This window comes from Doryrhamphus excisus, unplaced genomic scaffold, assembly GCF_030265055.1.
Source record: "Doryrhamphus excisus isolate RoL2022-K1 unplaced genomic scaffold, RoL_Dexc_1.0 HiC_scaffold_27, whole genome shotgun sequence".
In the NCBI taxonomy this organism is placed as follows: Eukaryota; Metazoa; Chordata; class Actinopteri; order Syngnathiformes; family Syngnathidae; genus Doryrhamphus; species Doryrhamphus excisus.
This window is the reverse complement of record NW_026652245.1, coordinates 147,248-209,786: the sequence shown is the minus strand read 5'-3', so window position 1 is coordinate 209,786 and position 62,539 is coordinate 147,248. Positions and strand designations below refer to the sequence as shown.

The window sequence follows — 62,539 nt, the reverse complement described above, 5'->3', positions numbered from 1 at the left end:
AGGTACTCCCCGTCGGGGAATCAAACCCCAGTCTCCCGCGAGCAGGCCTTTTTCTGCTTAACCTGGCCTTTTTGATCAAATCCACAGCTGACCGAGTTTCTCGGGGAACACAAGAAGCGAGAGGTTCAGTCATCACTGGGAACTTTGAAAGTGTAGTCACCTTAAGTAAGGTCTGCTTTGGTGAACTTCAGAGGCATCATGACCAGTCTGCATCAAAACATTATCAGGTTTCTGGCATTGATTCTTAATTCAGTTGCCATCCCTGATCGATGGTAATGGTAATGGTAATCATGCCCGCGTGGCAGGCGAGTCTCTTTACTTGTCTGACGTCAGTGTCGCATCCTGATTGGCTGGCAGCAAATGTCAACAAACTGCAAAGTGGCGCTGAATGACAAAACATCACAATCACAACACACACACGGGATGCCAGGGGAGGCCGAGTACTAACAGAGCTGAGCGAGAGGGCATAAGAAAAAAATTTGTGACCTTGTGGTGGTTACCCGACAGCACCAAGGATATGGTGCGCGTCTGATGCGTAATGCATGCCAGGTGATGTTCATCTAGCGAGCGGACATTCTTGTGGGGGACAAGCTCAACAGTAGGAATGTTGAGAGAACTGACGAGTCCGCTATCAATGAAGTTCTCGTCCGCCCCAGAGTCAATTAATGCTGTGGTAGGAGAAGCTTGCCCCGCCCAGGATATCGTAGCTTCCACCTGAAGTCGGCCCACCAAAGCGGATGACGCAGCCGGTGTGGTTGGAGCGGGCAGTGCCAGCAGCTGGGGAATATCCCTGGTGGAGGAAGAGCGTTGGCGTGCTGGGCGAACTGGACAGCGGGAAATTGTGTGTAGGACTCCCACAGTACAGGCACAGCCACAGGCGTGGACGGTGACTCCTCTCCGCTGACGAAAGGCGACTGGCTCCCAGTTGCATGGGGACAACACTCCCGACGTCATCAGACGGCGCTCCACTGCTGGAGCAGGGAGGGAGGAGTGGTGCCGGAAGAGCCCCAGGAGGAGGGATTTGGAGCCGACGTGTGGGTCGGAGAGGCTCCGCCCTCTGCTGTGTGCTGCGCTCCCGCAGCCGGTTGTCGAGTCGATTGGATAGCGACAGAGAGCGGCTGGAATGACAAGGCGCTGCGGAGCGCATATTGGGCGAGTGTTAGAATAAAATGTAGATAGAGGTATTATTTTGTTAGTTATCACCCTTATATCCATTTGCTTAGACAATAGAAAGTGTTTGAATGTGCTGAAGAAGGAATGTTCCCGTGACCCTAATCAGAGACCCTCAGCGACCCCCAGGTCCTGGAGGTGCTTGGATGCACCAACAGCGACTCTGCAGATGCTCATGTTAATCCTGCAAGAATGTGTTAAGATAAGAACTCATAAAACATTAAAAGTAATTGCTCTCACCTACACACACACATAGACAAACAAATACAGCTCGTGCAACTGCCTTCTCCCCCCCCCCTTAGAGTTTCACGACCGTGTAGTAGGGACCCCCGAAAGAGAATAAAAGAAGAGGAGTGTGAACTGCATATTCAGAGTGGAGCGGCATGTCACTGGGTATGTGGTTTCACTCTCCTCTCCTGTCTCTTCTGTATTTCTGTATTTAAGTGTTTTTACAAGTGTCACAGGAGTTTGAACCTGACACTTACTCTACAAATCAGTGGTAACCGTGGATCAGGATGAGGTCCCCAAACGACGCCAATGTCTGTGACAGCTGATGTTAAGGATCAGCTGATCAGAAGATACTTGGTTTGTGTGCGGGGCCACAAGTCTTTCCAGTTCCAGTTAAAAGCCAGGCTCCTCATGTAGTTTCCACAAAGTACCAAGGGATTGTCCTGTTGCCCTCGTATTTTGAGGGCAAAAAGGAGGCGTTTGCAAGTGGACCTCAGACCTGGTCACCTGAACAGGGACTTGAATCCCGGACACTCAGATCAAACGTTTCATGTTCAGGTGACCGGCTCAACCTTTGTCGTGTCTGACCATGAACTCTTTTTGTCCAGAAGATATTTGGATTGTCCATGCGGGTAGTTTAAGACCTCAGTCCATCTTGGGGGTGGACATTTCGGGACTGGGGCCTCTTCATCTCTGCAAGCCCTCGGTGGAATTGTCGGGGTCACCTTGATGCGCTACTTGAGAACAATAAATCACGTACTGGGTTTCTTCACTATTCCATGATAAGAGACCAATCTAGAGAACGCGGCCAGGATTAGGTTTGGTGTATTTGTCTGACGCTGGGGGATAGATCCTGGACTCATTTCCGATCCCACATCTCTTTTACAAAATACAAAGTATTCCTTGGAGAATGCAGGTATCGACTCTGCTACTTCTCGCATGCTAAGCAAGCACTTTACCATTTGAGGTAATTCCCCTGGTTTGGGGTATTTGTGGGATGCTAAGGGGTACATCCAATCCCGACATCTCTTCTACAAAAGGCAAAGAGCTCCTTGGAGACTGCGGGCATTGATCCCACAACAAGACAAGACAAGGTGCTAGAGGGGAGAATGCAGTTAGGACTGGGTTTAGGTTAGGACTGGGTTTAGGGTGATACCGATGGCTGTGTTTGGCCTAGATATCAGGATTGGGGCCCGGATTAGTATTCGCTACTTGGGAACATTTCATCAAAAAAACAAAAGAGTTTATGGAGAATGCGGGCATTGATCCCGCTACCTCTCACATGCTAAGCGAGCGCTCTACCATTTGAGCTAATTCCCCTGCGGATGCAGCGTTGGCAGAGACGGTCCAGTCTCAGAACTATTTTGGTTCCTTTGCTGGAGTACGTCAAAGCGACACAGTCTCTACCTATCAGAGTGCAGCCATGATGCAGTCCCTGGTGGTCTAGTGGCTGGGACTTGGTGCTCTCACCGCCGCGGCCGTTGTTTTATTCCCGGTCAGGGAACTGACATTTGGTTAGGTTTTGAGTGGAGATAGGATTTGTCTTAGTCCTCGGTTTTTTCCTGATCAGGGCACCGTTTTGGGTTGTGTGGATGAGTGGTCTAAAGAACCAGATTAAGGCTCCTTTCGCTCAGGAGCCACTGGTTGAAATCCCACAGCTGTCATTTTCCTGGTCAGGTCCATTATCCACGACTGGAATGATTTGGTAGCAAAGGACTGTCAGATTGTACAACACAGCTGAGCACTTGGAGAAGAAGATGGATAGAGGTCTTGTTCTCCCGGACTGGTTGTTGCAACCGCAACCCTGCTCAAGGTTCAACGTGACATACAAAAAAGGAACTCCCCGTCTGGGAATCAAACCGCGCAATCTTCCATGTGACAGGCGGAGATACTGGCCACTATACTAACAAGGACTGCTGATGTCGTGTCGATTGGCCAAAGCGGGATTCAGAACAGGCTTGTGGCCCATGACCGTTTTTATGGTAGCTGGAGACTTCAACCAGTGAAATCCTTCCCATTTTCTGTAGCTCTTATCCTCATCAACGGACTGTATTCCCCACCCGTTACCAGCATGGGGACATTCCAACCCAAGATGAGAACACACTGGACCAGGTACACAGCAACATACGTGGCACAGACACAGCTTCACCCTGCCCCCGCTTTTACCCCCGACTGAAAAAGCAGAACACCACCTAAGAAGCTGAAATACTCACTTTGGAGAACGTTAGACTGAAGTTCTAAAGGTCCCTGGTTCAAGCCCGGTTTTCAGAACAATCCCTATTTATTTTGTGACTTGGCAAATAGTTTGAAAATGCTTATTGGCTGGCTGAAAGGACCTTAACTTCATTCTTCAAAAGGCCAGACATCCAGCCATCCAGACAAGGTTAGAGGAGGTTACACTTAATCCAAATTCTGTCAATAGTGGCATTCTCAGCCACAACCTCAATGAGACGCCGTAGAACGCTCGGCCGTACTCACTAGCCTCAGAACAGCAAGACCTTCGATAGCTCAGTTGGAAGAGCGGCGTACTGAAGTGGTTCAAGCTGGCATCCTTATGTAGCTGGTTCAAGTCTGGCTCGAAGGACAATCCCTTTGCTCATGTTATGTCTGCCAGGAAAAAATGGCAATACCGTCTTGTCTGAAGGACCTCCGCTTCCCTGTCGATGGAGTTGGACTTGAGTCTTTGTCACGCAGTCTGAAATTGGCAAACTGAGAAATTCTGATAGAGTGATCAATGCAGTTTGTCTATTTGAATACATTTCATCTCAACTCCTGTTGGAAAAGGACAGCCATTTCCGTGAGAGCACAAGACCCCTGGATTGTACCCAAAAATACTTTGTGCTCATCAAAGAGGAAAGTTGGTGTCCTGGTTTGCAAAGCCTCCATTGTTACGCCAGAAGGTGCCAGTCACATCCAAAACAAAGGGTTCCATGGTGTAATGGTTAGCACTCTGGACTCTGAATCCTGTGATCCAAGTTCAAGTCTTGGTGGAACCTCCTTGCCTTGCAGCAATGGAGTGTTTGGACTGTGTCTTCCTTTAACAGTAAGAGTATGATGACTTATTGACTTACTCTACAAATCAGTGGTAACTGTGGATCAGGATGAGGTCCCCAAACGACGCCAATGTCTGTGACAGCTGATGTCAAGGATCAGCTGATCAGAAGATACTTGGTTTGTGTGCGGGGCCACAAGTCTTTCCAGTTCCAGTTAAAAGCCAGGCTCCTCATATCGTAGTTTCCATAGAGTACCAAGGGATTGTCCTGTTGCCCTCGTATATTGAGGGCAAAAAGGAGGCGTTTGCAAGTGGACCTCAGACCTGGTCACCTGAACAGGGACTTGAATCCCGGACACTCAGATCAAAAGTTTCATGTTCGGGTGACCGGCTCAACCTTTTTTCGTGTCTGGCCATGAACTCTTTTTGTCCAGAAGATATTTGGCTTGTCCATGTGGGTAGTTTAAGACCTCTGTCCATCTTGGAGGTGGACATTTCGGGACCAGGGCCACTTCATCTCTGCAAGGACAAGTATAGTATGCCAGAAGATTTCTCTGCCAATGCTGCAACAGCAGGGGAATTAGCTCAAATGGTAGAGCGCTCGCTTTGCATGTGAGAGGTAGTGGGATCAATGCCCGCATTCTCCAAAACCTCTTTTGTTTTTTTGTGATTAAATGTTCCCAAGTACCAAACACTAATCCGGGCCCCAATCCCAATATCTAGGCCAAGTACAGCCATAGGTATCACCCTAAACCCAGTCCTAACTGCATTCTCCTGTCTAGCACCTTGTCTTGTCTTGTTTGGGATCAATGCCCACAGTCTCCAAGGTGTTCTTCACCTTTTTTAGAAGAGATGTTGGGATTGGATCTACCCCTTAGCATCCGACAAATACCCCAAACCAGGGGAATTACCTCAAATGGTAAAGTGCTTGCTTAGCATGCGAGATGCAGCAGAATCGATACCCGCATTCTCCAAGGAATCCTTTGTATTTTGTAAAAGAGATGTGGCATCGGAAATGAGTCCAGGATCTATCCATCAGCGTCAGACAAATACCCCAAACGTCATCCTGGCCGCGTTCTCTAGACCAGTCTCTTGAAGAAACCGAGGTGAAGAAACCGAGTCAGTGAGTTATTGTTCCCAAATAGCGCTTCAAGATGACCCCAACCATTCCACCGAGGCCGAAGACAAATCCTCTCTCCAGTAAAAACCTATCCAAATGTCAATTCCCTGACCGGGAATCGAAAACCGGGCAGTGGCGGTGAGAGCACCGAACCCTAGCCACTAGACCACCAGTTATTTTGTAAAACAGGGAATAGAAAGCCCATGTTTCCACCCAGTTTTAAACAGGGGGCCTTATGCGTGTGAGGCAAACGGGATAACCACTAATTTATGGAAACCCGGAGTGGAGGAGGGGGGGGGGGGGGTTAAGAGTACTGGCGAAACTCAGAAAGCAGTGGCCAAACAATGAAACATGATGATGTGTCCAAAGTGGGGGCAGATTGACAATTGTCCAAATGGACCAAGATCTCTCCTTTGTAGGGAGAATTGTAGTTCACATAAGATGTTCCAGAAATAATGGGCTTTTCTTCAACAAAATGTTTTTGAATCAGAAATCTTGTTGTGTTGAAGAAATTCCCATCCTTTCTAATGGCATGTGTAGTACACATGTGACATGTACTACAATGCGCCCTACAAAGGCAAAACCCTTGTGATTTTGGAAATTTGGGCTAACAAAACAGACCACATTAGCAGGACAAAAGAGGTTGTCTTGACATTTCAATGAAATCGTCTATGTGTTGGGGAAGAGATCTGACCCCCACTGGAGGAGTTCAAGGTACCTTGGCATCTTGTTCTTGGCATCTAACATGACAGTTTACCAGTTGATCTACGTTGGATGCTCCACTGGTCCGCCACAGTGATGTGGGAGCTGAACCCAAAGGCAGAGCTCTGGTCCGATGGTCCTGAGCTTTGAGTCAGCACGGAAAAGATAAGATCGTGGGTAAAAGCAGCTGAAATGACTTTGTTTTGTGGTGCGGCTGGACTTTCTCTTAGACGTGGGGGGTGGGGGGGGGGGGGCTGTGTCATCCGCGAGGAAATTGGACAAAAGCCACTGCAGAAATTTCATGTCAGTGTGAAGAATGTAGAAAGGAGCCATGCAAAAAGGGAAACAATCGCGAGTTATATTACACCGAAGTTGTTGCTATTATGAGCCATGCATTCATGTACTCTTAGACTATTCTTAAACCGAAGAAGTGCATCAGGGGGCATCCGGATTTGAACCGGAGACCTCTTGATCTGCAGTCAAATGCTCTACCACTGAGCTATACCCCCTCAAACACACCAAACATGGTTACACGATGGGAACTAAGTTCTGCATATGCACTAAACCAGCACACATCCTCATCGTGACTGGGAGAATTGAACCAACAAAGGTTGACTTCTTGATGGGTCATCGAGGTTTAAAAGGTTTACTTAAACAAGTTATTCCTTGTGCACTAGTTTCAGCCACACATTGGGCGGTTCAGCACTTTTGGTGATACATCGTCAAGATTTCTTTCCTGTGGAAAATTGTGCAACATGCGGAAAACATTTCATTGATGAAGTGGAATCGATGCCTGCATTCTCCAAATGGTATATTGTGTCTTTTTCCTGCTAAAAAAGCATTCTCCATCTCCAACATCGTACCTGATACTTTGATTAATTGCATTCTAATGATGTTTCCGAAAAACACAGGTGGTGTCAAAACTACTGCATTGGTATAGTCCCATGAGGATGGGATTCAAACCCATGCACGCAGAACACAATGGATTAGCAGTCCAGCACCTTAACCTCTCGGTCACCTCATCTCCTGCAGGACCTTTGTTGACATGGTCTTGTTGACTGAAAATGAGTCCCAACATCTGAATTAGTGTTTGGTAATGCAGAAACTGTGGTAGCCTAGTTAGAACCCAACCTTAAACTCCAGGTTATTTTGTTGAATGGCTAGTGGCGCAGTGGATGACGTGTTGTCTACGGGTTAGACAGCTGTAATCATATCGTGGTTCGTACTCATTGTTGTGTCCGCACCAACCCTGGGTCATGGCAGGTGTGTGTTGCTTTTGTTATTGTCTTGTCTAAAAAGTACTTTTCTCTCAACCCAATTGTAGTCTTGGCGAAACAGTGACAATCCAGAAGCTAACCTTAAATGACAGGTCCTTTTGTTGTACGAATAGTGGGGCAAAGGATAACTCATCTCAGAAGATTCAAGTTTCAACTCCTGGCTAGCTAGCAAATCTTTTCAATTAACCAGACTCTAAAATTCAATTTTTGCTCGCAGACGAATTAGAAGCAACTGGGAGCAGCAATCAGCACCTTCGAGTCAGAGTTTTTGGTTCTTTCCCGGAAAAGGATAACTCTGCTCATGAGGTGCTCGGGTGTGTTGTACAATCTGACAGTCCTTTGCTGCCAAATCATTCCAGTCGTGGATAATGGACCTGACCAGGAAAATGCCAGCTGTGGGATTTCAACCAGTGCCCGCTGAGCAAAAGGAGCCTTCATCTGGTGCTTTAGACCACTCATCCACACAACCTAAAACGGTGCCCTGATCAGGAAAAAACTGTGACCTTGTGAGGTTCGCTGACAATGGAGGACACTGAAAAGGAGCCGCACAAAGCAGGGTACCTGCACTGTTTACGTGTCCGTTGACCAGGTTGCAGATGGATTGTCTTTGTTCCTTTTGACAATCCACATTTTAACACCCCATTATTGAAAGACGTAACGACCATCAGGAGGAGTGAGGTTTATTGTGAGGACCTTTAGAACTCCAGTCCAACGCTCTCCCAAGTGGGCTATTTTAGCTGCGATGGGGGGGGGGTTCTGCTTTTTCAGTCGGGGCCTAAAGTGGGGGAAGAGTGAAGCTGTGTCTGTGCCATGTACTGCCGTCTTCGCCGACATGGCCTCGGTACTGTGGGCGATGAGTTCGCCTCCAGGTGGGAGGTTGACGATCTGGCGACTCTATCTCCAGTCAAAACCTAGCCAAATGTCAATTCCCTGACCGGGAATCGAAAAGCGGTGAAAGCGCTGAATCCTAGCCACTAGACCACCAGGGACTGCATTAGGCTTGCACTCAGAAAGGCAGAGTCTGTGTCGCTTTGACGTAGTCCAGCAAAGGAACCAAAATAGTTATAAGACTGGACCTTCTCTGCCAATGCTGCAACAGCAGGGGAATTAGCTCAAATGGTAGAGCGCTCGCTTCGCATGTGAGAGGGAGCGGGATCAATGCCCGCATTCTCCAAAATCTCTTTTGTTTTTTGTGATTAAATGTTCCCAAGTACCAAACACTAATCCGGGCCCCAATCCCGATATCTAGGCCAAATACAGCCATAGGTATCACCTTGTCTTGTCTTGCTGTGGGATCAATGCCCGCAGTCTTCTAGGAGTTCTTTGCCTTTTGTAAAAGCGATGTTACGATCGGAAATGAGTCCAGGATCGATCCACGTGGTAGACCCGCGTCCGATTCCCGGCCAATGCAACAGGGCTGTTTTCATACCTTTCATCGTGAAAAAAAGTGCCAAGACCATTTTCAGGACCAACTGATGACCTCTGAATTCGATCAGAAACGTCACACCTCTCGACCTGAGACTCTCCACGTGAGACTCTCCACCACAAGACTTGATTATCTAATCCAAATTCTGTCAATAGTGGCATTCTCAGCCACAACCTCAATGAGACGCCGTAGAACGCTCGGCCGTACTCACTAGCCTCAGAACAGCAAGACCTTCGATAGCTCAGTTGGAAGAGCGGCGTACTGAAGTGGTTCAAGCTGGCATCCTTATGTAGCTGGTTCAAGTCTGGCTCGAAGGACAATCCCTTTGCTCATGTTATGTCTGCCAGGAAAAAATGGCAATACCGTCTTGTCTGAAGGACCTCCGCTTCCCTGTCGATGGAGTTGGACTTGAGTCTTTGTCACGCAGTCTGAAATTGGCAAACTGAGAAATTCTGATAGAGTGATCAATGCAGTTTGTCTATTTGAATACATTTCATCTCAACTCCTGTTGGAAAAGGACAGCCATTTCCGTGAGAGCACAAGACCCCTGGATTGTACCCAAAAATACTTTGTGCTCATCAAAGAGGAAAGTTGGTGTCCTGGTTTGCAAAGCCTCCATTGTTACGCCAGAAGGTGCCAGTCACAGGCTTCCATGGTGCAATGGTTAGCACTCTGGACTCTGAATCCAGTGATCCAAGTTCAAGTCTTGGTGGAACCTCCTTGCCTTGCAGCAATCGAGTGTTTGGACTGTGTCTTCCTTTAACAGTAAGAGTATGATGACTTATTGACTTACTCTACAAATCAGTGGTAACCGTGGATCAGGATGAGGTCCCCAAACGACGCCAATGTCTGTGACAGCTGATGTCAAGGATCAGCTGATCAGAAGATACTTGGTTTGTGTGCGGGGCATCAAGTCTTTCCAGTTCCAGTTAAAAGCCAGGCTCCTCAAATAGTTTCCATAGAGTACCAAGGGGTTGTCCTGTTGCCCTCGTATATTGAGGGCAAAAAGGAGGCGTTTGCAAGTGGACCTCAGACCTGGTCACCTGAACAGGGACTTGAATCCCGGACACTCAGATCAAAAGTTTCATGTTCGGGTGACCGGCTCAACCTTTGTCGTGTCTGGCCATGAACTCTTTTTGTCCAGAAGATATTTGGATTGTCCATGCGGGTAGTTTAAGACCTCAGTCCATCTTGGAGGTGGACATTTCGGGACCGGGGCCTCTTCATCTCTGCAAGGCCTTGGTGGAATGGTTGGGGTCACCTTGATGCGCTACTTGAGAACAATAAATCACGTACTGAGTTTCTTCACTATTCCATGATAAGAAACCAATCTAGAGAACGCGGCCAAGATTAGGTTTGGGGTATTTGTCTGACGCTGAGGGATAGATCCTGGACTCATTTCCGATCCCACATCTCTTTTACAAAATACAAAGGAGTCCTTGGAGAATGCGGGTATCGACTCTGCTACTTCTCGCATGCTCAGCAAGCACTTTACCATTTGAGGTAATTCCCCTGGTTTGGGGTATTTGTCGGATGCTAAGGGGTAGATCCAATCCCAACATCTCTTCTACAGAGGGCAAAGAACTCCTTGGAGACTGTGGGCATTGATCCCACAACAAGATAAGACAAGGTGCTAGAGGGGAGAATGCAGTTAGGACTGGGTTTAGGGTGATACCTATGGCTGTGTTTGGCCTAGATATCGGGATTGGGGCCCGGATTAGTATTCGCTACTTGGGAACATTTCATCCAAAAAACAAAGGAGTTTATGGAGAATGCAGGCATTGATCCCGCTACCTCTCACATGCTAAGCGAGCGCTCTACCATTTGAGCTAATTCCCCTGCTGTTGCAGCGTTGGCAGAGAAGGTCCAGTCTCAGAACTATTTTGGTTCCTTTGCTGGAGTACGTCAAAGCGACAAAGTCTCTACCTTTCAGAGTGCAGCCATGATGCAGTCCCTGGTTGTCTAGTGGCTGGGACTTGGTGCTCTCACCACCGCGGCCGTTGTTCGATTCCCGGTCAGGGAACTGACATTTGGTTAGGTTTTGAGTGGAGATAGGATTTTTCTTGGTCCTCGGTCGAACGGTTCGGGTCATCTTTCAGCGCTATCTGTGAACTGCTGTCACTGCACATAAAAACAATTCCAAGTCTGCCAATCGAATCCCAGTCTACCTCCTGATGGTCTTTACGTCTTTCATAAATGGGGTGTTAAAATGTGGATTTTCAAAAGGAACAAAGGCAATCCATCTGCAACCTGGTCAACGGACACATAAACAGTGCAGGTACCCTCCTTTGTGTGGCTCCATTTCAGTGTCCTCCGTTGTCAGCGAACCTCACAAGGTCACAGTTTTTTCCTGATCAGGGCACCGTTTTGGGTTGTGTGGATGAGTGGTCTAGAGCACCAGATTAAGGCTCCTTTCGCTCAGGAGCCACTGGTTGAAATCCCACAGCTGTCATTTTCCTGGTCAGGTCCATTATCCACGACTGGAAAGTATTTGGTAGCAAAGGACTGTCAGATTGTACAACACAGCTGAGCACTTGTAGAAGAAGTTGAATAGAGGTCTTGTTCTCCCGGACTGGTTGTTGCAACCGCAACCCTGCTCAAGGTTCAACGTGACATACAAAATAGGAACTCCCCTTCTGGGAATCGAACCACGCACTCTTCCATGTGACAGGCGGAGATACTGGCCACTATACTAACAAGGAATGCAGCTGAGTCGATGTAGTGTTGATTGGCCAAAGCGGGATTCAGAACAGGCTTGTGGCCCATGACCGTTTTTATGGTAGCTGGAGACTTCAACCAGTGAAATCCTTCCCATTTTCTGTAGCTCTTATCCTCATCAACGGACTGTATTCCCCACTCGTTACCAGCATGGGGACATTCCAACTCAAGATGAGAACACACTGGACCAGGTACACAGCAACATACGTGGCACAGACACAGCTTCACCCTGCCCCCACATTTACCCACGACTGAAAAAGCAGAACACCACCTCAGAAGCTGAAATACTCACTTAGGAGAACGTTAGACTGAAGTTCTAAAGGTCCCTGGTTCAAGCCCGGTTTTCAGAACAATCCCTATTTATTTTGTGACTTGGCAAATAGTTTGAAAATGCTTATTGGCTGGCTGAAAGGACCTTAACTTCATTCTTCAAAAGGCCAGACATCCAGCCATCCAGACAAGGTTAGAGGAGGTTACAAGCCTATTTACAAACCATTGACTCCAAGGGCACAAGTTGAGATATCAAAGTGACCCCAAGGGTGGCTAAGGTGTTTCTTTCAAGCCGCGATTGTGATGTCTTGTTTTGTTGAAGAAAAGCCCATTATTTCTGGAACAATTTTCCTTACAAAGGAGACATCTTTGTCCATTTGGACAATTGTCAATCTGCCCCCACTTTGGACACATCGTCGTGTTTCATTGGTTGGCAACTGCTTTGTGACTTCACCAGTCCCCTTAAAAGCCCCTTCCTTCAGGTTTCCATAGTGTAATGGTTATCACATTTGCCTAACACGCAAATGGTACCCAGTTCGAAACTGGGTGGAAAGATGGCCTTTCAAGTCCTTCTTTTACAAAAAAAGTCAAGGTGACAAATAGGAACAAGGACATGTGCTTGATCTCTGCAGGGACTTGAACTCTTGATACTCAGAGTCTGATGCCCTACGAAGTGAGCCCCCAGGCCTTTGGTCAGAAGATTTGTTTTGTGTATTTGGAATGAAATGTTTTCAGCATGTTGAACAATTTTCAACAGGAAAGATATCTTTCAGATGTATCAATATAACTGCTGAATCGCCCAATATGAGCTTAAGCGTCTCATGCTCTACCGACTGAGCTAGTCGGACCTTTTTCTGTTTTAATTGATGTGGCCATCCTGATGTTTGATTAATTCCACAGTTGACCTCGTTTCTAAGGGAACAGAAGGAGCGAGACCTGCACGGTCAGGATGGCCGAGCAGTCGAAGGCGCTGCATTCAGGTTGCAGTCTCTAATGAGGCGTGGGTTCGAAGGCCACAAGTCTTTCCAGTTCCACTTAAAAGCCAGGCTCCAAATGTAGTTTCCATAAAGTACCAAGGCCTTTTGTCCTTTTGCCCTTGTATTTTGAGGGCAAAAAGTTTGCGTTTGCAAGTGGACCTCAGACCTGGTCACCTGAACAGGGACTTGAATCGTGGACACTCAGATCAAAAGTTTCCATTTCGGGTGACCGGCTCAACCTTTGTCTTGTCTGACCATGAACTCTTTTTTTTTCCGGAAGATATTTGGCTTGTCCATGTGGGTAGTTTAAGACCTCAGTCCATCTTGGAGGTGGACATTTCGGGACCGGGGCTTCTTCATCTCTGCAAGGAGAAGTACAGTAGGCCAGAAGATTTTGTTTTCATTTTGTCTTCATTGAGTTGTCCTCATCTATCAAGTTGGAAACCAACCTCTTTTATCCTCCTACTGTGGTCAAGTCCAGAATGCCAGAAGATTCCTCCTCTCTCATCCTCAACACAAAGAGAAGCGACACAGTCTCTGCCTTTCTGAGTGCAGACCTAAAGCAGTGCCTGGTGGTCTGGTGGTGTGGATTCGGTGCTCTCACCGCCGCGGCCTGGGTTCCATTCCCGGTCAGGACATTTGGATAGGTTTTGACTGGAGATAGGATTTGTCTTCGGCCTCGGTGGAATGGTTGAGGTCACCATGAAGAGATACTTGGGAACAATAAATCACAGACTGGTTTTCTTCACTACAGGACAAGAGACTGGTCTAGAGAACGCAACCAGGAAGAGGTTTGGGGTATTTGTCTGATGCCGAAGGGAAAGATCTTGGACTCATTTCCGATCCCACACCTCTTTTACAAATTACAAAGGACTCCTTGGAGAATGTGGGAATTGATCCTGCTACCTCTCACATGCTAAGCAAGCGCTCTACTATCTGAGGTAATTCCCCTGCTGCTGCAATGTTGGCAGAGAAGGTCCAGTCTCAGAACTATTTTGGTTCCTTTGCTGGAGTACGTCAAAGCGACACAGTCTCTGCCTTTCAGAGTGCAGCCATGATGCAGTCCCTGGTTGTCTAGTGGCTAAGACTTGGTGCTCTCACCGAATCGATACCCGCATTCTCCAAGGAATCCTTTGTATTTTGTAAAAGAGATGTGGTATCGGAAATGAGTCCAGGATCTATCCATCAGTGTCAGACAAATCCCCCAAACCTAATCCAGTCTCTTGTCATGTAATAGTGAAGAAACCCAGTTCGTGATTTATTGTTCCCAAGTAGCGCTTCAAGGTGACCCCAACCATTCCACCGAGGCCCAAGACAAATCCTATGTCCAGTAAAAACCTATCCAAATGTCAATTCCCTGACCGGGAATCGAAACCGGGCTGCGGCGGTGAGAGCACTGAATGCTTTTTTTTAATTATTGTTATTATTTTCATACATTCAACATACTTTACACATCAATTCTGAATTTCAGTCCCATTTCTTCATTTATATACACCATTGTATTCCCTTTCACAAAAGCATGATAGAATTCCCCCTCCTCCAAGTAATAATACAAAATAGAAATGTCTTTTTTCATTATACTTTTAAAAATTTGCCATACATCCACATTTCTCTTGTCATAGTGAATCATATTTCTTCGTACTTTAACAGCATATCTTGCATGGCTCAATGTATATTTTAACAGATTTGCATTCTCCCACCCTTTTATTTACACCAAATAACCACAGTTCTTTCCAGTCCATGTCCCTTACAAATCTACCCCCCCCCCCAACAACTCGTTATGAGCTTTCTCATTTTGTCAAAATATGTTATTAACCCTTCACATTCTATGAACTCATGCATAAATGTTTCTACCTTCTTTTCACATACTTCACATTCTTTGCTTACATTCTCATCAAATTTGCTTATAATTAGATTATTGAATATTCTATTGTGTCTTAGCATGAAGTCCATGTGCTCACATTCACTGGTGTTCCATTTCACTCTCATATTTGCCCATATTTTCTTTACATCCATTCCTTCTATTGCTTTTTCCCACACTCTTTCCGATGCCGGCCTTCTAACATTCTCTCCTTTAAAATATGCATACAATATCTTAGTTTTTACATTCTCCAGTCTTTTCTTACTTTTCCCTTCTCCCACATAGAGTTCCAGCTCACAGTCATCCCCCACCTTATGCCCTCTTTCAATCATCATTCTCCACTCCCTCGGCATCCCATCTTTCATTTTGCCCATCACTTTTTCCACCTCTCCCACCCCAATGTCATCCCCCCTCAATTTCACTTCATCCACCATCACCTGTGCTGACATGAAACCAGGTACATATTCATACACTATATCTCTAACTTTCCTTATACCTGCCCTCCTGATCAGCATATTGTCCATCATTCTTCCGTCGCTTGTGATTTTTGGATTTAAGAAGAGAGGTTGTTCCCATATTTGTTTTAGATTTTGACATTCATAGCTTATGTTCTTTACAAACTCCCCCCATGCACTCAACACCTCTTTGGAAAACTCACTCACTCCATTCAACATTCCTTTTCTCATTTTCATGTATACACCACTCTCTCTGCACCCCCCACATTGACCATTGACTGATTGCTTCCTTCAGAAAAGCCTTCCACACGTGATCATTCTTAGCAGCTAAATAGTTCACCATTGTCTTCACCCTCATTGCCTTCTTCTTGCATTCTAGACTTACTAGTTTTAATCCACCATCCTTGTATTCGTTCTCTAAAACCTCCCGTGCTATTCTGGCCCCTTTCCCGTCCCACAAAAAGTCATTCACCAACCCCTCCACTTCTTTCACCACTCTGTCAGGCACATCCAACGCTCTCATTGCGTAGATCATTTTACTCATTAGCAGTGCATTCACCACCACCACTTTCCCTTTTAATTTTAGTCCTCTCTTTTTCCAAAATTTCAATGTATTCTTCATACTGTTTATTATTCCTTCCTACTTTCTATCCCTTCCTTCTACTCTCTCTATCCCCACATTTATCCCTAAGATCTTCATATAGTCCTTCTTCACCTTTAACCCCATCTCATTCTTCCCTGATTCACTTACTCCTATATACATCATCTCCGACTTCCCAATGTTGACCTTTGCCCCCGATGCCCTACCATAGGCTTTTATACTTTCCAGTACTTCTCCTACACTCTCCTCATCTTTTACTGTGATAGTTGTGTCATCTGCATATTGGTATACTAAGCTCCTCTGTCCTCCTGGTATATTTATCCCTCTAATATTATTGTTCCCTTGCAATAGCCATGCCAGCGGTTTGGCTGATAGAGAGTATAATAAGGCCGACATCGGGCAGCCATGTCTGACAGACCTTTCTAATCTTATTAACCCTGTTAGAACGCTGTTAACTTTTAAAACGCTTACGACATTTTTATACATTCTTTTTATCCAGCCTACCAGCCTATCTCCAAACCCTATTCTTTTAAGTAATGTAAATAAATATTCGTGATTCACCCTGTCAAAAGCCTTATTTAAATCTATGCTCATGATAATCCCTCCACCACCTTTTTTCATATAATCAATTACATCCTTAATACTACATATTGTGTCTGTGATGTCCCTCCCAGGTATGCCGTAAGATTGTGTTTTTCCTATAATGTTCCCTATGAATCTCTTTAACCTGTTTGTGATTACTTTTGCCAGTATTTTATAATCATTATTCAATATACTAATTGGTCTATAGTTTTCTAATTTTTCCCTCCCACCCTTTTTATATACTAAACTTATAACCCCCATTCTTATACTATTTGGCATCTCCCCTGTCTCCTCCATCCACTTAAATAATCTATATAATACTGGAGTTAGTATGGTTTTAAACTCAATATAAAATTCTCCTATCAGTCCATCCGAACCTGGACTTTTATTCCTTTTTAATTCGCTAATTGCTCTATCTCTCTCTCTTCTATCTATTTCTTTTTCACTTATTAATTTATCTCCTTCGCTGACCTTGACCCTCACCTTTTCGAGAAGCTGTTCCATGACTCTTTTGTCGACCTTTTCCTCCTTAAATAGGTCCCTATAAAACTGCTCTACCCTCTCCACTATTCCAAATCCATCTGTGATGATCCCCCCGTCCCCATCCTCTATCTCCCCTATGAAGCTCTTTTTCTGGTTTGTTTTTTCCAAGCCCAGAAAATATCCACTACATTTTTCTCCCTCAATCACATATCTTGCTCTACTTCTCACCATCGCCCCTCTACACTTCCTCTCCTCTATATCCTCTAATTCATATTTTAGGGCTATGTATTTCGTTAGATCACTTCCCCCATTGTCTATTTTTTCATTCTCCTTGTCCAGCTCATCCCTCAGCCTCCTTTCTCTTTCTTTCTCTCTCCTGCTCTTATCTCTGCCATATTTTATGCTCAATATTTTAATTGCTCTTTTGACCCTTTCCCACCATTCCCCAACATTATCCTCATACATACTATCATTCATCTATATTGCAATGCATGTCTCCACTTGATTTTTATATTTAGTGTCGTGCAGTAGGCTTCCATTCAAACACCACACCCCGCCTCCCCTCCCCTCCCTCCCTTGTGATATAGTCAAACACACAATTGCATGATCGCTGATTGCAGTCATCTTATATTTGATTGATCCTATCTTGTTTAAGATGTTTTCTTTCGCCCAAACCAAATCTATTCTGCTTTGTTTGAGCACCCCCCCCCTACCACTTGTTTCCTTGTGAACACCTTCCCTGCTGGGTTTCGTTCCCGCCATACATCCACCATTCCATTTGCTCTCATATTTTGCAGTAGAACCCCCCTTAAGCTGTCATCCCTGAACCTCATCCCTGTGCACACATCCAACCTCCCACACCACACATTGAAATCCCCGACCATCACACAGTTCTCTTCCATGAACTCCTTCAAACTCCCAAAAAACCTTCCTTTCCCTCTCATCGTTCGGTGCATAGATGTTCCATAGCTGATATGTTTTGCCGCCATAATGAAACTCAATCCCTAAAACCCTCCCCTTCCCATCCTTCCCACACTCCTTTACATCTTCCACCACTCCCTTCCTAACTAATATTGCCACACCCCTCGCATTCTTCTCTCCATTATTAACAAATATTTCCCCAATCCACTCTTTCTCAATATAATCTATAACCCCCCCCCATCCCAGTTAGTCTCTTGCAGACAAACGATGTCCTCTTTACATATTTGCATTGCATAAAGCAGTCTCTCTTTATTTCTTAGTCCGTTCCCATTGAATGAGGAAAGCGTCAGCATTGACTTCATGTGAGAAGGAGAAAAGTCTGACACCCCCCACTTTTAATTCTACATTAATCTGATCAGTTTCTTTGTCTCCTTCCGATCAGCTGTTCTCCCCTTGATCTCCTCTTGCACTGTCAAACCCTCCTGCCCCTTATCCGACTCCTCACTTGGGAATGATGTAATGTTCCCTTCGTCTCTTCCTCGTTACCCTTTTCTCCCTCACTCGATACATCTTTGAGACTCTCTCTAGTTTTACTCGTTGTTGCCCCACACACTTCCAGCTCCCTTTCCTCTCCCCAAATTCCCTCAATCACCTTGAACCCATCAATCACTCTCCTCCCTCTTTCCTCCCCATGATTATGCCTCTTGTCAGCAATGTCATTCTTACTTTCGTTGACCGTGTCCTCTCCTGTTGTCTCGTCTTCTCGTCCTGCTGTTAGCTCTTCCACACTCTCTTCATTCCCGTCGCTCCTTTTGCGCTTCAGCTCTGCTGTCTCATTTGCGCCGTCCTCACGAACCCTCACGGACTCTGTTCCTTGTCTTCCATCCTTGCTGCTGCAGTGATCTTGACGTTCTGAGGCCTTTGCCCCTCTTCCTCCTCCATGCTGACCGCCTCTGCTTGGATTCTGGCTTCCGGCATCTCCTCATCTCCCGCTGGGTCGCTTGATTGACGGCACTCCCTGGCGTAGTGGCCCTGTGCACCGCAGCTGAAGCACTTGAATTCCGAGCACTCTCTTAGGCTGTGACCAGGTTGAATACAAAGCCTGCACACCTTGACCTGCCTATCGTGCATCACCTTGAAATATTCTTCCCCTTCAAGTGTTGAGAATTCGGTTGCGAAGGGGAGTGAGCGGACCCTTTCATTGAATTTGATGCGGCAGAAGCATGTGCCATCCAAAATGTTTGTTCCTGGCCACTTTCTCCTCTTTATTGGTGACACAACTGTCACTCCCCAGTCCTCCAGTTTCTTAATTATTTCACTGTCTTCAGTATTGAAGGATTTCATGTGTGTTTGTCTCCTATTTTTTGTGTCTCATGTATGTTTGTCTCCTATTTCTTGTGTCTCACTCATATAACTATGCACTACATTTAATCAAGTACAACCAAGTAGCCTTGGGCAAATCACAAGACACATAACCGCTTTCAGGCACATACAGTTCCGGAGCTCTCCTACACATCCACAATTTTGACTAACAACAGATAACGGGGGAGCATGACGTCGGCAGCCACGGCCTGTCGATAACGGCTGGCTCCACCGCTCCACCCCGCCCACCCTGCTTGGAGGTGGACATTTCCCTTTGGTGAGAAGATGTCGGCCGAGGAGAGGAGGGGGCCACCTGTGATGCGCCAGAGATCTACCGACATTTCTTAGCATAAAAAAGCCGGGCAGGGACAGTTAGCTGTACTCATTTGTTCTGACCTGTAAGTAAAGCCTACGTCTCTGCAGGTGTTAGGGAAAGACTTGTGAGCCCGGAGTAAACCATATAACTGACAAGTTCGTTGTCATCTCTTGCCTCCAACACGACACCCACAGGAATCACTGACCTAATAACAGGTGGTCAAATTCCAACAGTATATACCGGGTGACTTAAAAAAGAAACAGTCAGTTCATCTCTGCATGGTTCAGAGGCAATTAACCTGCAATTCTGGATTCTTAGACCATCCAAGAGCTTCTTTTTACCCTCCATATCCTTCATTGTGACTTCGTATCTATTTATTCCTTTAAATCTGCATCCTGTCATGGTTCCACAGTTTAGAACAATTCCCTTGTCCAGTGGTGCAATGGCCCCCTCACCCACGACTTCCACTGCCACAGCTAATTGCCTAGGATAGGCAGCAGCCTTGTCTGATGGCTCCCTGGCTACCAGCTTGACTTGTGCTCCTTGTTTAAAACAAAAAGTGCCCCTCTCCCCACCAGCCACAAATTTGGGGGGTGGGGGAGGACAGGGAGGGGGGAGCGGGCCCACTCCCTGAACATTCACAAAAGAGAATTTTTAAGAAAAAAAAACACTTTCAATAAGAAAAGAAAAAACTGAATATATCTAAAAACATATCTCTCTGTGATCTACTCTGCAACTGCTTTCACCGGTTTTTTTCAGGGTAGTATGGCCGTAAGGTGCCAGGTCAACTGAAAAGATCCTATTTGAAGGTGATGCAGGCTGGACTCCAGAAAAAAAGTGTCAAACAGCGCCCTCTGCTGTCAGGCAAGAGCAGAAACCATAAAAAGCTTACAGCACCTGGTATTCCCAGGCGGTCTCCCATCCAAGTACTAACCAGGCCGGCCCCTGCTTAGCGTCTGAGATCGGACGTTTTTTTATTTTTTTATTATAGAACTTACAACAGTACATCACAGATCTGCGTTTTTTTTAATTATTATTTAAAATAAAATAATAATAAAAAAAACGCATATATATATATATATATATATATGATATATATGATTTTTTTAAAAATAATAATTAAAAAAAACGCAGATCTGTGATGTACTGTTGTAAGTTCTATAATAAAAAAATAAAAAAACTTTACATTAGCCTCAAAGTATGTCCATACGGGTATCTTCTTTTTTTCAAACTTTGTGAGGTTCCGTCTCAGCCATATGGCGTACCTCGCATGGCTCAGCATAAAGTTCCATAGGAATGGAATGGCCTTTATTGTCATTATACAAGATGTACAACGAAATTGGAGAGCTTCTCCTTCCAGTGAAGTAGTCAAGTTTAAAGAAACAAAAAAGTATGTAAAGTAGAGAAAAAAAGACTATTTAACAAGATATATACAAGATATCCAAAATATACACATAGTATTGCACAGGAGCATATGCAGGAGCAGATATATTAATTTTAGTGCAATGATCAATGGGTCATAGTGCAAATAATGTCTGGTGTATACAGATGAGTAAAGTCACATATGAGTGTATTGTAATGGTTGTTAAATAAATAAATATGATTGAGATAGTAACAGAGGCAGTGATGGAAAATATTGCACATTTGTACGTTGTATGTCTGAGTTCAGGGTGGTGATGGCTCTTGGGAAGAAGCTGTTTCTCAGTCTGCTTGTTTTTGCCTTGATGCACCTGTAGCATCTGCCGGAGGGCAGCAGGTCAAACAGCTGAGCACCGGGATGTAAATTGTCCTTGATGATGTTGCGAGCTCTGCTGAGGCACCGGGTGGAGTAGATGTCCATCAGGGAGGGGAGAGGGCAGCCGATGATGCGCTGCGCTGCCGCGACTGTCCTCTGAAGCCTCCCTCTGTCCGCCTCAGTCAGCTTCCGTACCAGGTGGAAACGCAGTAGGTCAGCAGGCTCTGGATGGACGAGTGGTAGAAGGCCAGTAGCAGCTCCCTGTTCGGGTTGTTCCTCCTGAGGACTCTCAGGAAGTGTAGACACTGCTGGGCCTTCTTTATGACAGCTGTGATGTTGTCTGTCCAGGAGAGGTCGCCGGAGATCTGGACTCCCAGGAACCTGAATGTGTGGACCCTTTCCACACACTCGCCATTGATGTAGGGGGGGGGGCGGGTCATTTCTGTTCCTTCTGAAGTCCACGATGATCTCCATTTGTTTTGTGCGTGTTCAGGGCTAGGTTGTTGTCGGAGCACCAGGTCGTCAGCCTCTGGACCTCCTCCCTGTAAGCTGCCTCGTCTCCCTGTGAGATCAGTCCGACCACTGTGGTGTCGTCAGCAAACTTGACGATGATGTTGCTCTCATGGGCCGGACTGCAGTCGTGTGTGTAGAGGCAGTACAGGAGGGGGTTCAGCACGCAGCCCTGTGGTGATCCGGTGCTCAGACTGCGGGTGGAGGAAATGTGGGGGCCGAGTCTCACAGTCTGGGGTCTGTTTGTTAGGAAGTCCTTGATCCATCTGCATGTGAGGGGAGGGAGGCCTAGGGTGTCCAGTTTTGTAGTTAGGATGTCCGGGATGATGGTGTTGAAGGCCGAGCTGTAATCCACAAAGAGCATCCTGGCATAGCTGTGCTGTTGTTCCAGGTGGTTCAGCACGGTGGTTCAGCGGACTGGTGTGCACATGCTCGGAGAACCTTTCCAGGTACGCTGTCAGGGCCCGGGGCCTTCCTGGGGTCCACTGCTTGGAGCACACGCCTCACGTCATGCTCTCTTACAGTTAATGGGGGGGGGGGGGGGGGGGGTCGTCGTGGGGCCGGGAGGAGCTGGGGGCAGGGCTGGAGAAGATGAGTGTGGCTGTGGTGTTTCAATGCGGGCAAAGAAACTGTTGAGTTCCTCTGCCAGAGACACGCTCAGGTCTCCTGACATCACATCACGTCCTCTGAAGTTAGTGATGCTCTGCAGTCCCTGCCACACCTCTCGTGCTGGAGAGGTGGGACTCTATCCTCCTGTTGTAGTCCGCTTTGGCTGTTTTTATTCCTCTTCTCAGGTCAGCTCGAGCCGTACTGTACAGAGCTCTGTCGCCTGACCTGAAGGCAGAGTCGCGGGCTTTGGGGAGGGAGCGGACCTGGCTGGTCATCCAGGGTTTCTGGTTTGGAAAAATCCGGATGACTTTGTCCACAGACACAGTTCCCATACAAAACTTGATATAGTCTAGTACTGTCACTGTGTATGTTTCCAGGTCCTGATGTTGAAATAGGTCCCAGTCTGTGTGTTGGAGGCAGTCCTGAAGTTCACTGAGTGCATTTTCCGGCAATGTGGTGATGATCTTTTTGGTGGGTCTGGATCTGCGTCTGAGGGGGGTGTATGCAGGAGTGAGCAGCAGGGAGAGATGGTCTGACTGTCCGAGGTGGGGGAGTGGTGTTGCTCTGTAGCCGTGCTTTATGTTTGAGCATACATGATCAAGAGTTTTTGGTCCTCGCGTTGGACACTTGACATGCTGATGAAACTTCGGGAGTACAGTCTTTAAATTGGCCTTATTAAAGTCCCCGGCTATAATATGAACGCCATCAGGGTGGGCCCGCTGATGTTCATTGATGACGTTCAACAGGAGAGAGAGTGCTGTGCTAGCGTTAGCATCCGGTGGGATGTAAACAGCGGTGACGATCACAACAGTTAGCTCCCTCGGGAGAAAATACGGTCGGCATCTTACGGACATGTACTCATTGTCAGGGGAGCAGTGAGTCTCTATGATCTTGCTGTTGTTGCACCAATCCTCATGCACGTAAATAAAGACCCCCCCACCTCTGCTCTTACCGGAGTCCTCTGTTCGATCCCAGCGGTGTAGAGAGCGGCCGGCTAGCTGCACGCTAGCATCGGGGATCGTCGGTTTGAGCCAGGTCTCCGTGATGATTAGAACACAACAGTCACGAATGTAGCGGTTTCCCTCAAGCTGTAACTCCAGGTCGTCCTTTTTGTGGGTAATGGATCTGGCGTTGGTGAGGTACAGGCTGGGCAGGGGTGGCTTATGTGGGTTGTTTCGTAGCCGTAGCAGTAGGCCGGACCTGCGACCCCGCTTCTGCTTGTGCTCCCGACGCCGCCTGCGCCTCTTTCCAGACCCGACAACAATCCACGGAGCGCCCGTTGGTCTCGCTAGTTCGTCTGGGATGTTGTGTCGACGATGAAAGTCTCTGCAAACTGCCAGTTTGTGTCGGTAGCCGATGTCCACAAGGTCCTGTCGGGTGTAGTGGTGTAATGCCGATGTATACGTGGATAGAGTCCATAGACAAACACACATAAAATAAGCAAAAAAAGCACTGAAAGGGAGAGCCGTGAGCCGCTGCGTCTGTGCGCGCCGCCATCTTTGATGTGGTGTCAATTGGCCAAAGTGGACCATGAACAATTTTATGGTAGCTGGAGACTTCAACCAATGAAATCCATCCATTTTCTGCACCGCTTATTCTCATCAACGGACTGTATTCCCCACCTGTTACCAGCATGGAGACATTCCAACCCAAGATGACAACATACTGGACCAGGGACACAGCAACTTATGTGGCACAGACCCAGTGTCACACTGCCCTTCTTTTAGCCCAGACTGAGAGCCACTTTAGCAGCTGAAATATCTCAGGTGGGAGGGCGTTATACTGAAGATCTGAAGGTCCCTGGTTCAAGCACGGTTTTCAGCATAATCCTGATTTGCATTGTGACTTGGCAAATAGTTTGGAAAAAGGACCTTAACTTCAAAATCCCGCCCATCCAGCCAACCTTGAGTTCACTGAGACATTAAGGTGAGCCTGAGGTTGGCTCAGGTGCTTTCTTCACAGCTGGCTTTTAAACCTTTCAAGCCTCATTTCCAATTGTGATTTCTTGTTTTGTTGAGAAAAAGCCCATTATTTCTGGAACATGTTATATGAACTACAATTTTCCCTACAAAGGAGAAATATTTGTCAATTTGGACAATTGTCATTCTGCCCCCACTTTGGACACATCGTCGTGATTCATTGTTTGGCAACTGCTTTGTGACCTCGCCAGTCCTCTTCACAGCCCATTCCCCATTGATCCCCATTCACATGTAAAAGATCCCCGGTTCGAAACTGGGTGGAAACAATGCCGTTCAATTCCTACTTTTACAAAAACATGGGAACAAGGACATGTGCTTGATCTCTGAAGGTGTATACACAAGCATCTGTCCCCAGTTTGGACACACAATCCATATTTCCCAGATGACTGATTGGGTGCATCACTGGCCTGCATGGAGGGGCTGTGGTGTCATTGCGTGTGTGGCAAAGCGAGCGGGGTAGGTAGTTTTCTGACAACGCCACCTGGGGACTTTCACCCCAGGATGTAACAGGTTTGATCAATCACAAACTCTACATTAATCCCCCAAATCCCACAGAACAAGATCGTGATTTACAATGATAAAAGTAGTTATTTTATTAAACGATTATCTTAAAATGAGTGACAAACCATGAATAATACAAATAAAGTGGTGATGGGAGGAGTCAAAAAGAAAAGAGGCCTGGGCTGGGGCTTACCACGACAGCGGTAACATAATGGGAGGGATCCAAACCACACTGCATCCGTGACTCAGTAAACCAAAAGTGGGAAAAAAGGGGACCAACAGGCTGCCGCTCTGGACCCTCAGCACCTGCCAACGAAAAAGAACATCCTTAAAAGCATAAAAGCAAGGCAACCCTCACACACACTTCAGTAATTAAAAGTCAATTTCAAACCAGCTGATGCCCCTAGGGTCATGGTTGGCGCTACCTCCCTGGGTCTGTCCTGGGTCGCGGGCACCAACGTGCCCTTGGGGGGGCGTTCACCGGCCTCCAGGCAGTGGGGTCCGCGCTGCTGGTGGCCTGAAGTCTACGGTGGTGGCTTGGGGTTGCTGTGCTGTGGTGGCCTGATCCTGCTCATGGGGACGGGGGCCTGGGTGGCGTGTGGGGATGGGGGACATGCTCCTTGGAGTGGGGCCTGCTGGGGGGACGGTGCTCTTCTGGGCGTTTGGGTGTCTGCTGCCACTGGTCCTATGCTCTGCTGCATCGCTGTCCCTGTCTTTGCCCATCCCCAGTCTTGCCTTAGGGCTCGTCAGGGATGGTTCTCTGGTACGTGGGTGGAGCGCTGCTGGTTCTGGGGTCGGGGGGGAGGTCGGCCCTCCCGGTGGATGGTGGGGTCCGTCGGTGGCCTTGCGCTGGTCTTAACTCCTCGGCTCTGGTGCTTGGCCTCCCCATGACTTGGAGCTATGGCTCTCCCTCACGGGGGTGAGCTGCCCGGCGGGTGTCGGCCGGCGCGGTGGAGCGCCTTACCACTCGCCTTACCACTCGCCTTACCACTCGCCTGCACGCCCCCTCCGCTTGCTCATGTGCGGGCCTCCTTCCCTCGCCCGCTCCTTTGTCTGCCACACTGCCGTAGCCCCGATGCCGTGGTCGAGGGGAGTCTGGGGGTGCTATCCCTTGGCGGTCCGTACCTCCCTGGGCTCGGGGCCTGGTTGTGGGTCTGGGACCCCTGGGTCCCCCGCCCTGTGATGCCCCGGACGCCCAACCTGGGGACGTCCACAGTGTGTGCTTGCGTGTGTCTGAGATTATTTTATGTATTTATTGTTTTTAATACTTAGATAAATAATGATTAGTTTTATTATAATTATATATATATATATATATATATATATATATATATATATATATATATATATATATATATATGTGTGGGTGTGCGTGTGTGTATATGGCTATATAGATATACGGGGGGCCTTGCGGGGGTCTGGCGCAAAGGCGTTCCATCTCTACCGCCTGGTCCTCCATGGGGCAGTGTGCCCGGGCCTCTTCTGTCCTGGCCGGGGCGGTCCTGTGTTGGTAGTCAGGCCTGGGGTTACCTGGGGCGGGCCGGGTTCTGCTTCCTGGAGGTGTGTGGGGACGGGGGGGCGGCGCCTCCGGCCGTGGATGGGCTCCCTCCCGGTTGGCGGGGGCGCCCCTGTGCCCACAGGTGTGTGGCCCTCGATGCCCTTCTGCCCTAGTGGGGTATGGTCTCCCGCTGGTCTCGGGGGTGCGGCTCTCCTCCGGCCTGCTGGCGCCCTGTTGCCGGTTGGGATTGCTCCTCCATGGCCTCTTGCTGGTCTTTTCAGGGAGATGCTTCGGGGGCGGGTCTTGGGGAGTCGGCCCTGGCTTTGCTCACACCCACGGGGCCGGAGGATCTCTGGCGGTGGGGGCTTGACCTGGCTGCGCGGGGCGGGGTTTGCTGGGTGGTAGAAGGCAGTCTCTCTCCTTTTGTCATTCTCAGTGACAATTACACATTCACACACTCGCATTCACATACACAAGCACGCTTACGCACACATATATGAATATATACACAGAAGTACACACCTCCATATGGACACTCACAGCACATGGGTGCTTCTCTACACAATCTACCATCTTATCCCTGATGTCTATATGCTATTGGTATGCTATTATTACTGTAAAAATGATGTCAAGCAGTGAGATTTTAATTACTGTAACTGTATGGCTGTAATTGTGTTCACTATCATGGTTCATGTCTTCATTGTTACTATTGCTACTGGTAAGTTGGACTGTTTCACTTTCCTGATATCATCTCTATTGTGACCCTTAGCCATCATTGACATTTAACTGTTCTGTTTGTCACTGTTGTTGTTATGGGAATTCTTGTTGTTGCTGTTTTTGTCTCTCTCTCTACTGCCCCCACCCCACCCCACCCCACCCCACCTTCTCTTCTTCTTTTCTGTGTTTCTTCTTGCTCCGGTCCGGTCGCTCCAAATGCGCATCAAATAACGGCAAAAAAAATTTCATGGTACAGGAAAGTTGTAGCCAACACCTTTCCTGACACAGAGCAAATCTGTTTAGCATGTCAGGGCATTTACATCAACAATACTATCTGCCCCAATGGCTGGACGGGACAAAAAAAAAAGTCAATTTCAAGAGGGGCTCTGTCAAAGAGGGATTCAGGTAACCCTCTATGGGCTCACACTGACACTGTTGTTCAGGCTGTATTGCCACTGCTTCAGCTGCGGTGGGTGGGGATGACTGGAGGAGGAAGAAGAAGTGGAATGAAAGAGGCAGGTCCCGGGATTGACATTTCCAAGATCGAATGAGGTCTTAAACTGCCCACATGGACAAGCCAAATATCAGCAAAGGTTGAGCCAGTCACCTGAAGGTTAGATTTTTGATCTGAGTGTCCCGGATTCAAGTCCCTGTTCAGGTGACCAGTGACAGGGTCTCAGGTCCACTTGCAAACGCCTCCTTTTTGCCCTCAAAATACAAGGGCAACAGGACAATCCCTTGGTTCCACCAAGACTTGAACTTAGACCACTGGATTCAAAGTCCGGGGTGCTAACCATTACACCACGGAACCTGCAAGGGTACAGACAGCGCCGGGCCCTGAAGTACATCCTGTCAGATTACATTAGCGTTGATATAACTTCTCTGATGGTGGTGTTCTGGGAATTGTGTTGAAAGGTAGTTCGGGGGAGGGAGGGCTTGTCCGAGAATTGAACTCGGGACCTCTTGCACCCTAAGCAAGAATCATACCACTAGACCAACAAGCCCCTGCTTGGGCAAGTACTTCCCTTTCCCCGGTCAGTTGGCGGCCATGATGCGGGTGTTTTCGCAGTTGACTGGGTTGTGCGCTGTTGGTTATGGGGACCGGGGGGGTTATGAGGGTCGGGGTGTTGTGGACGAGGGCTTTTTTGTTCCTTCACGGTCCGCATTCTCTGCACTCGTGATGTAAAATTTTGGGTAGAGGATAATAGGGTCCACTGCCACCTTTGATCTGCTCCTTGCAGTCTTGGTGACCAAGAGGTTTGTTGCCGCTCTGCTTTGACGTGCTGTTTTCTTTACCTTTCCCCGGTCTTTCGGCAGTCTTGTCGAGGGTGTTTCACCGGTGGGTGGGGTGATGTTGGTTATGGAGACCAGCGGGTTGTCGCCGTGGGCTTTTGTTGTTCCTGGAGCACATAAAGATGGATGGTCAGTATGGGGGTTGAACCCGTGACCTTGGCGTTATTAGCACCACGCTCTGACCAACTGAGCTAACCAACCACAGGACACCTTTGCATCAAATGTTTCCAGCTCAAATCAACTAACTCATCCTTAACAGAACGCATTCTCTGTGCTCGTGGTCGAATTTTTGCTTCTCGGACAACGGGGTCATCTGCCCCCATTGATCATGCAGTCACGGTGGGCGAGAGGTTTGCCGCTGCTCTGCTTTGCCATGCTGTTTTCTTTACCTTTCCCCGGTCGGTTGGCAGCCTTGATGGGGGTGTTTTCGCAGTTGACTGGGTTGTGCGCTGTTGGTTATGGGGACCGGGGGGGTTATGAGGGGCGGGGTGTTGTGGACGAGGGCTTTTTTGTTCCTTCACGGTCCGCATTCTCTGCACTCGTGATGTAAAATTTTGGGTAGAGTATAATAGGGTCCACTGCCACCTTTGATCTGCTCCTTGCAGTCTTGGTGACCAAGAGGTTTGTTGCCGCTCTGCTTTGACGTGCTGTTTTCTTTACCTTTCCCCGGTCTTTCGGCAGTCTTGTCGAGGGTGTTTCACCGGTGGGTGGGGTGATGTTGGTTATGGAGACCAGCGGGTCGTCGCCGTGGGCTTTTGTTGTTCCTGGAGCACATAAAGATGGATGGTCAGTATGGGGGTTGAACCCGTGACCTTGGCGTTATTAGCACCACGCTCTGACCAACTGAGCTAACCAACCACAGGACACCTTTGCATCAAATGTTTCCAGCTCAAATCAACTAACTCATCCTTAACAGAACGCATTCTCTGTGCTCGTGGTCGAATTTTTGCTTCTCGGACAACGGGGTCATCTGCCCCCATTGATCATGCAGTCACGGTGGGCGAGAGGTTTGCCGCTGCTCTGCTTTGCCATGCTGTTTTCTTTACCTTTCCCCGGTCGGTTGGCAGCCTTGATGGGGGTGTTTCGCAGTTGACTGGGTTGTGCGCTGTTGGTTATGGGGCCTGGGGGGTTTTGGGCTTTTGTCGCCGCCATGCTGTTTTCCTTGTGGTGGTGTACTGTTAGTTGTTGTCAACGGGGGCTTTTGTCGTTTCTTCACGGTCCGCATTCTCTGCACTCGTGATGTAAAATTTTGGGTAGAGGATAATAGGGTCCACTGCCCCCATTGATCTGCTCCTTGAGTCTTGGTGACCAAGAGGTTTTTTGCCGCTCTGCTTTGACATGCTGTTTTCGTTACCTTTCCCCGGCCTTGTCGAGGGTGGGTGGTGTGATGTCGGTTATGGGGGCCGGTAAGTTGCCGCCCTGGGCTTTTGTTGTTCCTGGAGCACATAAAGAAGAGTGGCTAGTACCGGGGTTGAACCCGTGACCTTGGCGTTATTAGCACCACGCTCTGACCAACTGAGCTAACCGGCCACTGGACACCATTGCAATATTTTATGTTTTTTTTAATTTTATGTACCCCGAAGCAGACTCAATCGGTACGCTGGGGTCTGAGGGCGATAAGTGGGTACCTGGTGGACACCTTGTTTGTGCTCTTGACAGGTATTTCGGGACAGTTTAACAATTGGCTTTTGATGGTGGAACAAGCTAAAACAAGGAAAACAGATTGTTTAGCGTGCCTGGGAGTGGGCCCCTTATTGCAAATAGTTCCCGCTGTGATTTCCGCCGAGTGTCCCTGATGAATACATCCACTGCTCCAGAAGCAGCCTCGGCTAATTGTCGGCCATTCGCCATAGCGCACCCCGAGGTTACAGAGGTCAAAGGTAAGCCCATATTAAGCAGCACACTGGCGAAAGGTAAATTTATGTGCATTACCGTTTCCACAGGTGCCCGATTGGTACAACCCGGCATTAATATCTCTTGGTGTAATTCTACCTTACAGATGGATGCTTTCTTCCGGCCGATACTCAGGGCTGACCTCTGGTGGTGGTGCGGTGGCACACGGTGCAAACGTCTCCTTTTTGCCCTCAAAATACAAGGGCAACAGGACAATCCCTTGGTTCCACCAAGACTTGAACTTAGACCACTGGATTCAGAGTCCGGGGTGCTAACCATTACACCACGGAACCTGCAAGGGTACAGACAGCGCCGGGCCCTGAAGTACATCCTGTCAGATTACATTAGCGTTGATATAACTTCACTGAGGGTAATTTCTCTACGCCTTCGGGCTGGGGAAAAGGTCCTAACTGTCATTTGTGCGTACGTGCCAAACGGCAGTGCGGAGTACCCGGTCTTTTTGGAGTCCTGGTGACTCTGTCGTTCTACTGGGAGACTTCAACGTCCATGTGGGCAATGACAGTGTGACCTGGAGGGGCGTGATTGGGAGGAACGGCCTCCCTGATCTGAACCCGGGCAGTGTGATGTTATTGGACTTCTGTGCGAACCACAGTTTGTCCATAACTAACACCATGTTCGAACATAGGGATGTCCATAAGTGCACTTGGCACCAGGACACCCTTGGCTGCAGGTCTATGATCGACTTTGCAGTCGTGTCATCAGACCTGCGTCCGCATGTTCTGGACAGGCGGGTGAAGAGAGGGGCTGAGCTGTCAACTGACCAGATTAAGGTTCCTTACGCTCAGGAGGCACTGGTTGAAATCCCACAGCTGGCATTTTCCTGGTCAGCTCCATTATCCACGACTGGAATGATTTGGCAGCAAAAGACTGTCAGATTGTACAAGACACCTGAACACCTTGAGAAGAAGATTAAGAGAGGTTTTGTTCTAATGGGAAGGGTTTGTTTGTTGACATTGTGACATACAAAAGAGGAACTCCCCGTCGGGGAATCGAACCCCGGTCTCCCGCGCGGCTGGCGGGGATAGTTCAGCTGAAACGAGCTAAATTTTCCCCATTCATTTCCAATGAGAGAGAAAGGCCACTATGAATGTAATATACTTTTGTCCATGAGTGGCGCTGTGGCCGCTTCTGCTACACCCACCCACCACATCCATCCTGAACTTCAGGTAGAAATTAACTCTATTAAGTGTCATTATTTCATATGTTATTTGTGTTTCTCAGAGATTGCTGCGCACCGTTCAGGGTTGCAGAGTCTTCTGCGGAGAAACACCTCAACTGGGATGCATGGCAAACAACTGACACAATTGTTACTGAGGCCACATCTGTGTGCCTCAGAATATCACCCGTTATACGGCACCTTCGCACAGTTCCCGTCGGCTGCCTTCTCTGTGGTGGACCAGGAAGACCTGCAGAGGCTCCAGGATGCATACGTCTTCTGTGGCATCCAGCCTGCAAATCCCACCAAGCAGCATATTCGTGAGCACTGCAGGATAAAGATTCCTCCGCCCGGGACGCTTATTCAGAGAGTGGAAGGGGTGTTGAAGCACTTTCACCTGACCACAGATCCGAATGGCATCCCTCTTTATAAGCCCTCCATGCTAAAGAGATGGAGGATCCAACGTGTCCACATTCTGCGCGGTTTCCTCAGTGATCCTGAGGTGGAAGGGGGCATACTGTACCGCCGTGGAGGAACGATACAGTTAAACCATGTGCCAGGTGAGCGTGCAGCAGTCCCCGTCTGGATCCCCATCAGAGGCACATCGCAGCAGGAGGGCTACCACTTTCACCAGGCCAAATGGGTGACCGGCACGCAGGTCTCCCCAGAGCTGTTCCAGGCCCAGGCCATGACAGGAGTGTGTCGCTGGAACTATCAGCGTCTGCTGGACCTGAAACTGCCAGGCGTTTCTCTCCCGCCTGTTTTCGACCTTGCACTGATATGCTCCCTGAATGCTGTTTCCAGACGGATCTTTGGCGAAAAAAAGTACCCTCCGGTCCCTTTAGACTGGGACAAACATAAAACCAAGAAGGACCCCGGCCACGCCACAAGTGCTCCTTCTCCAGGCACTGTCTGATCAGGGAGCAGACCCAGTGCAGCCTTCCTCCACACCTCCCACCAGGCTTTTCAGCCTAGTTCACCCTCTTCAAACTTCTACTGTGACTACGTCTAGTCGTGTGGCCCCTATCCCAGCATCTGACTTGGACAACAAAGCTTCTGTTACTGAGCTTCAGCCACAGCCACAGCCACATCTAATCATGTGTCCCCTTGTTCTAATAGTGTTGCATCTTGTTTGAACCAAATAACAAATGTGTATCTCTTGGTTTTCTTTGCCTAGAGCCCACAAGAAGATTACCCATCCAATGTTCTCCGACTGCTGCCCGCACTGGACCAGTGAAGACTGGAGGGAGAGTATTTGTGTTGGACCACAAGCGCTGGCCGTCTCCAAAGAAGTCGGCAATTGACGAGCTCCTTAATAAACACCGCGGGCACGAGGACATGATCAAGCTTGTGGTTTGGGAGTATGGCACTCTTGTCCACAAGTCCAGCAAAGACCCCAACAGCATGCTGCATCCAACATCAAAATTGCATATTCCCAAATACATAAAACACAACAGTAAATTTCTCAATACATCATCTTCACTAAATACCAGCCCAGAGAAGCTGCAACATACACAGCAGCTTTGGCAGTTGCTAAGCACTACCTCTGCTGTGCCTGTCGTGACACTGCCTGCAGCTATGGTCATTCCACCATCACCACCACCACCACCACCTGCTCATACCCCATTGGAGCAGGAGCAACCACCTCCCGTGTCAAAAAAACTCAAACAAAAACATGTCTGTGCTGTCGTCAACCAAAATCAAAATATCAAGGGGATGGGACATCAATACATGACTTTTATCAGCGGGGCCCTGTCAGATACTTTTATTGCCCCACAAAAGTTTTCCAAAAATATGGTGCAGAAGGTCTGACAAACCCCAAGATGCCATTTCAAGAGTTCAGTCAAACAGACTTCTTCCAGTGAGAGCTCGATGATACAAGAAAGAGGGTGGAGGGAAAAACAGCAGAAGAAGAGGAAGAGGGAGGAATCTCCTCCACCCCCTGTCCGAAAGTGCCGGTTCTGCAGGATGCAGCTAAAGCAGGATCCGAACAGCCCCCACATCCACACTGGCTTTCCAGGGCAAGCAGGGAAGTACATCTACTGCCCTGCCAAAGTCTTCTCTATCTATAGAGAGAACGGGATGGAAAGAGAGATGAGCTGGAGGGAGTTCCAGGCCTCTCCTTTTTATGAAAAGGAGAAACAACGGCAGCAAAATAAATGAACATTTTTTTTTATTATTCATAGCTTGTGATTAGTATTCATTCGTTTTTGAGTGTGGCATGGCAACCTGATGAATAAATATTCTTTGTTACATTGCATTGATTCTGTGTTTTATTTCAAGCACTGGTATCAATATAAGCCTGATAGGAATAGTTTGTAATCATATAGGGATTAATTGGGAAAAAAATATATTGTGGAGAAGAAAATGGTGACTTGACTGATGCTTAGACGGGATTCGGACACCTGACTTCATTTTTCCAAAGTCTCTCTGCTTGTCTGACATCTGTCTCGCATCCTGATTGGCTGGCAGCAAATGTCAACAACACAAGCGCGGCCCCTGCGAGCTAAGCAGGCCTTTTTCTGCTTAACCTGGCCTTTTTGATCAAATCCACAGCTGACCGAGTTTCTCGGGGAACACAAGAAGCGAGAGGTTCAGTCATCACTGGGAACTTTGGAAGTGTAGTCACCTTAAGTCAGGTCTGCTTTGGTGAACTTCAGAGGCATCATGACCAGTCTGCATTAAAACATTATCTGAAATCCTGTTGCAGGTTTCTGGCATTGATTCTTAATTCAGTTGCCATCCCTGATCGATGGTAATGGTAATGGTAATCATGCCCGCGTGGCAGGCGAGTCTCTTTACTTGTCTGACGTCTGTGTCGCATCCTGATTGGATGGCAGCAAATGTCAACAACACGCGCGTGGCCCGCGCTTGGCAAGTGAGAATTCTACCACTGAACCACCAATGCCACGTGGGGACACACTGTAAGAGAACAAAATTCAACTGTCAAGTGGATGAGCCTCTGCAAAGTGGCGCTGAATGACAAAACATCACAATGTCATACTCTTTGGATTCAAGCACCTTCTGGCGTAATGGGATCCACAACAATCACGTCAGCTGTGGATGCAATGTCAATTCGTTCTTGAAGGGCAAGTGACAAAAAGAAGTACATGGTTCACAAATCTGGCACCAACACAAAAACAGTTCGCCAATGGGGAAAAATGTTCATACAAGGGAGGGAGTCCAAAGTCCAACAAATGTGTGAATTGAGAGTCCCTGGGTGGGCTCGAACCACCAACCTCTCAGTTAACAGCCAAACGTGCTGACTAATTGCGCGACAGAGACTACATCAGCATGACTGCAGTCAGGTTTCACTAAGTGCTGTCCACCTTAACTCTCGGGTGGTCCGGTCTGTTACGTTTCAGGTGTCATTCTGAATCCTGCCCTTTCGCAGGAAAAGAGCCTTTGTACTTTTTCAACATGAGCTCTAAAGAAAGGTATAAGCTGAGATATACTGCATTGGCCGGGAACCGGACCCGGGCCTCCCGCTTGGCAAGTGAGAATTCTACCACTGAACCACCAATGCCACGTTGGGAAACACTGTCGGAGAACAAATTAAATTGTCGCGTGGATGTGCCCCTGCAAAGTGGCGCTGAATGACAAAACACACGCACGGGATGCCAGGGGAGGCCGAGTACTAACAGAGCTGAGCGAGAGAGCATAAGAAAAAAAATAGTGACCTTGTGGTGGTTACCCGACAGCACCAAGGATATGGTGCACGTCTGATGCGTAATGCATGCCAGGTGATGTTCATCTAGCGAGCAGACATTCTTGTGGGGGATAAGCTCAACAGTAGGAATGTTAAGAGAACTGACCAGTCCGCTATCAATGAAGTTCTCGTCCGCCCCAGAGTCAATTAATGCTGTGGTAGGAGAAGCTTCCCCCGCCCAGGATATCGTACCTTCCACCTGAAGTCGGCCCACCAAAGCGGATGACGCAGCCGGTGTGGTTGGAGCGGGCAGTGCCAGCAGCTGGGGAATATCCCTGGTGGAGGAAGAGCGTTGGCGTGCTGGACGAACTGGACAGCGGGAAATTATGTGTAGGACTCCCACAGTACAGGCACAGCCACAGGCGTAGACGGTGACTCCTCTCCGCTGACGAAAGGCGACTGGCTCCCAGTTGGATGGGGACGACACTCCCGACGTCGTCAGACGGCACTCCGCCGCTGGAGCAGGGAGGGAGGAGTGGTGCCGGAAGAGCCCTGGGAGGTGGGATTTGGAGCCGACGTGTGGGTCGGAGCGGCTCCGCCCTATACGTGTTTCGTAGCGCCTTGTCATTCCAGCAGCTCTCAGCCGCTATCCCGGTTAGCTCAGTTGGTCAGCGTGTGGTGCTAATAACGCCAAGGTCATGGGTTCGACCCACCATACTGGCCACTCTTCTTTATGTGCTCCAGGAACAACAAAACGGTGACAACCCACTGGCCCCCATATCCAACATCACACCACCCACCCACCTGTGAAACACCCTTGACAAGGCCGCTGAAAACAGCATGTCAAAAGCAGAGTGGCAACAAACCTCTCGGCCACCGAGACTGCAAGAAGCAGATCAATGGGGACAGTGGACCCCATTATCCTCTACCCAAAATTTAGACCACCAGTGTAGAGAATGCGGACCGTGAAAGGACAGCACCCCGGCCCTCATAACCAACAGTACTCCACCACAAAGTAAACAGCATGGCGGCAACAAATGCCCAACCAAAGCGTCACAAACAGGATTCGAACCTGTGCGGGGAAACCCCATTGAATTTCGAGTCCAGCGCCTTAACCTCTCGGCCACCGTGACTGCTTGGAAAAGACCAATGGGGGCAGGTGACCTCATTGTCCTAGAACCAAAATGTTGCTGATGTCAAGGATCAGCTGGCAACATGTGCATGGGAGGAAGACACGTGGTTTGTGTGAGGGGCTACACAAGTCTTTCCACTGCTAGTTAAAAGCCAGGCACCTCACATCGTTTCCATAAAGTACCAAGGGACAACAAAGCAGGGAAGATAAGGGATAGGGAGGAGAGGGGAAAGATGCGACCGCCTTTGTTGAGAGCCAGAGAAGAAGCTCTCCTCTCTGCAAGGTCAAGTACAGTATGCCAGAAGATTTTAGTTTGTGAGTTGTCCTCATTCTACAAAGGCCTGGATAGCTCAGTTGGTAGAGCATCAGACTTTTAATCTGAGGGTCCAGGGTTCAAGTCCCTGTTCAGGCGGTGAAGGTAGGCCTCTTCCCTGAAATGATAAACCTACTTCTTTCATCCTCCTTCTGTGGTCAAGTACACTATGCCAGAAGATTTCTGCTCCTTCATCCTCAACACCGAGAAGGCCAAGGAGATGACCGTGCACACAAGGAATAACTTGTTGAAGTAAACCTTTTCGACCAAGCACCTTTGCGATGTTCCAGGACTGTGGGTAAACACCATTCTCAATAATTAAATTGAAGATACAGTACGAGACAGGCACTTTGACCAGCTTAGCCACAGTGCCAGCTGTGCATCTGGCACCAACACAAAAACAGTTCGCCAATGGGGAAAAATGTTCATGGGTACAAGGGAGGGAGTCCAAAGTCCAACACGTGTGAAATGAGAGTCCCTGGGTGGGCTCAAACCACCAACCTCTCAGTTAACAGCCAAACGCACTGACCAGTTGCGTGACAGAGACTACAACAGCACACAAGGAATAACTTGTTTAAGTAAACCTTTTCGACCTAGCACCTTTGCGATCTTCCAGGACTGTGGGTAAACACAATTCTCAATAATTAAATTGAAGATATGAGTTTCTCAGGGAACACAAGGAGCGAGAGGTTCAGTCATCACTGGGAACTTTGGAAGTGTAGTCACCTTAAGTCAGGTCTGCTTTTTTGTAGTCAGGTCTCTACACCAGTGGAGAGAATGCGGACCGTGAAAGGACAACACCCCGGCCTCATAACCAACAGTACTCCACCACAAAGTAAACAGCATGGCGGCAACAAATGCCCAACCAAAGCGTCACAAACAGGATTCGAACCTGTGCGGGGAAACCCCATTGGATTTCGAGTCCAACGCCTTAACCTCTCGGCCACCGTGACTGCTTGGAAAAGGCCAATGGGGGATTGTTGAAGGGATTGTCCTGTTGCCCTTGTATTTTGTGGGCAAAAAGGAGGCGTTTGCAAGTGGACCTCAGACCCTATCACTGGTCACCTAAACAGGGACTTGAATCCCGGACACTCAGATCAAAAGTCTAATGTTCAGGTGACTGGCTCAAACTTTGTCTTGTCTGACCACTCTTTTGTCCAGAAGATATTTGGCTAATGTGGTCTGTTTTCTTAAACCTGCAAATGTCCAAATACACAAGGGTATTGTCTTTGTAGGGAGCCTTGACACACAGTTTGCCAATTGGGAACCACACAAGTGCTGTGCAAGAGAGGAGCGCAATGAACAGTGACACTGATGCATCCAGAGAACATCCTTGGGTGGGCTCGAACCACCAGCCTCCCGGTTAACAGCCGAGCACGCTGACCGATTGCGCCACAGAGACGCACACTCCGCCAACTTCTGTTCAGTTGAAGCCATACTAACGCATGCTATGCGTCCAGCATGCCCTTTGTTTTGGATGTGACTCGCACATTCTGGTGTAACAATCGAGGCATTGCAAACCAGGACACCAGCTTTACTCTTTGATGAACGCAAAGTATTTTGGGGTACAATCCAGGGGTCTTGTGCTCTCACGGAAATGGCTCTGTCCTTTTTCAACATGAGTTGAGACGAAATGTATTAAAATAGACAGACTGCATTGGTCACTCAATCAGAATTTCTCAGTTTGCCAATTTCAGACTGCGTGACAAAGAATCAAGTCAAACTCCATCGACAGGATGGACAGGGAACAACAAAGCAGGGAAGATAAGGGATGGGGAGGAGAGGGGAAAGATGCGACCGCCTTTGTTGAGAGCCAGAGAAGAAGCTCTCATCTCTGCAAGGTCAAGTACAGTATGCCAGAAGATTTTACCTTGTGAGTTGTCCTCGTTCGACAAAGGCCTGGATAGCTCAGTTGGTAGAGCATCAGACTTTTAATCTGAGGGTCCAGGGTTCAAGTCCCTGTTCAGGCGGTGAAGTTAGGCCCCTTCCCTGAATAACTTGATTAAGTAAAACTTTTCGACCAAGCACCTTTGCGATCTTCCAGGACTGTGGATAAACACAATTCTCAATAATTAAATTGAAGATATGAGTTTCTCAGGGAACACAAGATATAGTGCGAGACAGGCACTTTGACCAGCTTAGCCACAGCGCCAGCTGTGCATCTGGCACCAACACAAAAACAGTTCGCCAATGGGGAAAAATGTTCATACAAGGGAGGGAGTCCAAAGTCCAACACGTGTGGATTGAGAGTCCCTGGGTGGGCTCAGTTATCAAACTCGCTCCCAAGGAAATGTTGGAACTTGGGAAGGCATTAAGAATGGCAAGAAGTAGGATTAAGAATCCTACTTCTTGCCAAAAACCTACCCTATGGTAGAAGATAAGATATGCCTTTATTCGTCCCTCACTGGGGAAATTTGCAAGGTCCCGCAAGTTCCGCAACAGCACTCCGCCGCTGGAGCAGGGAGGGAGGAGTGGTGCCGGAAGAGCCCCGGGAGGTGGGATTTGGAGCCGACGTGTGGGTCGGAGCGGCTCCGCCCTATACGTGTTTCGTAGCGCCTTGTCATTCCAGCAGCTCTCAGCCGCTATCCCGGTTAGCTCAGTTGGTCAGCGTGTGGTGCTAATAACGCCAAGGTCTTCTTCATGTGCTCCAGGAACAACAAAACGGTGACAACCCACTGGCCCCCATATCCAACATCACACCACCCACCCACCTGTGAAACACCCTTGACAAGGCCGCTGAAAACAGCATGTCAAAAGCAGAGTGGCAACAAACCTCTCGGCCACCGAGACTGCAAGAAGCAGATCAATGGGGACAGTGGACCCCATTATCCTCTACCCAAAATTTAGACCACCAGTGTAGAGAATGCGGACCGTGAAAGGACAGCACCCCGGCCCTCATAACCAACAGTACTCCACCGCAAGGTGGACAGCATGGCGGCAACAAATGCCCAACCAAAGCGTCACAGACAAACCCTATTGGATTTCAAGTCCAACGCCTTAACCTCTCGGTCACCGTGACTGCTTGGAAAAGACCAATGGGGGCAGGTGACCTCATTGTCCTAGAACCAAAATGTTGCTGATGTCAAGGATCAGCTGGCAACATGTGCATGGGAGGAAGACACGTGGTTTGTGTGAGGGGCTACACAAGTCTTTCCACTGCTAGTTAAAAGCCAGGCACCTCACATCGTTTCCATAAAGTACCAAGGGACAACAAAGCAGGGAAGATAAGGGACAGGGAGGAGAGGGGAAAGATGCGACCGCCTTTGTTGAGAGCCAGAGAAGAAGCTCTCCTCTCTGCAAGGTCAAGTACAGTATGCCAGAAGATTTTAGTTTGTGAGTTGTCCTCATTCTACAAAGGCCTGGATAGCTCAGTTGGTAGAGTAGACTTTTAATCTGAGGGCCCAGGGTTCAAGTCCCTGTTCAGGCGGTGAAGGTAGGCCTCTTCCCTGAAATGTTAAACCTACTTCTTTCATCCTCCTTCTGTGGTCAAGTACACTATGCCAGAAGATTTCTGCTCCTTCATCCTCAACACCGAGAAGGCCAAGGAGATGACCGTGCACACAAGGAATAACTTGTTGAAGTAAACCTTTTCGACCAAGCACCTTTGCGATGTTCCAGGACTGTGAGTAAACACCATTCTCAATAATTAAATTGAAGATACAGTACGAGACAGGCACTTTTTTTTCCCCTTTATTTGGGCAAATATGTGAATCATTACAGTGCATTTCTTACATCAATCAAAATATAACTTTCCATTATTTACATTTGTATTCAACTATCTGATCCCAAGCCCAAAAGGAGTAGGCTGAAGCAAAAGCTTATAAATGCCGACCCCTTTTTGCAGGATATAATCATGTTCATGCCACTGTCTTGTTTCCCCTGTTATTATTTTCATTGTAATATTATTATTATTATTATTATCATTGTTGTTATAATCTTTATCATTATTACCATCATTATAATCATCATTAATATTACCATTTTCATCATTATAGTTAAAAAATTTGTGATTTTTTATTTTTAATTATTTAATTTTACAGACTTCATTGCTTCTTGTAGAGTGTAGAGATTTCTTCTGTTATTTTCTGAAATCCGCAGTCTTTGTGTGTCAATTTATTAGCCCACTTTTTTTTGTGACATTTACTTGTTTACTGTATTGCATGTGTCTAATCTTTGGACAGGTGACCAACCCAAACATCAGTTTCTTCTTGTCAAACCCTACCTGAGGTTTTTAGACGTGTTTATTAGTTTGTGTGTGTCTAGTCTTGTGCATTAGGAAGCAAGGTTTTAGGTCTGTGCTCAAACCAATTTTTGAAGCAATGATGTCTTGCTGTCCATTATTACTATTTTTTGTAAAGTAATAATTAATAATAATTAATGATAATAATAATGATAATCCCTACCTCTATATTTATGCATGTTAGCCTGGGTACCTCTAACAATTTAGTATAGTTACAAAGGTATTAAGGTAATATTCTTACATTTCTCATATCAGTCAATCAGAGATTCCAGCAGAGATGACAAGACAGTAGAATGATCACTATTAAAATACCATTCCCACTTATATTTATAAGACACTTATATTGTACTGTGTCACATTTCATTGAATTTACAACTAAATTAAATTCAGTAGTGCCACCAATGTAGACAGTTTTTTTTTGTTTTTTTTTCCCCAAAATCAACAATATTTTTTTCCCCTGTGGCTACCGACAACCAAGCAAACATAATAATGAGTAACATTTAAAAAGGAGAACATTTAAAGAGGAGAAAGGGGAAAAAATATATATACATTTATATATACACACATATATACATACATATATACATATATATATATACATACATATATACATATATACATATAACACATATACATATGCATATGTATATACACATCTACACATAGATGTATACACACACATGCACATGTACACAAATAAGATATTGAGGATAAACATAACTGCAATACAACTTTATATACACGTTTCCAAACTAATATGACCTGCATCAAGTAGTCAGACCTTTTAGTGTCGTTTTACTGATGGTGAAATTGTCCTAACTTATGACCAGCTTAGCCAGTATGCCAGAAGATTTTACCTTGGGAGTTGTCCTCATTCGACAAAGGCCTGGATAGCTCAGTTGGTAGAGCATCAGACTTTTAATCTGAGGGTCCAGGGTTCAAGTCCCTGTTCAGGCGGTGAAGTTAGGCCTCTTCCCTGAATAACTTGTTTAAGTAAAACTTTTCGACCAAGCACCTTTGCGATCTTCCAGGACTGTGGGTAAACGCCATTCTCAATAATTAAATTGAAGATACAGTGCGATACAGGCACTTTGACCAGCTTAGCCACAGCGCCAGCTGTGCATCTGGCACCAACACAAAAACAGTTCGCCAATGGGGAAAAATGTTCATACAAGGGAGGGAGTCCAAAGTCCAACACGTGTGAATTGAGAGTCCCTGGGTGGGCTCGGTTATCAAACTCGCTCCCAAGGAAATGTTGGAACTTGGGAAGGCATTAAGAATGTAGGATTAAGAATCCTACTTCTTGCCAAAAGCCTACCCTATGGTAGAAGATAAGATATGCCTTTATTCGTCCCTCTGTGGGGAAATTTGCAAGGTCCCGCAAGTTCCGCAACAGCAGTGGGAGTACCTCAGTATGTTTACAGACCATGGACTCCTCCTAAATTTAGATACATAGCCTTATCCATGCCAAAACCACACAACAACCTTGACCAAATCCTGACTGACATAACTGACTTGGTACATAATCACCGTCTCAACGGAACTGAATTAGCCCAACTGTTGACATTGACCACAGGCTCCAAGTATGGTGCTTTTTGTACGGCCATTTAGCCAATTTGGCCAAAGGGGAATTCAGAACACCCTCGTGGCCCATTGCCATTTTTATGGTACCTGGCGACTTTAACCAGTGAACTCCACTGTATCGCTTATCCTCATCAACGGACTGTATTCCCCACCTTTTACCAGCATGGGGACATTCCAACCCAAGATGAGAACACACTGGACCAGGTACACAGCAACATAGTACGTGGCACAGACACAGCTTCACCCTACCCCCGCTTTTAGCCCAGACTGAAAAGCAGAGAACCCCCTTTGCAGCTGAAATTGCTCAGTTGGGAGAGCGTTGGATTGAATCTCTAAAGGTCCCTGGTTCAATCCCAGTTTTCAGCACAATTGCTGTTTACATTGTGAGTTGGCAAATAGTTTGTAAAGGGGTGACTTTGTTCTCTTGATTTCATCAACATCGATCACGACAACACAGCCAATGACATATTAAGACCAGACAAGTGCAGTTGGGAGGTGACATACGGAATCCTGATGCATATCATGTTACAATCAGACACAAACAGGATGTAGGACCCGACCTTGAGTTCGCGCAAATGTTCACAGCATTAGGTCTGCAAAGTGTTCAGCTGATGCACATTTACTGGAAAGGAAAATGGGCTTTTGTCACGGTAGCCATGCCGACACGAGCTAAAATGTTTCTTCCGCCAGGACAACACCCACATGAAATTCAAGCTTTGCTCGCAGACGAAAAAGAACCAGCTGGAATGAGCAATCTGCACCTCCAAGTCTGAGTTTATGGTTCTTGCCCAAAAAAGCATAGCTCACAGCCATAATTGTATAGTGGTTCCTACTCTGTGTTGTGGCCGCAACAACCCCGGCCGATTCAGGGTCATGGCAGTTGTGTGTTGCTTTTGTAATTGTATTGTCTGAAAAGACAAGATTGTCTGTCCACTTGAAGTGTGGTGATGTAAAAATACACTAGTTTTGACCACACCTGTATTTTTAGTAAACATTATTAGCATGCAATGAATCAAAGTATAAGGTACGATGTCGGAGATCAAGAACGCTTTTGTTGGCAAAAAAAAGCCATAACATATCATTTCGACAATACGGGTCTCAAACCCGCTATTTCTTGCATGTAGAGCAAGAACTCTAGCCTTTGAGTTAAATCCCCCCGCTGCACAGGAAGGCTGCCACAATTTCTGCAACACCAAAACACTAATTAAGATGTGTCATTTTGAGTCAACAAGACCATGTCCACAAAGGAGATGAGGTGACCGAGAGGTTAAGGTGATGGACTGCTAATCCATTGTGTTCTGCACGCATGGGTTCGAATCCCATCCTCATCGGACTATACTAATGCACCAGTTTTGACACCACCTGTGTTTTTAGGAAACATCATTAGAATGCAATTAATCCAAGCATCCGGTACGATGTGGGAGATTGAGAATGCTTTTTTGGCAAGAAAAAGGCATAATATACCATTTGGAGGATGCAGGCATCGATTCCACTTCATCTCACATGCGAAGTGAGCGCTCTACCATTTGTGGTCCTACAAGAATGGGATTTGTTTTTGTGTACTTCGAATGAAATGTTTTCCGCATGTTGCAGAATTTTCCACAGGAAAGAAATCTTTAAGACGTATCACCAAAAGAGCTGAACCGCCCAATGTGGGGCTCGAACCCACGACCCTGAGATTAAGAGTCTCATGCTCTCCCGACTGAGCTAACCGGGCCTTTTTCTGTCAAGATATCACTTTTTATTTTTTTTAATTGATGTGGTCTTCTTGATGTTTGATCAATTCCACACCCAACCTAGTTTCTCAGGGAACAAAGGAGCGAGAGGTTCAGTCATAGCTGAGAACTTTGGAAGTGTAGTCATCTTAAACCTCCTGTTATGTTCATTTGCCAGGAACAGCCATGATGTTCCCGGGTCAGTTTGCATGTTTATTTATCTGAAAGATGTCCAAAACCAAAAAAATCCCCACAAGCATTGTTAGTTATTCACTACTAACTCCATTACTAACTATTCTATCAATGTTTAGTGCAATGGTGTACCTTACCTCTCACAGGTAGTGGTTTAATTAATTTTAATAAATTAATGATTTGAATGAATCAGAGGCATCATGACCAGTCTGCATCAAAACATTATCTGAAATCCTGTGGCAGGTTTCTGGCATTGATTCTTAATTCAGTTGCCATCCCTGATATATGGTAATGGTAATGGTAATGGTAATGGTAATCATGCCCGCGTGGCAGGCGAGTCTCTTTGCTTGTCTGACGTCTGTGTCGCATCCTGATTGGCTGGCAGCAAATGTCAACAACACGCGTGCGGCCCCCGCTTGGCAAGTGAGAATTCTACCACTGAACCACCAATGCCACGTGGGGACACACTGTAAGAGAAAAAAAAATCAACCGTCAAGTGGATGAGCCTCTGCAAAGTGGCACAGCCACAGGCGTGGACGGTGACTCCTCTCCGCTGACGAAAGGCGACTGGCTACCAGTTGCATGGGGACGACACTCCCGACGTCATCAGACGGCGCTCCGCTGCTGGAGCAGGGAGGGAGGAGTGGTGCCGGAAGCGCTCCAGGAGGTGGGATTTGGAGCCGACATGTGGGTCGGAGAGGCTCCGCTGTGCGCTGCGCTCCCGCAGCCGGTTGTCGAGTCGAATGGATAGCGACAGAGAGCGGCTGGAATGACAAGGCGTTGCGGAGCGCATATCGGGCGAGTGTTAGAATAAAATGTAGATTATTTTGTTAGTTATCACTTAGACAATAGAAAGTGTTTGAATGTGCTGAAGAAGGAATGTTCCCGTGACCCTAATCAGAGACCCTCAGCGACCCCCAGGTCCTGGAGGTGCCTGGATGCACCAACAGCGACTCTGCAGATGCTCATGTTAATCCTGCAAGAATGTGTCAAGATAAGAACTCGTAAAACATTAAAAGTAATAGCTCTCACATACACACACACACATAGACAAACAAATACAGCTCGTGCAACTGCCTTCTCCACCCCCCCTTAGAGTTGCACGACCATGTAGTAGGGACCCCCGAAAGAGAATAAAAGGAGAGGAGTGTGAACTGCATATTCAGAGTGGAGCGGCATGTCACTGGGTATGTGGTTTCACTCTCCTCGCTGCGAGCAACTTTGAATATTGTTGTCTGTCTCTTCTGTATTTCTGTATTTAAGTGTTTTTACAAGTGTCACAGGAGTTTGAACCTGACATTTACTTGGTTCTTCGAGCCAGATCCCAAGATACCTGAGGAGTCCAGTTGTGGAGCCGACAAGACAGAAAGACCGTGGCCACGGCAGACAAAACCCTTTGACGGGCTGTCTTCTCAGCTCAACAACTGGAAGCTGAAGGTTGACGGGATACCGACGGAAGAGAAGACAACAATCAGTAAGACACTTTTGATCAGAGTGTAGAGTAAAAGGGCGCCGTCCCTTTGTGTTAAAGCAGGGGTGGGCAAACTGAGACCTGGGGTCCACATGCAGCCCGCTAAGGGTTTTTGACCCCTAGAGCTGAGTGCGGCCCGCGAGTCAATAAGGTTTGTCACCCGGTGCTAAAAGCCTTGTGTATACTAGTCGCTGGCAAGCAAAGAGACGGACTCGACAGTCTTCTGTAGGAAGACGAGTTGGCAGTCTTGTGTAATAAGATGGACCCACAGTGTTACGGAGTTGGCGGTCTTTCACAATAAGACAGAGTTGGCAGTTTTTTGTACAAAGACGGAGTTGGCGGTCATGTTAGGCTAGAAAAGGAGTGCCTCCGCGGTGAAAGGCCTTTTCGGGGTTTGAATGTGAAAACGTTTTCAAAGTACGAATGAGTGTGTGAATGGGAGATTTTGTCACGAGACAGGTCTTCATATTAAAGGGTGAGAAAAAGAGTAAGTCTTTGAGGAAGCAGAGGCAAGAATTATCCGCCCTCACCGGGGTAGAAGCTTGAGAATTACCTCAAAGAAAAGTTCATTACTCTCTCACTGACAAACAACCCTGTTGTTAGTTTTCCCGAGGAAGCTCATCACAACAGGGACCAAATTATTCCCAAGATGGGAAATAAAAGTGGAAAAACACAAGTCAAACCAAACCAAACCAAAAAAATGCAAAAGCAAGGGTATGATGACCTGTCATATTGGAAGGAGTTGGCAGAGAGAAGGCAAAAAGGCGAGGCGAAGATGGAAGAAAGGAAGGCAAGAGATAGAGCAGAAAAAAAAGGTTGTAAAAAGGAAGAGTTATATAAGATAGTAAGGGAAGTTTTACTTCAGGAGTATCAGAAAGATGAAGGAAAAGTAAATGAGGAGAAAGACGCAGACACATTTTTTACACGAAAGGAAGGTAATGAAAGTAGGGTTATGCCAACTAAAGGAGTGAGCAATAGTAGTCAAAATGATGGTGTAGTAGGTGGACAATCACAATTGTATCCACAGTTCGCTGAACCCCCACATTATGACAACCACGATGTCAGACCATCAGTGCCATACCCACCACAAACAAGAGCTAAACCTTTTTATGTTGAGTGGTCAAAACAGATGGGAGAAGTATTTTCTCCTAAATCACCACCTAGGGTTTCACCGGAAACCGATGCGTTTCCAATGATAGAAGTACCGAACCCTAATGTAGCCAATGATGAACGTCCCACAATCCTAGTGTATCGTACATGGACACAGGAAGATGTAAAGAAGGCCTTAGATGGTGTCACACCTGTAAAAGAGGACGCCGTAAGATTTATTACAGACATGAACAACTTGAGAATGTCATACCACCTGAACGGAATAGAAGTACAACAAGTGTGGATGAGAGCCTTAGGGCCAGAGTGGTGTCTGTGTAAAGGAAATTGGAGCCCCACATATGGCAATGGCCAACCTGTGGCCCATGATGACCCCACATTGGAGCAAAGAATCAATCAGTTGGAAGAGAGAGTCCTAGCAAAGTTCAGGAAAAGAGCTAATTACTCAACAATAGGACAATGCAAACAAAAGAATGACGAATCATTTGATGAGTATAGAGTGCGTATGATTACGGTATTCAAACTAAATAGCGGCCTTGCTGAAGATGATGAACCCACAGGCCCATACCAACAACAGTTAAAGAATGCGATACATGCTAATTCAAATCCTGGCATAAAAGGGTGGGTTGATAAACATTTCATCGGAATGCCCACAGCAACTATGGCAGACTATATCACACACGTGCAGCATGCAGCATGCAAAATGCAGGTGTTAAGTAACAAAAATAAGATGCAAAAAATACACACCTTTGTTACAGATAACGGAGAAATCCTCTTTCAAAGTCAAGGACGATTCAGAGGAAAAGGTAGAGGAACAGGTAGACAGAATGTATGAAGCTATCCCAACAATACTGGATGTTGGAATTGCGGTGAAGAAGGTCACTTCTCCCGTGATTGTGACAAAGGCCAGTTCAAAAGGAACCAAAAGCCATATTAGGCATGACTAGGCTTGTCTAAACAAATAGAACCAGAACAAAATGATGAACCAGTAGTAGAATTAAATTTACAAGAGGTATTTGCCTTTGAACATCGCAGAAGTCACATTGGAAGTGAATGGTAATCCAATCAGATTTCTTTGTGACTCGGGAGCATGTAGAACAACTTGCAGATATGAATTTCCACATTCAAGATCTGCAGGCAATACATGGCTCAGGACAGCAGGAGGAAAATTTGACAATAATGGTCAAGTCCCTACCAATAACGTTGTGGTCCATCAGATGTAGGACTAATTAAAAGTGCCCAACCTGTACAAATTAAAGCTAAAAATGATTACAGGACATGTGTTAGGCAATACCCAATAAAACCAGATGCATATGAAGGAATAAAACCAGTGATAGAAGAATTGTTAAAAGCTAAAGCCTTAGTAGAATGTAACAGCTCAAAATGGAACATCCTTAATTTTCCAGTGGGAACAAGTGCCACTCTCTGTGGGATGGAGAATGATACAGGACAAGCTGTAAATCAAGCTGTGGTGGCAAGAGCACCTTGTGTGCCTCACCCACACACATTGTTAAATTCTTTACCAACAGATGTCACATGGTTCACCATAGTAGGCATCAGTAATGCATTCTTCTCCATTCCAATACATAGAGAAAGAAGGTTTAGGTTCGCATTTACGTTTGCAGGAAAAATATACATACACACGCCTACCGCAAGGATATTGTGAAAGCCCGAAAATGTATTCACAAGCAATGATAGCCATTATGTCTATGTTTAATCCCCAAATGAAAGCCATATATTACTATATGTAGATGACATCCTACTAGCGTCACCAGATAGGAAGTCATGTGAGGAAGACACAATAGCCTTATTACACCATTTAGCGAAAGAAGGCCTTAAAGTGAGTAAAGACAAAGTACAATTTTGTAAGCAATCAGTGAACTACTTGGGCCATCAGTTGACAGGACAAGGACAAACTATTCTAGCTGACAGGAAACAAGCAATTTTAAATGCACCTAAACCACAAACAACAAAGCAAATTATGTCCTTCTTAGGACTCACTAATTAGATGTAGATGTTGGATTCCAAACTATGCACAAATAGTGTCACCATTAACAAACTTAATGTATAAAAATGATGTCACTCTTACAGTGGAATGAGGAGGCAGAAAAAGCATTCTGTGAAAAAGAGTACTGGTAGGAAGTATGATTCTAGCACTGCATGATTACAGCAAAACATTTAAACAAACAGTAGATTATAAAGATGTGAAGTGAGGCCGAGGTCATGTACTCAACTCAGTCTTACCAAGAGTATGGTGCAAAGAAACAACCAATAGCGTACTACTCTTGTAAGCTAGATGCAGTAGCATGCGCCATCTTACATTGTGTGCGGGCTAATAGCAGCATCTATGGCCGTGGAAACAAGTGCAACCATTATATTGTTCCATTTACTAGTACTGAAAGTACCTCATGCGGTTTCCACCCTGCTATTGCAGACGAGCATGACATTTTTGTCTCCTGCTAGACATCTGTCTTTTGTCTCAACCACATGTAACACTTGAGCGATGCACCACGCTCAACCTACCCTTCTACCACTCCCTGAGGAAAGCGAAACACATGATTGTGATGAACTAACAACACAAACTACAAAGTGTAGACCAGACTTATTAGCTCAGGCACTAACAAAAAGAGGAGATTTTTGTAGATGTTTCCTCAAAGAAAAATGATTTGTGGAAAGAATCATAACTGGCTATGCAGTCATAGCGCTTACAGAAGCATGCAAATTAATGAAAGGTTAAAAGGTGACAAATTATACCGATAGCCAATATGTACATTGAACAGTACATACCTTTGCAGAACAGAGGTATGATAACATCAACAGGAAAACCAGTAACTCATGCAGGATTGTTAACAGCATTACTAGAAGCAGTGCAATTACCAATACAAATTGCATTGCATGTAAATGGGACTTACAAATAATACTGATCCGATATCCTTAGGAAATGCGTTCGCTGATAAAATGGCAAAACAAGCGGCACTAAAGGAACTGGACCATCTTGAAACTGAAAGATTACAAGTAGACTTTGAGATATTGGCTGATATGCAACAACAAAGTCCAAAATAGGAAATTGACCACTGGCTTAGGAATAAAGCAACCCTGGACAAAAATGTTTATATGTCGACAGAAAAGAAACCAATCTTGCCAAAAAATTGTAAAAGTGGGCTGACATTTTGAGCCATGGTGTTACACATGTCTCAACAGGAGGGATGTGTCACACTATTAACACCCACTTTAATTCGTGTTTAAAAATTCTTATTCAAAAAATTTTTGTTGAGCGTTTTTAACGTGTGCAAAACACAACGTCCAGGACAACTTGTGACCGAGGCGTGGCCAATTTCCAAAACGACAATATTAATTTCAAGTAATACATATGGACTTATTGAGCTAATTAAAAGTGAAGGAAGGTCAGCCCTGATTCTTGCATCCCAGAGCTGTTGTAGATTGGCCTCATATGGGATGGAGTAGGGGTATGTGTATGAGATGGACCAGGATCCTGTTCCTGGACCAGACACTTGCTCCTTCACCCCATTATCTTTATTGCCTCCTGAGTTTAGTTTTCCAATGAGTGAATGACCATAAATGCCTGAGACCATCCTGGCTTTTTGGTTCTCCCACAATGATCTCTGCAAAGATAACACGAGACGCAGCACAGGATGCTGTGTCCTGACCTTATACTAACTTTACTAGTGGTTGACAAGTACTGATCGCAGTTTAACATGGTACTCATCTGATCTGCATGGAATATATTGAGAATGAAACAGAATTAGACTACAGCAGTCACTTTGTAAATTAACTTGTAAAAGAAAAGAAAAAAAGGAAAGAAAACAGGAACAATGTTCCGCATGGACTTAAAGAACCATAGCGCGTACCATCCCCAAAGTGGAGGACTGGTAGAACAGAAAATGCATGGAAGAAACAAAGTGTCCAAGGACATAATGTTTAGATCCAGTTAAATTACACATAAACATAACGGCACAAATGGTTTGAGTCCATATGAAACGTTGTTTGTCAAACCTTATAGGTTGACACAATTCGAAAATGTGTAGGAAACTGATGACGATTCTACTTTGATAGAAGACATGAGACTGACACCAGGAGACTGAGTGTTGAGTAAAAGTGGAACAAGAAAACACTGGCACTCTCCCAAGTGGGAAGGGCCTTATCAAGTACTGTTAACGACACCAACAGCATTAAGAATTGTAGAAAGAAACACTTGGATACGTCAAACGCATTGTAAAGTAGTCATTGTTCGGGAGTCTGACGAGGAAGGTAAAGACCAGTCTGTGATGCAGGGGACTTCAGAGTCCTAGACTCTGAGGCATTGTGTTGAGCAGTGAAGATTATAGCACATACCCTGGTCCAGAAAACCGAACAATGCATCCTAGTTCTAAGATCACTATTGTAACAGGAGGATTGGTGTTCCTGATGTTGCAGTGTCCTCGTTCCCATACAGTACCTCAGTGTCTCAGAGTGGTCCATGATCTTGATCTCACACCTCCACCTTTGCTCTGCCAACAACCTGAAAACAACATACTGATACAACAATATGCATAATGAGTCCTCTCATCACCTCCAGACATGCATTGTGTCCAGTTTTATCTTCACCAAGACCTGAAGAAGATCCATCACATGAACTGTGCTCTGACAGCAAACGATCACTTCCAGACTGAAAGTTCAGAAGATGTTTGCTGACATGGTGTTTATGGTGACAACGACAATCACATCACCAGCCACTAAAGTGGAATGTGGCCGACTCAGAACTGGACAGGATCACACCTTTGATGCAAGGACAAGCCAAGCACCAGAATCTAGAAGTGGCAACAAATGGCCACCAGCAAGGAGGACATCCAGAGGAGAGACTAGAACAGCAATATGACCCTGGCATGTGCAGAAAAGGAGACTTTGGACCAAAGACTTGATGGAGGACTTTCTTAACAAGCAAGGTGGAAGGAAGCAAGGAGGTGGGGTGTGATGGGATCATGCCTACTCTGACTCATCTGATGCCAAGGTTGACACTGAAGTAGACAGTAACGCACACACACACACACGAACACGCACACACACACACACGAACACGCACACACACACACACGAACACGCACACACACAAACAGTACTCGAGAACAGACGTGTGGTGTTGATGTAGAGACAAATACCACTATGACATTGTATATAACATGAGCGGAACGTGCAGTAGTGACATTACAGATTTCAGTATCCATTTACCCTATGAATGTTGACATGTTACTAAATGCTAAATCTTTGAAGCAGATGAACATCACCTCCCAAACTACTTCCAAACAAAAAGGGAGGTTCCAGACACCGACTGGATAACAAAAGACAATCCCACTTACATCGATGCCATCAGCGTGCCACGAGGGGTACCACCAGAATACAAACTAGTAAATCAGATTGCAGCGGGTTTGGAGGGAAAGTATTATCCCATGGATAACAGTTAACAAAAATGTGGATAGGATTAACTACCTCCACTATGACATACAGAAGCTTGGGAACTACACCGAGGCCGGACTCACAGCAATTGGAGAACAACTCCATGCCACGTCACTCATGGCCTTCCAGAATCGTATCGCCTTGGATGGACTGCTGGCACATCAGCAAGGAGTGTGCGCCATGCTTGGCGACCAATGTGGCATGTCCATCCCCAACAATACAGATTCCACAGGAATGCTGATGCGTGCGATTTCTGGTTTAAAGGCGCTAAACACCAAGATGAAGGAACACTGGTGTTGACACTGAGATGTTCGGTGACTGGTGGAGAGCATTTTGGGGACAATGGTCTCCTTATGTGATGTCTGTGCTTATTGCACTCGCTGTTGCCCTTCTTTTGTGTGCCTTATGTGGATGTTGTATCCCTATCTTGAAGGTTAGAATCACATGGACTGTGAATTTAGCCATGGCACCAATGACAACAAGGTAAATGAAATGTACCCCCTACTGGTGGCAGGTGGCAGCGATGACAGTGATGATGACTAGGACAACCATGATAGATATGCTCCTGACTTGTTTCTGACTTGTACTTTGACTCAGATGACGAGAACACTTCCGTTTAAATGTAAGCACATTTTCTGACAAAGATGACCTGCGAGGAAAAAACCGAGAGGAGACCCAAGGAGCGACAGCAAACAGATAAAAGCGTGATAAACAGGAGGGAAATGTTAGAATAAAATGTAGATACAAGTATTATTTTGTTAGTTATCACCCTTATATCCATTTGCTTAGACAATAAAAATTGTTTGAATGTGCTGAAGAAGGAATTTTCCCGTGACCCTGATCAGAGACCCCCCAGTGACCCCCAGGTCCTGGAGGTGCCTGGATGCGCCAACAGCAACTCTGCAGATGCTCATGTTAACCCTGCAAGAATGTGTCAAGATAAGAACTCGTAAAACATTAAAAGTAATTGCTCTCACATACACACACACACATAGACAAACAAATACAGCTCGTGCAACTGCCTTCTCCACCCCCCTTAGAGTTGCACGACCATGTAGTAGGGACCCCCGAAAGAGAGTAAAAGGAGAGGAGTGTGAACTGCATATTCAGAGTGGAGCGGCATGTCACTGGGTATGTGGTTTCACTCTCCTCGCTGCGAGCAACTTTGAATATTGTTGTCTGTCTCTTCTGTATTCCTATACAGTAAATTCTCGTTATATCGATATCGGTTATAACGAATTACTGCTTATTACGATACTATTTTCATTTCCCGGCAAATTTCTAGTCTTTTATGATATAATTAGTTCCGTTAGTACGATACCCGGTTATTATGATAATCCGGTTACTACGATGCCCTTTTCATCTCCCGCCAGCCAATTTGGTCTGCTTATATCGATACAAAAGCAGCTTACATCAATCTTTGCTTAAGGATTTCAATACCAAAAAAAAACACGGCAAACGGCTGCTTCCAGTCAACTTTATTTTTCACACTTCCACCACCACAGCGCAGCACACACACCGATTCCCGCACTTCCTGGTTCACAGGTCATGCTCAACCCGCCCCACATAGCTGGCCAAACACATGCCTGCAACAGAAGAACCAACTGACATAGCATACACACCTATTCCAACGAAGACACAAGCGTACAAATACATGTATTTAATTGTGTTGTATTCAGATATCTTTTTATTCTATACACACGAGAGAAACCACGAACGCAGTTGGTTCTTCTGTTGCAGGCATGTGTTTGGCCAGCTATGTGGGGCGGGTTGAGCATGACCTATGAACCAGGAAGTGCGGGAATCGGTGTGTGTGCTGTGCTCTGGTGGTGGAAGTGTGAACAATAAAGTTGACTGGAAGCAGCCGTTCGCCGTGTTCTTTTTTGGTATTGAAATCCTTAAGCAAAGATTGATTTAAGCTGCTCGACATTGTTCTATACTATAGAACAATGTTGAGTGTATTATTGCCCACTTTTAATGCAGTTCGGCGCAGAATACCGGTTATATCGATATTTTTTCCAACTCCCGACAATATCGATATAACGAGACTTTACTGTATTTAAGTAAAGTCACAGGAGTTTGAACCTGACAATGCTAACATGCTAACGGATACCACGCTAGCACCTAGCAAGAGGGCCTCAGGTCCCGAACAGTTTGATGCAGTCCCATAGTGTCCCCACATCATACAATGTGTGTATTTGCCTTGAGACATCAGCAAATTAGCTAAAATGCTAATATGCGAACAGTCATCATGCTATCACCTAGCAAGAGAGCCTCAAGTTTAGAAACTGCCAAGGTTGTCCTATAACCTCCCTGCATCATGCCATGTATGTATTTGCCTTTAGACATGAGTAAATTAGCTTAAATGATAACATGTTAACGGCTACCATGCTAGCACCTAGCAAGATAGCTTCAAGTCCCAAAAGTATTAAAGCAGTCCCACAGTGTCCCCACATCATGCCATGTGTGTAGTTGCCTTTAGATATGAGGAAATTAGCTTAAATGCTAACATGATAACAGTCATCATGCTAGCACCTAGCAAGAGAGCCTCAAGTCAGCATGCAAGCTCCATAGACAGCTGCAAAGCTTGTATGGCTGGGCAAGCCCATAACTAGAAAATTCCAGCGGAAATTTTGATGCTGTGAACCTCGGGCCCGGTGTCTGCCGTGCCACGCTGCCGAGCATTAAGCATTGCATATTGCAGGAATAATTTTTTACAAACTCTTTGTAAAAGGCATCTAGTGGCATCACATTGAAAGCGAAAGCTTAAATGTGTTCATTCATGTGACCTAACATCAGCAGTTATTTCCAAAGTTGGGGTTTCTCAACTTACTGTCACCTCATAAGCCAAAATAGAACCAAACAGTAGATTTCAAGGCATGTGCAGCTGGATGAAGGAGCCAGGAGACTGAAGTCGGGGCTTTCCTGCTGAGGTTGCCGCCCTTGACCCAACCTCGGAAAAGCAGTAGAAGATGGGTGGAATGCAGCGGAATATTTCGGTTTAAAAAGACAGTGGAAGCAAAACCTGTACTTAAGTTCATATATAAAACCAGACAATTTCTGAATAAATCGTTTGACAGTTTATTTAAAAAGGAACCACAACAAGATGCAACAAAGCCTTAAATTCTTGAAGTCAAAATGTCAACAATTACACCAGTTATGAACAGTATTGTGATGTATAATATTCTGCAATATAGAAAGATAAAACCAATGACAAACACTTCATGTAGCAAGGCAACATGTCCCGTATGTAACAGTTTAGGTCAGCGGCCCAAGGCACATCATTATTTCAGAAAAAAAAACAGCAGTAATTTTACAAGCGTTCAATGACATTATATCGCACCAACTCACAACAAAACAAGTGATCTCGAAGCACTTTGGTTCACATTATTATTATCATTAGTTTGGTCTATCATCAAGTTCATCATAAATGAACAACAGAAACCCACACCTGCACCTGGCAACGGAGGCAAGGAAAAACTCCCTCTTGGGAAGAAACCTTGGACAGAACCCAGGCTCAGTGGGGCAGCTGTCTGTCTCGACCGTTTGGGTTACTACAGAAAAATGTTTGGTACAGCATGATTATGCATTATAATAATAATAATACATTTTATTTAAAAGTGCCTTTCGGGACACCCAAGGTCGCTTGTACAGAAGATAAAAAACACCAATATAAAATCGAAGACGATTAATGGAGCGCAGATGGAAGTAAGCTGACCTGGTGACGTTATTGATGTGGGATTGAAAAGATATTGTGCTGTCGAGGATGACACCCAGACTCTTGACCTGAGGGGAGGGGGAGACTAAGGAGCTGTTGATGGAGAGAGAGAAGGAGTCAACTTTAGATCAGGTGGATTTGGTGCCAATGAGTAAGAATTCAGTTTTATTGCTATTAAGTTTCAGAAAGTTGGAGGTGAACCATGATTTTATTTCAGAGAGACAGGAGGTGAGGGAGGGGGGTGGGAGTGTGGAGTTAGGTTTGGAAGAAAGGTAGAGCTGGGTGTCATCCGTGAAGCAGCGGAAGTGAATGTTAAATTTACGGAAGATATGGCCGAGGGGGAGAAGGTAGGTTATGAAAAGAAGGGGCCCCAGGACAGAGCCCTGGGGCACACCTGTGGTGACTGGGGAGGGGTCGGAGGAGAAAGACTTAAGCTGTATGAACTGAGTGCGGTCTGTGAGATAGGAATGGAACCAGTGGAGGGGGGTGTGGGTGATGCCAATTGAGGAGAGTCTACTGAGGAGGATGGGGTGTGAGATGGTGTCAATGGCCGCACTCAGGTCAAGGAGGATGAGAATTGAAAGTGAACCGGTGTCAGTGCAGTGAGGAGATCGTTAGTGATTTTGATGACTGCAGTTTCGGTGCTATGACGGGGACGGAAGCCGGGCTGGAAGGGTTCATACAGATTGTTAAGGGTGAGATGTGCGTGAAGTTGGGAGGAGACTATTTTTTCAAGAATTTTGGAAATGAAATGTAAGTTGGAGATAGGGCAGAGTTTATTGAAGTTGTTGGGATCTGAACCAGGTTTTTTCAGGATTGGAGTGACAGCAGCAGTTTTGAAGGCTGGGGGGACAGTACCGGTAGACAGTGAAGAGTGGATAATGGCAGAAATGAGAGGAAGCAGAGAGGAGAGGCAGGATTTGACCAGGATTGTTGGGATGGGGTCCAGCTGGCAAGTGGAGGGCTTGGATTTGTGGATGAGGTCAGATATTTCAGACGCATTGGGGAGTTGAAAGGAGGGAAAAGGCTGACTGTAGAAAAAGGGTCCGGGTGTGGGGAGAGGAGGCGGTTGTGAACAGAGGTGCTGGTGAATGGAGTTAATTTTGTCATTGAAGAATGCCATCAGTGAGTTACAGGTGTCAATTGAGTAAAAGTGGGGGGGGTAAGGAGTGGGGAGGCTGGAGGATCGTGTTGAGTAATGAGAAAAGTGATTTGTTATTTCCTTTGTTGGATGTGATGAGTCCAGAGTAATAAGCGGATATACGGTGTGCAATGGCGTCTTTGTACTGGAGAATGTGGGTATTGTAACTGTTTTTGTGTATTGTGAGTCCAGTTTTTTTGTCGAGCCGTTCCAGGTGTCGTTTTTTTTTTTTTTTTTTTTTTCATTGTCCGGAGTTCAGGGGTGTACCAAGGTGCAGAAACAGTCAGAGTTTTCAGTGGGGCAATAGAGTTGAGGATATTGTTTAGACCAGTGTTGTAAAGAGCTGTGAGAACATCAGGGTTGGAAGGAAAATCCGGGATTGGGATACAGGAAATTTCGGAGCAGAGAGTGTCAACATTAATGTCCTTTAGGTTCCTGAAGGAGATGAGACATGGAGGTTTGATTGAAGAGAGGCAGAGTGTAATGCTGAATGAGAGGAGGAAGTGGTCCATTATTGGAAGTTCTTCGGCGGTGCAGTTGGAGGGGGTGAGGCCAGAGCAGCAGAGTAGATCCAATGTATGTCCTTTGGTATGTGTCGGGAAGTCAATGTATTGATGGAGTCCAAAACTGTTAAGGCATAATAGAAAGTCTCTGGTGAGGGGAAGAGTTTTATTGTCTTTGTGTATGTTGAAATCTCCCAGCAGTATTAAGTTATGTGACAGAGTGGAGAGTTGTGTAAGGAGGGTGGCAAAGTCAGTTAAAAAGTCAGTGTGGGGCTTAGGGGGACGCTAAATGGTGGCGACGACAGTGGGGGAGGGTCCAGGGAGCATAAAAACAGTGCATTCAAATGAACTGAATGCAGAGGCCGTCACCGGCAGGACTTTCCACTTCTCGCGGTGAATTAACGCGAGACCTCCGCCGCGACCGTTGCCACGGGGATGACAGATGTAAACAAAGCCAGCCGGTGTGGATTCGTTGAGGGTGGAAATGTCATTTGGCTGTTGCCATGTTTCCGTTAAACACAGAAAATCAAGCTTACGGTCAGTGAGGAGATCCTGGAGGAGATGACCCTTGCTCGTGAGAGAGCGGATGTTGAGCAGACCGAAGCGAACAGTGGCATTGTCATGCTTAGCGGTAGCGTTAGCATTAGCCGTCCTAACCAGGCGAGCTAATGCACTGCTATCCGCTACCCTGTCGGAGTTTCTGAGAGGACGACGAGTGGTAGACCAGATGGATTTTATTGTTGTGGAGGAGTTGTCGTGATTGAAATTCCTGCGAGACCCACGATGGATGTATTTCCAACGAGGGAGGATAGCGATGTCCGGGTGGTGGTAAAGTACCGGCGGTGGCGGTGAGGGCACGGGCAGATGCCAGCGTATCCATAGAAGCTCTGCAGCTGTGTACCGGATCAGTTCTGCCATTGGGTGGTGGCAGAACGAGAGGAATTCCAGAAAAGAGCAGATCAGGTGAGAAGCTTGTTGGTCCACAACGTGTCTGCGGCCAGGTGCTAACTTACAGCAGGTAGGCGAGAAGTTGGCAAGCAGGCACAAATAACACAGGAGCAGAGGCTGGATCGGTAATCGTACGCAGGAAAACCCTTCAGTGCTAACACAATAGTCCATTCAGTCCATATTGATGCAATAAAATCAAAAAATACTTAAGAAAAGTTACGGGAGAGTAGTGGCAGCCAGTCGCGCCAGCGTTCACTCAACCGGAACCGGAAGCAATTTGAAAACCATAATAAGGGTCTTTATACATAAAGGTGCAAACGCTTGAGAACAAAAAGGCATAGTGCACATATGTATGTGGTAGGTAACTACGTATTACAACAGGAATGAAGTATTAACACGTCCAGGAAATGTTTGTGTAAAGGATGGTCCTTGCCCTAAACAGACACACACACACAAACCCAGTAAAAAAAATGTATCAAGACTGAATTCTTAATTGTCAATTCAGAAAAAAAAATTGCCAACACACCTTTTTTGTCATGTCCTGCAGTTGGTATCAGAATGGGAGTTGACCCTGTTCTCCTCTGTAGCTGTAAAACACACAAATCTGACACTGTATCAGCTTTTTATCCTTAGCATCCCTCGCTTTTGCCAGGCTTAGTCCTCACACAGGAAGTCAGTTGGGATACTCATATGCCGAGCATCCCCAATATATAGACTCCACCTGACATATTGCAGAAAAGTACTGCGACTACTACTTTGCTGTTCTCAGCTTTTCACGCAGCAGTGCCTACTACAGGGAGAGAAAGAGAGACAAGTTAGTCAAATAAATCAGTAACTGTCATACACTTATATTCATATACTTTATAAATGTTATATATGGCATAAAATGTAGTACTGCCACTAATACAAATCTTTGAGCTTTGCTGTTCTCAGCTCTTTGTGCAGCAGTGCCTACTACAGGGGAGAGAAAGAGACAAGTTAGTCAAATAAATCAGTAACTGTCATATACATACTGTATATACACACACCCACACACACTATATACTTTATAAATATTATATATTGCGGAAAAAAAGAGGTCTGATGACTACATATCAGCAACGCTGATACCGATAACTGTTCTCATGTCTTCATACAACAGCGCCTACTACATGGGAGAGCGAGAGAGAGACAAGTTATTAGAATGTTCCATCATATAAGTGACATGAAGTTTCAGGAATAGGGAGAACATGGAGAACATGACTATGCCAACACTGCCGGTTCAGAGATGATAATACAGTAATTCTGACTCGTGTATGTATCTAGTACAGGGGTGGGCAAACTACGGCCCGGGGGCCACATCCGGCCCGCCAAGTGTTTGAATACGGCCCGCCCGTTCTTTCCAAAGTATTTCATTTAAAGTCAACATACAAGCTGGCATCATGGCTTGAGCCGACATTTTCATGGTTTGGCGGTTTTATCAATTTCGTTATTTGATGCGGTCTGTTGTTTACAAAGTGAAAAAAGGGACACAAGCACATAATAATAATAATAATAATATTATTAAATAATAAACTTTCATCTTATTATTATAAATTTATAACGCACTTTACATCAAATAAATGATTTCAAAGTGCACATATAGCAGATTGCATGACACTTTTACAGATACAATAATTTCATTATTTGATGCGGTGTGTTGTTTACAAAGTGCTCCTGAAAAAAGGGACACAGGCACATAATAATAATAATAATAATAATAATAATAATAACAAATAATATAAAATAATACTAAATTTATTCTTCTTATTATAGTTATAAAGCACTTTACATCATAATAATAATAACAAATTAATATAAAATAATAATAAATAATATCAAATAATAATACATTTATTCTAATTATTGTAAATTTATAACGTACTTTACATCAAATAAATGATCTTAAAGTGCACATATAGCAGATTGCATAACACTTTTACAGATACAATAATTTTGTTATTTGATGTGTGTCAGGTTTAAACCCCGACACTTGTAGAAAAACACTGCCTGTACAAAGGAAGACGCAGAGAGATGAGTTTCTTTTTACTTGCAAGGAGAGTGATCAGGAACTGTTCAGTAACAATTCGCCACCTCACTCTGAAGCAGTTCCTGCCCTCTTGCCTTTTTATTGAAGGAAGGCCCTGTACAATCAAATAGCTGAGGGAAGGGGGGTTTAATCATTCTAGTTAAAACCAGTTTCTTTGCACAACATGTTATCCATATGTGTAGATATCTCATCCTTGGCATGTGATTCTCCGGACACACACATACCCTTTGAGGTCATATCTACTTCTGACCCGTGCCTATGTCCCCTGAGGGTGTTAAAACTATCTGCTAAGGAATGTTCTGTCATGTTCTGTTTTCCCTTAATCATGATGTACACCACAAGTGCAGGCGTCACAGCATTAATCTTACATTGTTATGTGAGTGATATGAAACACATGTACAGCGTTAATCTTACTTTGTTATGTGAGTGATACGAAATGTTTGTAGGTCATAAGAAAAATAGGTCATAAGAATATAGTAAAAATAGGTCATGAGAATATAGTAAAAATAGGATAACTTTATGTACAATTATTCCAACAATGTGGTCTGTTATTTACAAAGTGCTCCTGATAAAAGGGACACAGGCACATAATAATAATAATAACAACAAATAATATCAATATAAATAATAATACATTTATTATAAATTTATAACGCACTTTACATCAAATAAATGATCTCAAAGTGCCCATAAAGCAGATTGCATGACACTATTACAGATACAATAATTCCAGCTGGACTGTTACGTGTAAAATATCGAGTCTGCCCCCCCGTCAATTTTGTTAAATGAATGCGGCCCGCCAGTCAAAAAGTTTGCCCACCCCTGATCTAGTACATATAATAAAGCGACATCTTCCGGTTGGGGCTAAAGCGTGTGCAGCAGCATTTCTGAAAGGCAGCCCATGAGCAGAGGTACAGCATACCTAGCCTTCAGGTCACAAGCACGGAGTACTTACGTATCTGAGACGGCGTGGATGGATGGAGGAGAGGAAATGGCCACATGGTCATTGCAAGCAAATGTTCATTGGGGACAAGACAGCATGTGAAGACCAGACCAGGACCTAAAAAATGATGTTAAGATACAGTACACCGGACTGTGGTAACTGTAGTAAGAATGCAGAACACCTGACTGAATGCAAGACTGCGGTTGAGAAATGTAAATGTGATCAATCAGTGTCTGCTTTTGCCAGTTGTTGCCTTGCTGATGAGCTGTGTATAGCCTCTGGACTCAAACAACTCCAGTATAGACTTCTTACCTTTTGAAAGCAGGTCCTCGTTGAAGTCACCGCAAACAACAACGGGGTGGCTTTCCATCATTGCCAAGGTGTCCAAGAGGCTTGTCAAATTAGGTAGAAATGTGCCCAGACTCAAGTTCGGTGGTCGATAAACAGTAGCCACCACAGCCGTGATCGGCACCGTGACTTTAACAACCAAAAATTCAAGGTCTGGCACATTCTGAACAAACCGGAGGGGCTGGCCTTGGAGTTCCCTCCGACGGCTGCAACTCCGCCTCCCTCTTTCGCAGCCGTGTCTGGCCTGTTTAAACAGGAAACACGTCTGTTCCGTACAAAAACAGCGTAGCCCTCCAGCTGCAAGTGCCGCGAGATGGAACCAGACAAATGCGTTTCCGTCAAACAAAGCACATCAGCCAGTCTCAGCTCATGATGAGATTTGATGTCCTCTATGTGATACGCGAGGCCCTCTGTGTTATGGTGGACAATCTTCAAAGTCGGAGAAGGCCCTTGTGCAAAGTGCAACAGCGGTCTGACAGACAAGAAAGAAGCGTGCAACATGCTGTCCATTGCCAAAGCAATGGTGGGATCAGCATATATTTTCTTCTCATCCAAGTCCATGATCTTCAGTCCCTGGAGCGAGGTCGTGCAACTTAGAGCGACGTAGGCCATTCCAGGTTCAAACACGCGCTTCAGAGATACG

General features: G+C 46.1%; 17 non-coding genes across 17 annotated transcripts; 7 read left to right on the top strand and 10 right to left on the bottom strand.

Moving 5' to 3' along the window:
* The first annotated feature begins 4,322 nt into the window (after positions 1–4,322).
* Positions 4,323–4,394, top strand: trnaq-cug (transfer RNA glutamine (anticodon CUG)). Its single transcript has one exon. It is a non-coding gene; the product is annotated as a tRNA-Gln (tRNA).
* A 2,255-nt stretch (positions 4,395–6,649) lies between these two features.
* trnac-gca (transfer RNA cysteine (anticodon GCA)) lies at positions 6,650–6,721 on the bottom strand. Its single transcript has one exon. It is a non-coding gene; the product is annotated as a tRNA-Cys (tRNA).
* A 2,839-nt stretch (positions 6,722–9,560) lies between these two features.
* Positions 9,561–9,633, top strand: trnaq-cug (transfer RNA glutamine (anticodon CUG)). Its single transcript has one exon. It is a non-coding gene; the product is annotated as a tRNA-Gln (tRNA).
* Positions 9,634–12,385: 2,752 nt separating this feature from the next.
* Positions 12,386–12,458, top strand: trnav-aac (transfer RNA valine (anticodon AAC)). The gene has a single exon. It is a non-coding gene; the product is annotated as a tRNA-Val (tRNA).
* A 15,291-nt stretch (positions 12,459–27,749) lies between these two features.
* Positions 27,750–27,821, bottom strand: trnaq-uug (transfer RNA glutamine (anticodon UUG)). Its single transcript has one exon. It is a non-coding gene; the product is annotated as a tRNA-Gln (tRNA).
* A 121-nt stretch (positions 27,822–27,942) lies between these two features.
* trnap-agg (transfer RNA proline (anticodon AGG)) lies at positions 27,943–28,014 on the bottom strand. Its single transcript has one exon. It is a non-coding gene; the product is annotated as a tRNA-Pro (tRNA).
* A 416-nt stretch (positions 28,015–28,430) lies between these two features.
* trnai-aau (transfer RNA isoleucine (anticodon AAU)) lies at positions 28,431–28,504 on the bottom strand. Its single transcript has one exon. It is a non-coding gene; the product is annotated as a tRNA-Ile (tRNA).
* A 583-nt stretch (positions 28,505–29,087) lies between these two features.
* Positions 29,088–29,161, bottom strand: trnai-aau (transfer RNA isoleucine (anticodon AAU)). Its single transcript has one exon. It is a non-coding gene; the product is annotated as a tRNA-Ile (tRNA).
* A 1,256-nt stretch (positions 29,162–30,417) lies between these two features.
* Positions 30,418–30,489, bottom strand: trnaq-cug (transfer RNA glutamine (anticodon CUG)). The gene has a single exon. It is a non-coding gene; the product is annotated as a tRNA-Gln (tRNA).
* A 5,584-nt stretch (positions 30,490–36,073) lies between these two features.
* trnas-cga (transfer RNA serine (anticodon CGA)) lies at positions 36,074–36,155 on the bottom strand. The gene has a single exon. It is a non-coding gene; the product is annotated as a tRNA-Ser (tRNA).
* A 338-nt stretch (positions 36,156–36,493) lies between these two features.
* On the top strand, positions 36,494–36,566 carry trnak-uuu (transfer RNA lysine (anticodon UUU)). Its single transcript has one exon. It is a non-coding gene; the product is annotated as a tRNA-Lys (tRNA).
* Positions 36,567–37,338: 772 nt separating this feature from the next.
* Positions 37,339–37,420, bottom strand: trnas-cga (transfer RNA serine (anticodon CGA)). The gene has a single exon. It is a non-coding gene; the product is annotated as a tRNA-Ser (tRNA).
* A 375-nt stretch (positions 37,421–37,795) lies between these two features.
* trnan-guu (transfer RNA asparagine (anticodon GUU)) lies at positions 37,796–37,869 on the bottom strand. The gene has a single exon. It is a non-coding gene; the product is annotated as a tRNA-Asn (tRNA).
* Positions 37,870–38,364: 495 nt separating this feature from the next.
* trnak-uuu (transfer RNA lysine (anticodon UUU)) lies at positions 38,365–38,437 on the top strand. Its single transcript has one exon. It is a non-coding gene; the product is annotated as a tRNA-Lys (tRNA).
* Positions 38,438–41,591: 3,154 nt separating this feature from the next.
* On the top strand, positions 41,592–41,664 carry trnak-uuu (transfer RNA lysine (anticodon UUU)). Its single transcript has one exon. It is a non-coding gene; the product is annotated as a tRNA-Lys (tRNA).
* Positions 41,665–43,540: 1,876 nt separating this feature from the next.
* Positions 43,541–43,622, top strand: trnas-gcu (transfer RNA serine (anticodon GCU)). Its single transcript has one exon. It is a non-coding gene; the product is annotated as a tRNA-Ser (tRNA).
* Positions 43,623–43,935: 313 nt separating this feature from the next.
* trnak-cuu (transfer RNA lysine (anticodon CUU)) lies at positions 43,936–44,008 on the bottom strand. The gene has a single exon. It is a non-coding gene; the product is annotated as a tRNA-Lys (tRNA).
* Between the last annotated feature and the right edge of the window lie 18,531 nt (positions 44,009–62,539).